The sequence below is a fragment of the Vipera ursinii genome (genome assembly GCF_947247035.1).
Source record: "Vipera ursinii genome assembly, chromosome: 2".
Classification (NCBI taxonomy): Eukaryota; Metazoa; Chordata; class Lepidosauria; order Squamata; family Viperidae; genus Vipera; species Vipera ursinii.
Window position 1 is genome coordinate 25,574,114 of NC_139513.1, and position 71,889 is coordinate 25,646,002.

Below are 71,889 nucleotides of genomic sequence, written 5' to 3' on the forward strand. Positions count from 1 at the left end.
AAGATAACTTGTACCTCACGAGGCAGGGAATTTCACGGCTGTAAAGTCCCTTGTCATTCTGAAGATGCCCTTCCCTTCTGCACATCAGATAGCAGAATTACGAAAAGCAGGTTGTCTGTCCCTTGGTAATTGTTATATGGAGGATTGGCTTACCTACACAGTGACTCCCAATAAAGCAAGTGCTGTCACATGTATTGGATAATTGTGTTGCGTAGACCTTAACTGGTGATATTTCCTTCTGTTTCTCCCATCCCCAAACCTTCATTTGCTAACTGCGCATCTGCCGAGGATAGTTTGAGAGCAGGCCTGAATAGTATTTTTCTTTCTCATCTGTTGACAACTTGGGGGGTTGTTTTCTATTAAGCACGTGTAATCTTTTTGAAATCAATAGCATTAATCAGTTGACCTTAGCTGAGATGTTTCATCTATCCCAAAATGCAAGTATACACCTCTGCACATTCCTGGCTCCCACGCCTAGCCCCACATGTTCGTTAAAACCAATGAAACCTCTGCCTTGCTGTGATGGACTTGCTTGAACAGGTTCTTTTTAATGTATGCTGAATTGCACACCCAGCCACACCATCAAAGCATTGTAAGCTATGTGGGATGTTTGTCTGTCTGTAGTGTTCTGCCCTAGCAAAGAGCATGGCTCAGTCGCTATTCCTGGTCAATGTCTTCCTCCTCTTGTTAGCAGTTGTGCTCCTTTATCATTTTAGCAATGTCTTCAGATACTACTTCAGGATTTGCTTTTTAAAAGGCTGGATACTTGTGTGGTCCTTTTTTCTGCTCCCGGTCCTAGCTGTCTGTGGAAGGAATGTGGCAAATATGAGGTAAGTCACGCAGCGCTATGGCATCACACACACACATGCATGCACACGCACACACACGTGTGTGAGTGTGTGTGTGTGTGTGTGTGTGTGTGTGTGTGTGTACTTTCAGTGACTATCACAGCGGTAGGCAACCTTGGCTCTTTTATGACTCATGGACTTCAACTCCCAGAATTCCTGAGCCAGCATGGCTGGCTCAGGAATTCTGGGAGTTGAAGTCCATGAGTCATAAAAGAGCCACGGTTGCCTACCCCTGGACTATCAGGTGTTAAACCGAGCAACAGGGAGAGTTGCTCTAGTAGAGTTGGGAGAAATGAAAGCAGAAAAGCAGAATTATAGGGAGAAGCATAGAGATCCAGTCTGGGTCTGTCACCGGGACAAGAGGTTATGTCTTCTGTACGTTTGGACTTGTGCTGGAGCCCAAAAGCTTGGAAGAAGAAAAAAAAACCCTCTGGTCCCAGTGACCAGAGTGACCCTGATTGTATCCTGCAACATTATCTTGGGACGTGTACATTCGCCTTCATTTGTGAGAAGAGTAGAGAGTTATTTATTTGCTTACTTGCTTTACTTGTTGGATTTGCAGCCTGCTTTTCCTCCAGAAACTCAAAACAGCGCCCTTGTAGATCCCATTTTATCTTATCTCCATTATCCTGTTAAGTAGGTTAGGCTGCAGCTGAGTGACTTTAAAGTGTATGAGGTCATCCAGTTGAGTTTCCATAAATGAGAGTTTTAATTGAAGAGCTGCACCATCAGGTGACATTAAGAAAACAAGGAGGAAAGCAGGTCTCCTTGAGTACCATGTACAAAGACTAGCAATCTGAACCAGATAGATAAGCAGAAAAACCATTGAAGAGATTGTGTATGTTTCCGGATCACAAGAAGCAACCCTGAAGTTCTAGGGCAGGGTTTCCCCACCTTGATAATCTACATGTATAGGGACATCAGTTCCCAGAATTCCACCAACAGCATAGTGATTGCTGAGAATTCTGGGAGTTGAAGACCACTCGCCTTCAATTTGGCAAGGATAGGAAACACTGTTCTAGGGCAAAGGGTGGCCCACATCTTATAATCTGAAGCCCCCTGATAGTTCAGTCTCACAAAAAGAGCAGCCCATGTACTTCCTGGCAGCTAGCTGCAGAAAGAGAGAGAGAAAAAAGAGAGATGCTGCCCATTGGCTTCTTCAATCCCACCATTTGCTGTTTACACTTGCAGGAATACCTCCTTATAGTTGGAATACCTCCTTATAATCTGTTCTTGCTACAAAAGGTGTCCTCCCCCAGGAAAAACATGAAAAGATTACAGCAGATGAAACACTGGACCTTTCTATAATTTAGCAGAACAGTTGCATGAAAAAATATATATTTTAGCCAATGGTGCCAGAGCTCATCTAAGTACTCGATCCAAAATGAAAAATAGACATTCTGAGACTACCATAATTCTGAATATGTGGACATGCTAGTGATGCTCTATAGTCTATACCTTCATAATATCTTACAGAGCCTGCCAGGTTTACAGCCATGTTTCGTTGCTCTGATTGCTTCTTATAATTCCAGAGTCTTTGGTGACAGTTTTTTTTATTTTTTATTTTATTTTAATTCCATTTATATCCCGCCCTTCTTCGAAGACTCAGGGCGGCTTACAAGCTTAGCAGTAGCCTTCATTCTATGTATATGCCTGCTTGTTAGGGCTTTCACACACACACCCCAAGCGGCATTATTACAAAGTCAGCTTAATTGCCCCCAACAATCTGGCTCCTCATTTTACCTACCTCGGAAGGATGGAAGGCTGAGTCAACCTTGAGCCTGGTGGGATGCGAACCTGCACTAATTGCAGGCAGCTGGGGTTACTTAAGGAGGCATTAGCCCACTGCTCCACCAAGGCTCTAAGAGTACAGTATGAGGTTAATCAAGAAAACTTGTCTGAAATTGTCTGAAATGATAGGGTCTCCTGCTTGAGCAGGGCGTTGGACTAGAAGACCCCCAAGGTCGCTTCCAGCTCTATTATTGTGGAAGAGGAGAGGAGATAGTACTTGTTGTATGTGGGAAACTTCATAACTGTCCATTATGGTATATGGATCATAGGATGCATTGCACTCATGTATATTAGGATGCACCCAGCTCTTCCTGAGTGATTGGGCTCTACTGGAGCCCTAAAACAAAACAAAGAGGCCTAAACTGATGGAGCGTGGTCTTTCCCTGAGACCAAGGACAACTTTAATCTGGTTTCCACTCAAGGGGATTCTGGGTCAGTTCCTAAATTTTCTAGACAAATTCATATTATTATTATTAAAATATTGTTCCTGTACTGAGTGTCTGGAATACAGGTAGTCCTTGACTAATAACCGTTTGTTTAGTGACCCTTCAAAGTTACAACTGAAAAAGTGACTTATGACTGTTTCTCACGCTTATGACCATTGCAGCATCCCCATGGTCACATGATCAAAACTCAGATGCGTGTCAACTGATTCATATTTATCAAGGCGGCAATGTCCCGCGGTCATGTGATCACCTTTTGCAACCTTCTGACAAGCAAAGTCAATGGGGAAGCCAGATTCACTTAACAACCATGTTACTAACTTAAGAACTGCAGTGACTTCCTTAACAAATGTGGCAAGAAAGGTCGTGAAACGGGGCAAAACTCACTTAACAAATGTCTCTCTTAGGAAAAAAAATGATGGGCTCAGTTGTAGTTGGAAACCAAAGGACTACCTGTGTGTGCTCTTTAGCTGATGAACCCATGATTGCCCTTGTTGGCCATACACAAGACACTTCCCCATTATCTCTGAACACGCACAGGTTCTACTGCTGAAGAAAACACAAAACTCCTCAGAGATAAAATTTTAGCTAGGTGTTTGCTCCCTCAACTTACCACATTCTATTGCACTTCATTAATGTTCTACTCTAAGCACACACACAAAAATTGGATGCTGGCTAATGGATCAAATAAGCGCTGAAGGGTGAGAAGTACAATTGAACATTGGAGTAATTAATTCCTTAGACATGAGCACCACAAAAGAACTGCCCACCAGGAAGAAAGAAATATGTTGGAATGACAACCTGGAATTGATCACATTTTCTATAGCTGTGTTTCCCAACCTTGGCCTCTTGAAGATGTGAGGACTTCAACTCCCAGAATTGAAGTCCACACATCTTGAAGTTGCTGTTCTGTAGCATAAAAATGTGAGACGAAAGGACAGCAAAATAGTGTTGGACAATAATGACCTAATTGTAACTGGATGAAGATTGCCCATGTTTTATGGAAGAGTGCAATTGGTCTTATTGGAATCAGCTCTAGCAACTTCCTCGGCTTCTTTTCCAAAACCGCTCTTAATGTTTCTAAAGTAAAGGTAAAGGTAAAGGTTCCCCTGCACATGTGTGCTAGTCGTTTCCAACTCTAGGGGCCGGTGCTCATCTCCGTTTCAAAGCCGAAGAGCCAGCGCTTGTCCAAGGACGTCTCCGTGGTCATGTGGCCAGCATGACTAGACGCCAAAGGCGCACGGAACGCTGTTACCTTCCCACCGGAGTGGTCCCTATTTTTCTACTTGCATTTTGACGTGCTTTCGAACTGCTAGGTTGGCAGAAGCTGGGACAAGTAACAGGCGTTCACTCTGTTACGCAGCACTCGGGATTCGACCTACCAAACTGCCGACCTTCTGATCGACAAGCTCAGCGTCCTAACCCACTGAGCCACTGCGTCCCTTGTTTCTAAAGTACGTCTGTTCTTATTCTTTATTTCAGAGTTCTACGTTTTACCATACTACCTTTGAAACTCCTTTATGGCATTAAGATCAACGTGCAGGGAGCTACAAATTTAAATCTAAAAGGGCCCTATGTCATCATCTCTAATCTGCAGTGCTCCTTGGACTTGCTTGGTGAGTGTGTTGATCCTTTGAAACCTACTGAATCAGAATAGAGCTGGAAGGGACCTTGGAGGTCTTCTAGTCCAGCCCCCTGCTCAAGCAAGGGATCCTATACCATTTCAGACAAGTGACTGTCCAGTCTCTTCCTAAAAACCTCCAGTGATGAAGCACCCACAATGTCTGAAGGCAAGCTGTTCCACTGGCTAATTGTCCTCACTGTTAGGAAGTTTATCCTGTGTTGGAATGGCCCTGAAAATATGTCTTGAAATAGGAATAACTCATTTCCGTCTCTACCAATGTAAGATTAACTTGAGGAAAAGTGCTCCCACAAAGAAAAATATTCCCCCCCTACAAAAAGGTGGACCCACAAAAAATGTGTCCATTTCATCATTTAATTTTATTGATCCTTTTTATTTTGTATTTTTAACTCTTTCTCTTTTGCTTGCCTTGTTTAGGCACACTGTGTGCTAGCCAAAGTAGAAATAGAGCATGTAGCTTAAATAAATTAAAAGCAGGGGAATAAAAAACAAAATAGTAGCAATAGCAGGCATGTAGATAGTAGTGATGGGTCTAGTTGCATTTTCCCTTAGACCAGGGGTGTCAAACTCAGTTTCATTGAGGGCCACATCAGCATTGTGGTTGCCCTCAGGGGGCCGGGTGGGTGTGGCCTGGGTGGGCATGGCTAGAGTGCATATGGCCTACTGGGTGGGCGTGGCCAGCTCTACATCATTTGCATCAAGGGTGCCTATGGGGGCCTGGGCAGGAGTGGGACAGATCTGAGGGTCTCTGGCAGAAGGAGGGTCTCTGGGCCAGGGCCAAGGCAGTGGGGGCCGTTCCCTCACTGTTTCCAGGATGGCTTCGTGGGCCGCATGAAACCACTTCACGGGCCGGATCTGGCCCCCAGGCCTTGTGTTTGACATGTCTGCCTTAGACAATATATGAATACTCTCCATCTATATGAAATATTTGAAACATTGTCATTTATGTACTGTGTTTAAAGTCAGACAATATGAAGCATTTGGAAACAGCATATGATTCAATGTGACTAAAATATCCTTTACTCACCCTTTATAGTCATGCCTGGTAGAAAATAAAATGGTTTCAGAATTCTCAATTCAGAATTCAGAATTCAAAATTTATTTATTTTATTTTATTGAATTTATATACCGCCCTTTCCTGAAGGACTCAGGGCGGTTTACAGGGTGCTTAAAACATTGATACAAAAATTAAAAAGAATTAAAAAGAATTAAATTTAATCCCTGAAAAAGTATTAAAAACCCTAATTAAAAACTTTCAGCCTGGGCCGGAAAGCTCAAAGAGCCAGGTCTTCAGGTCCCGGCGAAATGAACGAAGGTCGAGGGCGGTCCTAAGCTCCGCGGGCAGCTGGTTCCAGAGAGCAGGCGCACCCACAGAGAAGGCCCTCCCCCTGGGTGTTACCCGTCAGCAATCTTTAACCGGCGGCACCCTGAGAAGGCCCTCCCTGTGGGAGTGCACTGGATGAAGGGAACTTGATGCCGGCAGCAGGTGTTCCCTCAGATATCCCGGACGCAAGCCATTTAGGGCTTTATAGGTCATCACTAGCACCTTGAATCTCACCCGGAGGGCAACCGGAAGCCAATGCAGCTCGCGGAGTAGAGGTGTTCCATGGGAGTGTCAGGAAACCCCCATCACAACTCACGTGGCCGCATTCTGCACCAGCTGAAGCCTCCGAGTGGTCCTCAAGGGCAGCCCCATGTAGAGAGCGTTGCAGTAGTCTAAACGAGAGGTCACAAGCGCATGAGTGACTGTGCGTAGAGCATCTCGGTCCAGGTAGGGTCGCAACTGGTGCACCAGGCGAACCTGGGCAAAAGCCCCCCTGGTCACGGCTCCTATGTGATCTTCAAAGTTGAGCCGTGAATCCAGGAGGACGCCCAAGTTGTGAGCCCTATCAACGGGGGGTAACACCTCACCCCCCATCGTTAAAGATGGAATAGTCTGGTTAACCCGAGATGCCGATATGCACAGCCACTGAGTCTTGGCAGGATTGAGATGAAGCCTGTTTCTCCCCATCCAGACCCGGACCGCCTCCAGGCTACGGGACATCATGGCGAGGGCATCACTGGGTTGGTTCAGGGTGGAGAAACGGGCTTCATATAGATGTTGAACAGGAGGGGAGAGAGAACCGACCCCTGAGGAACTCCACAAACGAGAGGCCTCGGGGCGGATCTCTGCCCTCCCGTCAACACTGATGACAAAATGACAATAAAGGTTATCTAATCTAATCTAATCTCCCAAAGGAGAGTTAATATTTCATAATGGGGATGAATATTTTGCCTATCTCCTTCTGCCCTGTTGTTTTGTTTGTTTTTTTGCATTCTCTGGGCTTTTCATGCTTCATTTGAAGACGGGAGAGAACAGCAGATTATCCTGTCCTAACCCTTTTCCAGATCGAGAACCATGAATAGCTGGAGAACAAACTGATGCAGCAGCCAAGAATCTGTTTTCCATACCTGGAAACAACAAAGTGGAAGGACCTATTCTGTGGAGAAAGATAAACGGGTTTTGTCAGAAGAAGGAAGCTAACAGAACTTCTGTTTTGCTGCAGTTCTTAACCACCCGATACTTTCCTAGTGGGAGAATTGATCCTTTAGAAATCAGTGTTTCTCAACCTTGGGAACTTCAAGATGTGTAGACTTTAACTTTCAGAATTCTGGAAGTTGAAATCCACACATCTTAGAACAGGGGTCTGCAACCTTGATGACTTTAAGACTTATGGACTTCAGCTGAAGTCCACAAGTCTTAAAGTCGTCAAGGTTGCAGACCCCTGTCTTAAGAGTTGCTGTGACTGAGAAACATTGCTTTAGATAGTCAAGTCATAATCCATGTATGGTTTCCTAACCACAAAATAACCAACATAATGCTGAGAAGCAAGGCTCTCTTTGTCCCAATAGCTTTCCTTCCACAGCATATACAAGAAATTCCACTTTTCCTGAGAGCAGGGGTCTTCAAACTTGGCCCTTTATGACTTGTGGACTTTAACTCCCAGAATTCCTCAGCCAGGCACGCTGGCTGAGGAATTCTGGGAGTTGAAGTCCACAAGTCATAAAAAGGCCAAGTTTGAAGACCCCTGCCTTAGAGGAACCTGAAGTCAGCCTTGCTCACTCCACTATCTTCCACATCCATTCCTTACAACCCTCAATCCTCACTTATATTGAATAGCAAAAAAAAAAAGTGTTAAGTTTTTCTTCAGGGGGCTCTGCATCTCTTAATACAAACTAAAGCAAATACACTTCATGTTGGCCCACAAATTAAAATTTATTTTTCAAAAACAATATTTTCTTTTTTTCCTTTGGCTAGCAATTTTCATTTTCAACCTTTGTAGCCCAGCACTTCTTGTGGGCATAGCTTGGGAAAAATTGCTCAAGAATGTTCTTGTACCTTTGTAACAATCCTCTGAAATTGTTGAACCCAACTGGGATGTGAATCTAGGTCTGTTCACTCCAGCTGCTGCTAATCCTGGCCTGCCTACCTTACACAATGGGGAACTGGGGGGGGGGGCTGGAAAAAACCTTCAATTAACCCTAGATTTGATCTTCTTTCTGATCCCCTTCTTCTTCTGGAAAACTCCAGGGATTTTTCAAATCTTGCCCGAGCGATGTACCCTTTTCGTCAAGCAAGAGGTCCTGTACATGTTTACTGTTGGTGTTGTCTTGTGGCTCTGTGGTTTCATTTTCATTGACCATAAGAAGGAAACAGAAGCTGTTGAGATAATGTCAGCAACTGGAGACATCATGCTCCGGGACCACGTGAGTAGGGGAGGACAGCAATACAATGGCTATATTGGGCTTTCTGTATTCATAAAACATAAAGCTTGGAGGTCTTCTACTCTAACTCTCTGCCCAAGGCAAGAGGCTGATACCATCTTGCATAAGCGATTGTCCAACCTTTTCTTGAAAACCTCCAGCAATGGAGCACTGACAATTCTGAGAAGCAAGCTGCTCCACAAATTCACTCGACAACTGCAATTATTGGTTTAACAATCATGAAAAAAGTTGCAAAATCTGGGGCAACTCACTTAACCAGTTTGCTTAGCAATGGAAATTCTGGTTCCAATTGTCTTTGTAAGTTGAGGACTATCTGTCTTAATTTCCGGTGCCTATTTTAATATGACCACATGGCGGGAATGTAGAGTTTTGCTTTTGGAAAATTGGTACTAGAACTGGTGGAATTGAGAGGAATAGTGTGTAACAGGAATCAAAGATACCCCCTTGTCAATACTGTATTAATCGGCTGAAGAAGAAAGGCCTAATTTATTCATTATTAAATATGTTCTTTTCTGTCTAATTAGCTGCGGATATGGGCATTTTCTGAAGGCCACAGAACTGATGAATCCACCTTGGAACCCTTGCAAAGAGAAGCTGTCCATCTTGCAGTGAAGGCACAGGTAAGAACGTGACATTTCCACACTTCTTATTTCTTCATTTAACTCAGTCAGGAATGGAGATAAGAGAGCAATTGTATTTCTGTGAGTCATTCATTGGTAGAAACCAGAACCATCAAGCTAAGCAATGTATAATCATAATCGTCATTGGTGTACAGTGATAATTATTATTAGCAACTAAGCTACCACCCAAAGCAGCTAAATAAAAAAACAAAAACCCTTGTATCTCGTATTAAAAGAATATGTCCTTATTAAATACTATGAATTCAAGGTTGGAGGGAGGTGTTTTATCTTCCTTTCCCAAAACGTCACCCCAAAGCTACACTGGATTATTTTCTTTTAATACATAGCTATTAAAAATGTCAGATCAACTTTATCTGGGGCAGTGCTGTGGCTCAGCAGTTAAGACTCTGGGCTTATCAGTTGGAAAGTTGGCAGCCCAGGTTTGACACCTGAATGTCATGCGACAGGGTGAGCTCCCGTTCTCCCCCCCCGCAATCTCCTGCCAACCTAGCAGTTCGAAAGCATGCAAATGCAAATAGATCAATAGGTACCATTTCAGTGGGAAGGTAACAGCGCTCTGTGACGTCATGCTGGCCACATGACCTCAGAATTGTCTTCAGACAGTGCTGGCTCAATGGCCTTGAAACGGAGATGAGCACCGCCCTCTACTGAGAACCAAAATAGCAGCATCAGTCCTTGGGACGGTTTTCCCTCAGCAAGGCCTTCCCCACTCCTCAAACCTGGTTCTACACCGATCAGAGGTTGCAGCAATAGCATATTGCTGCTTGGATGTGGCCACATAGGTCACTTCTCTTCAGTTTTCCTTTAGGAAGATGGTGTTAAAAACACACACACACCCAAAACCTTACACAAAAGTAGCTGCCAGGGTGTCTACAGGGTATGGCAAACAAGTCGAGATGGTGGCTGTGATGGTAGAATTGAAGCCTCTCTTGATTGTATGTCCAACACGGCCACCATCTTTATGTGTTACTCTGCCGACACCGTGGTGGAGAGGTTGACTTTATGATTCCATTTTCACAATGCAACAGTCATGATGCCCCTCTTCTGAACAGTGATCGTTTTTCTTTCCATGCAGGTGCCAATCGTTCCTGTGGTGATGTCCTCCTACAGACCATTTTTCAACATAAAGACTAACAAATTCACATCTGGTATTCTGTTGCACTGGGAATAGCTAAGTCAATGATTGTCTGGGTTCCCCCCCACACCCCGAGAGGTAGCAGCATGTCAGCTCTTAAGGGGAGGCCTGGAATTGCAAGTGACCGGGATAAAAATAGGTCAGCCCTTCCATCACACAGCACTGTAGTCTCCGCAGATAACAGTTTTGGGCTGGGGACTCCACTTGATTTAACCTTACTGGAGAGCCAAAATGTTCAGCCTCGCAGTTAGGGTGGGATTTTCTTTCCCCATGAGAATCAAAATATTTTCAAGGGGGGAAAAAAAGGAAGTCCAGCTGCCTTTTGAAAAGCATCTTTGGGACCTTTATAGGAGGATTTCTTTTAAAAAGCAAAAAAAAAATGGAGCTGCAATTAAATCCATTGCCACATTTTAGCAATATAATCATTGTGTTCTAAAAAGGGCACTCAAATAAACTGGGCAGAAGCAGTATAACTGGTTGCCCACTTTTGCTTGAAAGCCAAGGTCTCTCTGAATCTAACACGAGAACTTCTGAATGGCAGAGAAGGTCTATAATTTATGCAAACTATACTTCCAAGGACAGGTAGTCCTTCAGTTATGACTGGCTGTTTAGCGATGGTTCAGAATTACAACAGACCTCCCCCAAAAGGTATTTATTTATGTCCCAGTTCCGAGTTCTAATGACCAGGCTGAAAATCAGTGTTTACTTCCAATTTTTGATAATAAAAAAAGGCCCATAGCAAACAATGGGTCCGCTTAACGACTGTAGTGTTTCCTTAATGATTGCGGTGTTCGCTTAACAACCATAGCATTTGCTTTATGGCCTCCGCAAAAAAGGTCGTAAAATTGGGTCGAGTCACATGATGACTCATTTCATGACTGTCATGACTTACAACCACAATGGCAGGCTGCACTGCAGGTTGTAAATTTATTTATTTATTTATTTAATTTATATATATAATTTATATATAAATTTATATAATTTATATTTATTTATTTATTTAATTTATATGATTTTATATAAATCAAGGACTACCTGCACTAAGTTTAGACGCATTAGCTACAAAGTCAAGAGATAAGATTACATAGTTCAGGGGTAGGCAACCTTGGCTCTTTTATGACTTGTGGACTTCAACTCCCAGAATTCCTGAGCCAGCATGGCTCAGCTTGGAAACCTCTCCCTTTCCCCTCAGCATGGCTGGCTCAGGAATTATGGGAGTTGAAGTCCACGAGTTGCCTACCCCTGCCATAGTTCCTGTTTTGTGTTGCTCAATACACAAGTCCACTTGTAATTCTCCCCTGTGCAAGTTAGGGTTGGTCAGGGCTTCCACAAACCAGCTGGGACCCTGGAAGCTGAAGTGGTCCTCTGGATGAGGCATGATTGACATCACATGCATTTGGATACTTATGAGCCATGCCACAATAGATGTCTTTGTTTTCTCTCCTCCAAGGGGACATCACTGTCCGGATTCTTCCTCCGGTGAAGACCAAGGGATTCAGCCCGGGTGATATCCCAGACTTAACAGACCATGTGTATGGGACCATCCTGTCCAACTTCCATGAGATCTCAGGAGAGCCTGCGGAACAAGCAAGCATGGACAAGGAAGACACCAGACAAGCCCCCAATTACTAAGGAACTTATTTAATTCCCCCACACACACACACGCACACACTTCATTGCTTCTTTTTGTACTTTTTGGGGATCTACCCATTTGTGGTTGGCTGTCTTGGGTGTCTTAACCTGCGACAAGGATTTCTGATAAGAAGAGTGCAATTTCCTTTGGGATAAAGCGGAGAGATCCTTGGGGAGCCCGTAAAAGCGGTTCTCCTCTTTGTTTTGGATTTGAGTCCTGCTTCCCTTTCCCATGCCCTTTGAAGGACAGAAAACTAAAATGAAAGGGAGCTCCATGCAGCACGAACCTGAGTAGGCTGGCTGGGCTTCTCCAAACAAGTTTCTCGGCTACGTTGCTTCTAGAGCCAGAACTGGGGAAGGCAGCAGCATTGTGAGGCAAGCGCCGGTTGCCACAGCAACCGGTGCCTCCGATGTGAAAGGGACAGCTCAAGGGACAGCTCGGCCTGAGTCAGAGAGAGCCTGTTGGGAGGAAGAATTTGCAATCGGATTGTGAGGCCGAACACGTGCCTCACATACCCTCCCGAAGGCTGGAGCGGAGGCCAGTGCCCTTAATGTGGCCTCAGAGATCTCAGCTTTTTTGCACACAGGTAAATATGGCGTAGGAGGACCATTTGATCGGATGCTTCCCTGACTCACTTTGGCCATGCAATGGCTTGTGGGAACCTCAGTCTTAAGTGTTGCATACACCGGGACATTGCATTAAATCATCATGGGATGTCTTTTGTTAATTCAGGTTTAGTGACTTTTGTTAATGCAGCCAGAGGTGGTGAGGCTACAGGGTAATGCATCTGAGTTTTCCCGTTGTAGCACTGTGTGTGTGTGTTGGTGGGAAAGAAAGTTTGGGGGACTTGGAACTTTGTCAATTAACCCTGTCATATTGTGGCACTTTTCCCTCCCACTGGGGCTTTCCCAATAGAAGACCAGATCTTGCGACACCAATTATTCTTGTTTGCCTAAGTAATCTAAAATAAATGTTATATATTATGGAATATTCTGTATTTACTTTGAATATTGACTTACTGCCACAATTATACTGTATATCTCTAGACAGTTTACAAATCAATTCATGAAAACTATGAAAGCTGTAAAAAAATAAATCAGTAAAATTTAATCAGGTGAGAAACAAGGGGTATCCTTTGTTTGGATAATGGCATCCAGAGGCTTGTCTGAAAAGGCTGTTTTCATCATTGTCTGAAAGGGGACCAAAATGGGATCTACCCAGATCTTTGCTGGGGGAGCATAGTCTAAAGCAGAGGTGTCAAACTCGCAACATCACATGATGTGTCGCGACGTATCATGACTATTTTTCCATTGCTGGCAATGGGGTGGGTGCAGGTTTTCCATTACACATCCGGTCTGCGGGCCAGCAGTTTGATACCCCTGGTCTAAAGGGTCGAAGTAGGGAGCATAAGAGAAGCATTGTTTCCAAGTTCTGTCTTTTTCTGTGGACACTCAAGCCTTCTTCCATATCTTCTGCTTGTCCATATAATAAACTCATGTGACACTTCCATTTCCCTTTCCTTTTATTCTTATTCAAATACTTTCAACAGAATTCTATGCTCTGCTTTGTGAATTTCAGTGCACTTGTATGCTTCCTTTACACACAACACAACTTCCTTTCTGTTTATTCCTAGCAAGAGCTTGACATATCACTGGCTGATATGAATACCTCCTGATCAGGGACGCAGTGGCTCAGTGGGTTAGGACGCTGAGCTTGTCGATCAGAAGGTCGGCAGTTTGGCGGGTCGAATCCCGAGTGCCGCGTAACACAGTGAGCACCTGTTACTCGTCCCAGCTTCTGCCAACCTAGCAGTTCGAAAGCACATAAAAATGCAAGTAGAAAAATGGGGACCACTCTGGTGGGAAGGTAACAGCATTCCGTGCGCCTTTGGCGTCTAGTCATGCTGGCCACATGACCACGGAGACGTCCTCGGACAAGCGCTGGCTCTTCGGCTTTGAAACGGAGATGAGCACTGGCCCCTGATGAGTCGGAAATGACTAGCACGCATGTGCGGGGGAACCTTTACCTTTACCTCCTGATCTCCTTCTCTGGGTCATGTGCTTTACTTGTTTGCCTTTCTGTGTTTCTTGGCATTCACTCTTTTACCCTTCCTAAGGAGTGCCACCTATTGAAAAAATTCTCACCTTCTCTGGCATATTGCAGTATAGACACTCATTCCCCCTAAGCCTTTTGCTTTCTCCAATAAGGACCCAAATTTTCAGTACCAGCTGGTGCAGTTGGGGTTCTTGCTGAGTGAAAGGACAAAGATTACATCCACCTTGCAAATTGCTGAGAAGCTTCTTTTGTTCTCCACACCGCTTGGTGTTTTTTCGAGTTTCCCTCTGGCCAATTCTTAATTTGCTCTCCTTATTTGCTTGCTGGATGACCAAGTAGAAAAATAAATTACACTCAGGTCATCCCGCCAGAGTATGCATGTCTATAACAGGCTTATTGATCAATATATGCATATTTCCATCCATCCAACCTAGTAATGAGGAATTTTGCAAAAGTTGCATCATTGAGGCTTAAGCAAGAAGCAACAGTTGTATCTGCTTCAAAGCAAGGTTACAGTTTAAATAAAAAAGGAGCAGCAGCTGAGGAAGCAATAAATTTTCCAAAATGTAAGAGATGACAGCAGTTATGGACCAACTGACAGGGATTGGGGAAAACAGACAAGTGATGAAATGTTTAAGAACTATCAGAGCGGATAGCAATGAGTAGTCAAGAGGGAACAGCTGTGAGAGATGGAATGTGTAAAATACAGCAAATTATAGGAAGAATTTGAAGAATCTGGGTTACTGGCTGCTCTTCCAGGATTAGAATTTGAATAATTCCCTTTTAACATCTGAAAAGCTGATCATTCTGTTCTCATCTGCTCATTTTCTGAGCCCTCCAAATAACTTTACCTAGGTCAGATTCCAATACCCCCAAAAAGTAACTTCTCTGAAATGTCAATATTCCCACATTGTCAAAGCCACAACCACACAAATCAAGGAAACATCTGCAAATATTGAAACAGAGATGGACTTGAGGATATTCCAATTTTCAGAATTATCAAACTTTCAATTCCAAATATTGATGGGGACTGAACAAGAGTCCTCGGTGCTCTCTGAGTTTGGTTGTCTGTTTGCAGACATTTCATGACCTGACTAGGTAATTTCATCAAAGCACTAAGCACAGGGAGCACCAAGCACTTACAGTTCAATCCTGAGCTACATATATCATCATCTATTGCAGGGGTGTCAAACTCAATTTCATTGAGGACCGCATCAGCACTGCGGTTGCCCTCAGGGGGCTGGGTGGGTGTGGCCTGGGTGGGCGTGGCCTACTGGGTGGGCGTGGCTAGAGTGCATATGTCCTACTGGGTGGGCGTGGCCAGCTCTACATCGTTCACATCAAGGGTGCCTATGGGGTCCTGGGCAGGAGTGGGACAGATCTGAGGGTCTCTGGCAGGAGGAGGGTCTCTGGGCCAGGGCCAAGGCAGTGGGGGCCGTTCCCTCACTGTTTCCAGGATGGCTTCGCGGGCTGCATGAAACCACTTCACGGGCCGCATCTGGCCCCCGGGCCTTGTGTTTGACATGTCTGATCTATTGGGACTGAACAAGAATTTTATGTTGAGGGCACGGCTTCATGACTTATCCCAAGACACGCTATATTTTATCGGGTGAAAAGGTCAGCATGTCAAAATTTTGGTTTCCTTCGTTCCCATTTCAAATCATTATGCCACTGATTGCGATTCCCTTCCATGACCTCACACCTTGAATGCCTCACCTGCCAACTTCATGCATTTGGTGGAATCCTTTCCTGCTACATTGTAACATTTACTCCTCTTCCCTGACAGCCCCAGGAATTCAGCTGCAGTCATGGGACCTCCTCCTCACCTGTTGACAGGTCAGATTGGTGCTGAGAAGTGGCACCAGAACACACGTACAACAGTACAAGAAGCCTCTACATTCACAAAGAGATGCGGCAAGGACGCCCTTGATCTCTGGCGTCCTGCTCAAGTCCCAGGCCAGCCTGAGGAAACACCATATGAGCACAAGCTGAAGATTGACTCCTGGAAATTCAAGATAGATGTCTCGGATTCTGGAGAGGTGAAGAGAAAACCCCCGGAGGGGCCGGGGGTGACCCTATGGAAAAGCAAAATGAAGCCTCCTCCTTGGGTTTGCAAGTTATCCTTGCCTTGCTCCCGGGACTACAGCAACACAAAGAACAACGAATACGTGGCTCAGTACTTCAGGGAGACACGCCTGGTGGTAAGTCGCCTGCGCCAGGCTCTTATTGAAATCAACGAGCAGTTCAAGGGAATAATGCGTATGCGGCAGCAACTGGATGCCATGTTGGATAAAATCCGCCAGGGCCTCATGACCAACAAGCAGAGCCAAGCCATCCGAGAACACCGGGCAGAAACAGAAAAGGTGAGACCTGCATTCCTTTCAGATCCATCTCCCTCCTTGATTTGTTGTTGTTGCCGTTGTTCAGTCACTAAGTCATATCCAACTCTTTTGTGAGCCCGTGGACCTCCACTGTTTGCCCAAATTCAAGGTGCTGGTGATTACCTATAAAGCCCTAAATGGCTTGGGTCCGGGATATTTGAGGGAACACCTGCTGCCAGCATCAAACTCCCTTTGTCCAGTGCGCTCGCAGAGAGAGGGCCTTCTCAGGGTGCCGCCGGTAAAAGACTGCCGGCGGATAACACCCAGGGGGAGGGCCTTCTCTGTGGGTGCACCTGCCCTCTGGAACCAGCTGCCCGTGGAGCTTAGGACTGCCCCTGACCTTCGTTCATTCCACCGGGGCCTGAAGACCTGGCTCTTTGAGCTCTCCGGCCCAGGCTGAGTGTTTTTAACTGGGGTTTTTATTTTTAGGGATAATTTAATCTTTTTTAATTGTTTTTTAACTTTTGTATTTTGTACTGTTTGATTTTAAATACCCTGTAAACCACCCTGAGTCCTTCGGGAAAGGGTGGTATATAAATTTAACAAAATTAAATTAAAAATTAAATTCATGTTCATTGTATTGATGACACTGTCTAACCATCTCCCTCCTCCGCCGTCCCTTTCTCCTTTTTGCCTTTCCCAACATCTTTCCCAATGGGTCCTCTCGTCTCATCTGGCGGCCAAAGTATTTGAGCTTCGGTTTCAGTGTCTCTCCTTCCAAAGGAGTGTCGGGGTTGATTTCCTTTAGGATGGACTGATTTGATCTCCCTGGAGTCCGAGGGACTCTCAAGACTTTTCTCCGGCTCCACAGTTTGAAAGTACGAGTTCTTTAGCGCTCAGCCCGTCCTTATTGTCCTCCTCTCACAGCCATACATTACATGCCAGTGAGTACCAGAGACTGACTCAGGGTTTATTCCTCTTAATACATTACAAATACCAGTTTTTCAAACTCTGGTCTTCCTTTATAAGGTGATCAGTATCAGTAATGGTGTTTACCTATCCGAGTAATTAATATAATGTAATGTAATGTAATGTAATGTAATGTAATGTAATGCAATGCAATGCAATAATATAATATAATATAATATAATATAATATAATATAATATAATATAATATAATATAATATAATATAATATAATATAATATAATATAATATAATATAATATAATATAATATAATATAATATAATAATATAATATAATAATATAATATAATATAATATAATATAATATAATATAATATAATATAATATAATATAATATAATATAATATAATATAATATAATATAATATAATATAATATTATAATATAATATAATATAATATAATATAGCTTGCTTGATTCCACCTTAGCTCAGAATCAATTCAGCCATTTTAAATTGTAAATTGGAGTTGTGGCCTAAATAACAACAACAACAACAACAACAACAACAATAATTAATAATAATAATAATAATAATGTTGATGATGATGTTGGAAGGGACCTTCAAGGTTGTAAGATACTGGGTTCGTTGCTTCAATGATGAGATGAGGCAAGTGAGTTCAGTGAAGATCATTGTTTATTTGGTTGCAGGAACTGAACTGAGGAACAGGGCTGCGAATGCAGCAATTTATACCCTGGCCTCTAGGTGGCGGCCAACAGGTTTAAAGCAACCTATTGCCGCCCTAGAGGCAGCCAATGGCGGTGCTGGAGACAGGTTGTCTGAGGAGCTGGGAGCCGTTAGCCAGCTTCCCTGCTTGAGCAGCCTTCCAGCAATTAACCCATGTGACATTCCCCTAGCAAGACAAAGACCAATACATTACAAAGGTCATCTAGGCCAACCCCCTGCTCAGGCCATTTACCATTTCAGACAAATGGCTGGCCAGTCTCTTCTTAAAAACTTCCAGTGTTGGAGCATTCACAGCTTCTGGAGGCAGGTTATTCCACTGGTTAATTGTTCTAACTGTCAAGAAGTTTCTTCTTAGTTCTAGGTTGCTTCTCTCCTTGGTTAGTTTCCATCTGTTGCTTCTTGTCCTGCTTTCAGGCGCTTTGGAGAATAGCTCGACTCCCTCTTCTTTGTGGCAACCGCTGAGATATTGGAACACTGCTCTCATGTCCCCCCTCGTCCATTGTATGAACCTAGCCCATTCATTGGGCAAACAATGATTAACTACTCATAGCTCAAGCACTTAGTATTAGTACAAGGAAATTATTTTGCTTTTTTTTAAAAGAGCGTACGTGCAAACATATTGTGTTCTTGGCACAGCACATCTAATGATGAAAAACTGTTCTGATGAACAAACTAATGATTTCCTCTCTGTTCGCAATATCTGTTAATGGCAGTTATATTGAAAACAGATGTTCTATTTAATCATTTGAGCTACTACTGTGACAAGAGATACATAGTTTCCATGGATTTCTTTAATTTCTTCTGAATTTGTGAGCATTACCTTGAGATCCTGCGGCAATGTGAACGATTAAATGAAAATGGGCTTCTTTTATCAGTCTTGAAACTACTATTTAACTGAATAAACTTTCTGTTGTATGATGATAATCTTCTGTCTCTAAACTTTTCATAAGACACTTTATATTGAATGCTTTTCTAGCTTTCTCCCTTATCATAGATATCTACTTCCATAAATAAAACATAGTAGAAATATATATATGGATATAGTGAAAAGAAAAATAATGACGACAAACACCCCCAACACTTAAAATTGAAATAGTAATCACACTGAGTTGCCCATTTCGTCTGATTTTATTTTAGGAAGTTTTTTTTTTTTTGGTATTCTTCTATTTGTGTGTCCTGACACACACAATTTATATAAACCATTCCTGCCCTGGAAGATTATGCTCAATTGCTACACATTTTTTTGAATTGGTTGTTTGATGTGCCAGATTCTGATGCATACTCCGACGATCTTATTTATCTTCACGTCTAATTGTTTTAAGTGGTTATTTAAGACTGTCTTAATTGTCGATTTTATTGCATATCGAAATTTGTGAGATGGATGACTACATAAATTTGACAAACAAACGAGCAAATAAATATTTCCTTTCTGGCATGTAGATACGCGACAAAGTAGATGCACTCATGAAATGGGAAAAAGAGGAATTTACAAAACTGAAAAACAAACTGCAGGACATGATGGCCTGGTCAGGAGACCATCTTAAGGTAAGGAATTAAACAGATGAAGAATGGTAGGCAAGATCCCATGATCCATACCAGTGGATATTAAGGGGCTACTGACAGATGATATAATCAAAGCAGAAAATATAAGGACTTTTTATTTTTATTTATTTTATTATATTTATATACCGCCCTTTCCCGAAGGACTCAGGGCGGTTTACAGGGTGATTAAAACAAAAAATACAAAAGTTAAAAACAGTTTAAAAATTATATCCATCCCTGAACAAATAAAACCCCAGTTAAAATTAAAATTAAAATTCTCAGCCTGGGCCTGTATGTTATGGGAAAGAACTAACAAAATTACTTTATCAAAATCTGCAATCCTCTGTATCTCAGGGATTGAAAACCAGATTTTGAGAGATGAAATTCAGATTGATTAATTTGTATTGAACTGAGAATTACAGCTGGCGGGACCACACAGTTAAGTTTGTAGGTTAGCAAACTTAGGGCGATACAGAACCCCCAAGGCAAAGGGGCTGTTGCTTGCTTAGCTTACAGCAGGCATGTGCAATTTGTGGCCTTCCAGGGGTGCTCCTAAAACACAACTCAGCCGGATCAGCTAAATGCAATTTAACTTCTTCAGAGTTTCAGGCTCTCTCATCCTTGGCATATCACGTAGGAACCTGTGAAATACAGGCAGTCCTCATCTTTAGTGACCAAAGTTACAATGGCATTGGGAAAAAGTGACTTATGACTGTTGTTCACACTTACAATCATTGTAGCATCCCTATCTTCACGTAATCAAAATTCAGATGCTAGGCAACCGATTCATATTTATGACGGTTGCAGCGCCCTGGGGTCATGTACCTTTTGCGACCTTCTGACAAGCAAAGTCAAGGGGGAAGCCAGATTCAGAATAACCTGGTTACTAATTTAACAACGGCAGCGATTCACTTAAGAAAAGAAGCTGACACAAGCCATGATTTGGCTTCTCTCACACCCTGGACGGTATCTCTTTACTCTTTGTACTTTGACAATAAAGGTTTATTATTATTAAGTGGCAGAGAACTATGCTTGGCTTATATCTAAGCCTAGATATAAGTCTAGCAGGCTGAATAAAAGTGGTTGTTTCATCTTCAGTTTCTTCATTATCAGCACCCAATTTCTTGCAGCAACTAGGTACATGTAGGGAAACCCTCAACACCCTGTGTGGTGAACGTGGCCGTGTGCTCGACCTGGTGCCCCAGCCTCTGCGCATGGTTCTCTTAGCGGCTGGGCGTGATTCCTGGCTTGGCCTGGACCGGCCCTCATCCCCCTGGGTGGAGCGTAATGCAACCCCAATTCCAAACTCCGTGGGACCATTCACACCAGGTAATTACTACCTAACTTTTGGGGGAGCGTACAGAAGTAAGTTCTTAAGAGACATGGTTTGATATGGCTAACTGGTTATCAAGTAATAACAAAGGTTACGTGCATTTCACATGTTAGCAAATACACACCTTTTCCTATCGTATCAGTGGCATTTCAAGAAACAAGCTGTACAAATGAGAATTTGTTAGCGGTTGAAGAAAAGAGTCTATTTCCGTGATGGCGAACCTATGGCAGGCGTGCCACAGGTGGCACGCAGAGCCCTCTCTGTGGGCACGTGCGCTGTCGCCCCAGTCCTAGGCCTTCAGCTGGGTTTTATAAAACCTTTTCGCTTTAGGCCTCCGCTGCCGTGTGCAGAAAAAAAAAGGTTCAATCAATCCATTTCAACTTCTTAGGGGGGAAAAAAAGAGATCTAGCAAAGCTGGAAGTGACTGATGGAACTTTTTAGTCCCACCCGGTCTGCTGTTACCACTGCAGCCACACCCACCCAATGGGCAACGCCCACCTGGCACCCGACGATACATAAGTGGGTTTTGGGTTGCATTTTGGGCACTCAGTCTCTAAAAGGTTCGCCATCACTATTTGGATACACATTGCAGACAAATTGCTTATCCATTCAAAAAGTGGGAAAATTTATAGGCTCTTGGATTGCTTTTTTTCTAGAATTTCTCGGGCAACTAATGACAGTTCCTCTCAAGACCTCTGTAAGAAGTTATCAGAACCCTCAAATTCTGTAATTGCTAGAGCATCTCATACAAAGCAAAGGGGCTGTGACAGACTTAAAGAGAGACAAAAACTATCAACAGACAGGAATGATTTGTTTAGCTGATTGTACAACAGCCTAAGAAAAAGAAATCTAACAGTTTCAAGGAGTTGAACGAGATTAATGACTAATTAATAAAGAAGGGCTGCAAGGTTTTTATTTCACGGTTCTGTGCTCTAACCCTCAATTCTTGGCATTAAAATTCATTAAGGAAAGTTGAGGTGAATCTTTTTTCCCCCCAATCATGCTTTGCTGTTAAGGAGCTTAGTGTCTATCCAGACACTGAAATGATGAACAGCCCTCAAAGTCAGCCTAGTATACCCTTATTAAGTGCTTTCTTTCACATATCAGGCATCAAGCAAAAGCATGCATTCTCATAAGTGGCTCATCCTATAAGGAGAATTCTCACCACTGCTCTCTCTCCTTCTCCACTTTTAAAACTATATCGGTATTTCCAACTCCTCAAATTCACAAAAAAGAAGTGACACCAAGTCAGAGGCAAAGATAAAATCAAAATGAGATACAGTAAGATGGCACATGCTTGGTTTTTTTTAACTGATATTCTCTTCTCAAAGCGACTTTCCAGACAGAGGTAATCTAATGCTCATATTACATGATGAAGGATGCACTCATTTTTAATTGGATGAATCTAGTTGTTGGCATATTCAAGATTCTAGAATTCTTTGCCCCGAGAAAGGACTGCAGATATATTTAGGAATTTGCAAATGGTAAAGGGGTCAATCCAAAGACTTAGACCAGCACGTATCTTTTGGTCCAATTCTATGATTCAGAGGTAAAAAAAACCCACAAGTGACCTAGAAGAAACTTCAACTAAACAAGAGTAGATTATTTCACACGTGGCTTGTCCTTGCTTGTGAAATGGAACGGAAGCTGGTTTGAATTATTAGCCACGTTCAACCAACAAAGCAGATTTGAGGAGAGCTCTTATTTCCTCTTGTTTCATTACTGCTGTTCTCCAGAGTGTGCAGGAGCTTTAGAAGATGCCCGGCGTCTTACCGTTCTCACCAAGGAAGTCATGCTTCAGTTACAAAAAACTATCAGTGAGGCACGAGACACCCGTAATACTGTGCACGAAGCCATTGAGAACAGATTGCAAGGCAAGATGGAGGAGACTCTCGGTCATAAGGTAATGAATGGGAGGTGTCCTGGTGTAAACATAGGTGAAGTTAGTCAGACAATCCATCCATCCACTGATCTGTTCAAACAGCAAGCCAATTCTGAGACAACGAATACGAATCTTAATGAAACTAAACAATTACAAAATGGAAGCCGTCTAACGTAAAGTCAGACTACATACACACTGCTTTGGTCATATCCTGTTCCTGTTGCTGATGAGCAGTATGTCATTAGGTTTTTTGTCTTTCTCTAGAATAGAATCAAGAACATGTGCTCTTCTCTCCTACCCCCCCCCCACCCCCCCAGGATCCCTGTAATTTTCTGGAACTTGCCACCAAATAACACAGCATCATTTTTAGAATAATCTGCTGATGGCTAGGAAGATTAACCTTTGCCTAACCCACTGTCCAGTTCACACAGTGTGTTAAACAGACTGAAGACTGGATAGTTTGTGATTTACGGCCTCAAATGGCAATGCCCTGGCTGATCCCATACACTAAGAGTTTTCCATAGTCAACATTTAAAAGGGACCTTCTAGCATTTCCAGGACTGAAAACTAGACTGGAAGGTTGAGGAAGCATTTCTGAAGAACACGGAAAAGGTAAATTCGCTTTGGTTTTTTAGTCTGTGGTTTAGTTTGTTTATTTGTTATTTATTTATCTAATTTACACTGCCGTCCATTTCATCAAAAGCAACTCTAGGTGTCATATAACAAAGTTGTTGTGAGGAGCCAGCTATTGTTTTTCCATGCTGTAGGACCCAGATCTTATTAAGACATATTTGCTCAGGCATCTTAAGTGAATGCAAAAGACAGAGTTTTTTTTAATCCAGATTTAGAACTTGGTGTTATATTAATTGAACCCATCAGAATCTCTTTCGTATCAGTTCTTAATGGAACGTAGTGGACTTACATTCCCCAGTCAATATGTTGCCAAGTTTGAAAAACACTGATCTATTCAGGTGGTCCTTGACTTACAACAGTACATTTAATGACCGTTCAAAGTTACAACGGCTCTGGAAAAAGTGACTTATAACCATTTTTCACACCTAAGGCCATTGCAGCCTCCCTATAGTCATGTGATCAAAATTCAGATGCTTCACAACTGACTCATACTTAGGATGGTTGCAGTGTTCCAAGGGTCATGTGATCACCTTTTGCAACCTTCTGGCTAGCAAAGTCAATGGGGAAGCCAAATTCACTTAACAACCATGTCCCTAACTTAACGACTGCAGTGATTCACTGAAACAACTGTGGCCAGGTCATAAAATGGGGCAATACTCACTTAACAAATGTCCCACTTAGTCTTCTGTACCAGCCTGCTACCGGCCCTGCTGCAAATGCAGGGACAACCTCTTTACAAACGGCAAGAGGCTGGAATAAAGCCTGCCAAATTTATTCACATAAAACAGAGCAAGACAAGACACCAACCATGAAACAGGAGCTAAGAAACAGGAACTATCCAAGCGGTTGCCTTCAGCAAACCAGCCCTCCCATACATTCCCCTTAAATACAGTTCAGGGCGTGGCCTCTCTCTGCCTCCTTCCGAGGTGCCCCATTGCCTTCCTCTGTTTACTCCTGATTGACTGCCTCCTGTGTCGGGCGTCCTTGAACAGGGCCAGCTGTGGGTCATCTTCATCCACACTGTCAGGCTCACACAGCTGGGTCTGCGTCGTGACCAGATGAGAGGGGCCTGGCTGGGGGCTCTCATCAAGCTGTCCAATCCCCTCAGCAAGCTCTTTAACACCCCCCTCCTCCTCCTCCTCTGAGTCGTCCGACCCAACTGCCGAACCCACAGGCTGACCCTGAATCACAACACTTAGGAACAGAAATGTTGGGCTCAGTTGTGGTCATAAGATTTCCTGTACTTTTAACAACAGACTTTTTAATCCTGTCCTGTTCTTCTCAAACTCTGTATCTAGACAAGGGATGCATATTAAGAATATTCCTGGTTCTAGAATATGGCGCTTAAAAAGCTAGAATTATATTCGGAAATTTAGCACGTCTGATCAGCCTGGTTCAATTGTTCCTTTATTCCCTCTCACTGGCAGGAAAAATTAGATATAACCCTGGGAGGAACACGCAGCACTCTGCACCGCTGCCAACGTTTCCAGCATGAGATGCGTCTCACTCGTGGATTGACACTGGTGAGATATTATTTATTTTATTTATTTATTTTAGTTATTGGATTTATATACCGCCCTTTCCCGAAGGACTCAGGGCGGTTTACAGGGTATTTAAAACAAAAATCGATACAAAAGTTAAAAAGAATTAAAAAGAATTAAATCAAATCCTGAAAAATGATGCCTTGGTGGAGCAGTGGGCTAATGCCTACTTAAGTAACACCAGCTGCCTGCAATTAGTGCAGGTTCGCATCCCACCAGGCTCAAGGTTGACTCAGCCTTCCATCCTTCCAAGGTAGGTAAAATGAGGACCCAGATTGTTGGGCGCAATTAAGCTGACTTTGTAATAATGCCGCTTGGGGGGGGGGTGAAAGCCCTAATAAGCAGGCATATACATAGAATGAAGGCTACTGCTAAGCTTGTAAGCCGCCCTGAGTCTTCGGAGAAGGGCGGGATATAAATGGAATTAATATATATATATATATAAAAACCCCCAAAGGCTGTAATTCTCTCCTTTAGCCCACTCCAACTCTGACTATTTATTTAAAACATTTATACAGCTGCACATCTTTCAACCAACTCTGGGCAGCTCCCAATCAAAAAAAAAACCCACTGAAAATGATAAAACACAATGTTTTTAAAAAATATTTATATAGCTGGATTAGCTGGAGTTTGATTTGAAAAGAGTTGCTTTTCTATGCTTTGAATTTATCTCCACAGGGCCCTGAGAGTATGAAGTACCTGGAGACACGGGAAAAGCTGACACGGCCAATGGTGAGGACATATCAGAGACACGTGGGAACACAATTGCCTGAAGCTGCAATCCTCAATCAGGTAAGGGGATATTATAGCCTCTGTGTAGGATGTATAATGCAGTCTTCCAGACCATGGATTTTGGCATGGGGAGAAAATAAAAGGAAGTTTTTCAAAATAGCAGTAAAGCTGTTTTTGGCAGGTGTACTTAATTCAGGGGTGTCAAACTCAATTTCATTGAGGGCCGCATCAGCATTGTGGTTGCCCTCAGGGGGGCGGGTGGGTGTGGCCAGGGTGGGTGTGGCCTACTGGGTGGGCGTGGCTAGAGTGCGTATGGCCTACTGGGTGGGCGTGGCCAGCTCTACATCGTTCGCATCAAGGGTGCCTATGGGGGCCTGGGCAGGAGTGGGACAGATCTGAGGGTCTCTGGCAGGAGGAGGGTCTCTGGGCCAGGGCCAAGGCAGTGGGGGCCGTTCCCACACTGTTTCCAGGATGGCTTTGCGGGCCACATGAAACCACTTCGCGGGCCGGATCCGGCCCCCGGGCCTTGTGTTTGACATGTCTGGCTTAATTGTTCTATTTTGGTCAGTGGGACTTGCAGTGTTTGTGTCATAAAATGCTAAACTGAATTATCTGTGGGCTTCCTGGTGCTCTCTTGGTCGTTTTCTTGCAGACATTTCATTACCCAACTAGGTAACATCATCACTACTAGAAGGGAATGTGGTTTGCTCTCTGTTTATATATAAGTGGTTTACTCTGCCACTGTTGGTGGAAGTATTTTTTTTTATAGTTCTCTGATTAAAACACCTCCTCAACAGCAATCAACACCCAGATAAACAGATATTAACACCAGACCAATAGTCAAGCAGCAAACAATATCCCAATTCAGGAACTGCCAACTTAAACAATCAAAAAGTAAGCAAGAGGCTAATCAAAGAATTACCAATAATAAAACAACGCTCCCACCAACACTGGCAGGGCAAACCACTTGGACCTAAACAAAGAGCAAACCCCACTCCTTTCTAGCACTGATGGTGTTACCTAGTCAGGTAATGAAATGTCTGCGAAAAAAACCCAACCAAGCTCAGAGAACACCAAAGACCCCTCCTAGTTCAACCCTGAGCTACAAATACTCTCTTCTAACAAATATTCTCTTTTACTGAATTAACTGTACACCTCATTACGATGCAAGTTAACTCTGTGGATACAAAACCTATTTGCAAATACGTCCTCTCAGGCTTGCAAACCCTTGCTTACTTTTTCTTCTCTATTCTTGCTTTTTTTTTTAATCCAGTCCACTGCACAGATTGATCGCTTCATGGAAGATACGGCCATGAATATCCAACATCTAAAAGCCACTCAGAAGTACTTGCACAAATGCATTCACAACAAGCAGACAGGCTATGATGTTGATGGTGGTATTAAACGGCTGCGGCAGCGCCGTATGCATCCACGCACCAACATGAATGAGATTTCTCAATTGGTCTATACCTAGGAAGCCGGGCAAATTAATTAGGGCTGAAATAAAAGCTGGACACTTATAGTAGTCAATTTCTTTCTAGTTAAGGAGGGGAAAATATTTGACGGGCTGTGTTAATAGAACGGAATACCAAATTCAGACTAGCAAAATACTCTTAAGTCAGATTCTTGAGAGAGAAGGGGAGCATGGCTGCTTAACGTAGAATGTGGTGCAGAAGTTACAGTAGTAGAGATTAAGGTAGAGGGAAGACTCAGGTTCAAATCCAGAATTAGCCACGGAAACTCACTGGTTGACTTTGGGCTACTCAGTCTCTCTCAGTTTAACTTATCTCACAGGAAGAGCTGTGAGAAAATCTGGAGGAGGAAGCACTGCGTAGGCTATCTAGCTCCTGCAACAGAGGCAGGAGATAAACAGTGAAAACAAAGGTCACTGTTACTGTTTTCTCCTATTGTAAACCTAATTTGTTGTTACCTGCAAAGTCATGTCTGACCCATCGCGACCCCATGGACAACATTCCATCAGGCCTTCCTGTCCTCTACAGTACATACATTATAGTTCCTTTATTTTACAATATAATCTGCTAGATAAGTAGGAGGCTTGTGTGCCCTTGTGGAATGCCTCAGGGTTCCAGTCACTTTCTGGTCTACCAGCTTACGCATCGGGCCAGGCAGACCAGTGTCCCTTAATGCACTTGAGTCAAAGGAATTAGAAGCTCTCTGGCTGGCCTCTCCAGGTTGGCCCACCCCAGAGTCAGATTGTTCAGCAGAGTTAGCACAATGGCTGTGAAGATCTGGTTGACTTACTCCGTCAGGGGATCCATGTTGCACTTCTGGATTCTCCTCCTCTACGCAAATTCCTGATTGCTTAAGAAGGAAGGGTCTTGAGAGTCCATGTATGGGCTGTCTTGGCTGCTAGTTTGGGGACTTTGGGAGGGACTTATGATGCAGTCCTCGCTTAGTGGCCGTTCTGGAAACCGCTTCATTAATTGATCAATGTGGCGTCTGACAACTCGCCCTCCCTCCAGCCCCACTTTGTACGAGAGGGGACCAGATGATTTGGTAATTTTACCAGGAACCCACAGATTCCCATGTCCATAGTTTCTGGCCCATACCCAGTCGCGCACTTGCAGCCCCCTTGGGGGTTTTGGTTGAGAGGCTTCTGCTGCCACTCTATCTGGATGCAACCTGTCCAGTTTAGTGATCAGTCACCTCCCCCAATGAAGTTCTGCAGGACTTTTGCCTGTAGTAGTGCGGGCGTAGAATGCTGGCAAAGTAAAAAATCTGCCAGTCTATGATGCCAGTCCCTGTTACTATGCGTTTAAGTAACACCTTTGTGGTCCTCACCATACGTTCAGCTTGACCATTAGAGGATGGGTAAAATGGGGCTTAGAATCCATGTAACCAATCAGAATTAATAATTTACATTTCCGTGTTCTGTGACTTTTGAAGACTATAAATGTACCTGCTTGTTTCCTGGAAAGTTGTTCAGACATTGCCTTTGCTCTCTAATCTGAACCTTTTGCATGCAAAATAAAACAAACTTCTTTTGATTCCGAGGTCTGAGTCTCTTAATTCTGCAACAGTGTGGCAAAGAGTTTTCTCAGCACCTGGATGGTCCTAGTACTAGTCATGTTTGCAACTGGGATTACTTCAAGCCATTTGGAGTGGCTTTCTACCACTATGAGGAAGAGCTGTCCCTGAAAGGGCCCAGCGAAGTCTATGTGAATTCTAGACCAGGGAGTGTGCGTTTCCTCTCACCTGTGAACTGGGGCATGTGACATTTCAGGCCTTGATTGCTGGCATGTATAACATCCATGTACCTGTGCCTCAATAGCCTTGTCTAGGCCTGGCCACCACAGGTAGCTTTTTGCTAAAGCTTTCATTCTGACAATGCCTGGATGGCCTTCATGTAGTGTAAAGTCGCGTGCTTCACATAGAGATGGACACAGAGCTGGGGTAAAGATGAGTTTATTCTGAACAGCACGAACTGGGGAAACAGAGAAGCCTGGCATCTATTTGTACCTGCCCAGGTGGATGGCATCCAATCAGTTCAACCCTGGGCTTCCTGCCAGTGCAGGTGACAATGGGTGTAGATCCTGGCTTCCCACCAGGCTGACCATGCCTGGGGCTGTCAACAGCTTAAGTCATTAGGCTTATCCTGAGTGAGCAGTTATCGCCCGGAGCTGTCCAACCCCTCTGCTGATCTGCACCATCAGCCTCCTGTTGTGCTGTCCTTTGTGTATGCTGGGAGGCATACACTGCAAGTTGCCAAGGTGCTTTGGGGTGCAATTCAAAGTGCAGGTTGCCATCTTTAAAGTTCTTTATGGCTTCTGACTGGGTTACCTGGGGGACTGTCTTTTTCCAGTTGTTTCTACCCAACCAATTTTGTCTGGCAGGATAGATTGCCTGGGTCCTGTCAGCCAGGAAATGGCAGTTGGCAGGGCCCAGTAAATGTGCCTTTTCTGCCATAGCACTTGCCCTATGGAACATCCTCCCTCTGGAGATCAGGATAGCCCTGACCTGCTGGCCTTCCATAAGGCCCTAAAAACTTGGTTATCTGTCCAGGCACAGGGCCCCAGCTTGACAAGTGTCCCATCTCCTGGCTATGACAACAGCCATGGATTGTAACATCATCTTATATAGTTTAATTTTTGCAATGTGATGGTAACGTTATTTGATTGTTAACTGCTCAGAATCACTCGTAATGAGATAGGGGACATACAGTTTGAATGAATGGACGTGGAAAGTAAAGACAGCTTTGTTGTTGTTGTTAGCTGCAAAGTCGTGTCCGACCCATCGCAACCCTATGGACAATGTTCCTCCAGGCCTTCCTGTCCTCTACCATCTTCTGGAGTCCATTTAAGCTCACACCTACTGCTTCAGTGACTCCATCCAGCCACCTCATTCTCTGTCATCCCCTTCTTCTATTGCCCTCAATCTTTCCCAACATTAGGCTCTTCTCCAGTGAGTCCTTCCTTCTCATTAGGCGGCCAAAGTATTTGAGTTTTAGCTTCAGGATCTGGCCTTCTAAAGAGCAGTCAGGGTTGATCTCCTCTAGAACTGACTGGTTTGATCGCCTTGCAGTCCAAGGGACTTGCAGGAGTCTTCTCCAGCACCATAGTTCAAAGGCCTCAATTCTTTGGTGCGCAGCCTTTTTTATGGTCCAGCTTTCACTGCAGCTTACCTTCACTTAAACAGATGATGCTCCACCTAGTCCAGGGGTAGGCAATCTCGGCTCTACCTCTGCGAAGATCTTACCTGGAAAGTTAATACAACCCAGGTGGCCAGAAAGGCCCAACAGAGACTTCACTTTCTCAGTGTCTTGCAGAAGAACAGGGTAGAACAATGGCTTATGTTATGACCCTCTTTTACCGGTCTACTATAGAGAGCATCCTCTCGTATGGTATTGTGGTTTGGTATGCTGGTCTGACAGCCGCAGATAGGAAGGCATTACAGAGGGTGGTGAGCACAGCACAAGACATTGTGGGCTGTCCCCTGACACCACTGGATGACATCGGCAGGGCTCGCTGCCTTGGAAGAGTGAGGAAAATTCTCAGGGATGACTCACACCCTGGGCGGTATCTCTTTACCATCAGGTAGGAGATAGGAGTACAGCCAGCCGTACCAACAGGCTGAAGAACAGCTTTTATCCATGGGCTGTTAGGCATTTGAACGGGAAATAATTTGATAAACTTTATGCATGATTGACTTGCGAGGCCAGTGCGTTGTGCAATTAGCTCACACGGTGTAATAAGATGGAAGGTTTGTGTCACAGTAAGTTGGGGTGGGGGCACGAAGGGTGTCAGGGAAAAATAAATTAATACTTCCCTATCAGAGGCTGATGAACCGTGGTTCATTTGACGCATGGTAAACATCAGGTAAAAATAAAGAAGCCCGAGGCATATTCTACTGTATATAAAACTTTTAATTAGAAAGCAAAAGAAAGAACTTAACTGACTACATCCTCTCATCAGACAGAATACAAAGAGAAGAAAATAAAGTGAGAAAACTTTTGTAGACATGCGCACTTAATAGCAGTTTAGTCATGAAACCATAACATGGCTGGACATGTGACAATCACCTTGGTTACATTGATAGGATTACTATGCAGCTGGCAGAGAAACAGAGTGAGAAGTGCGGAGCTGACAAACAGAAAAAAAAAACGCAGTGACAAAGGGAGGCTCAGCCAATCTCAATGTATACATGGTTGTATACGTGACACATTTCACCGGGACCTGAAAACCTGGCTCTTTGAGCTCTCCGGCCCAGGCTGAGAATTTTTAACTGGGGTTTTTAATTCTAGGGATGATTTAATCTTTTTTTTTTATTTGTTTTTACTTTTGTATTTGGTTGTTTTAAATGCCCTGTAAACCGCCCTGAGTCCTTCGGGAAAGGGCGGTATATAAATTTAATAAAATAAAAATAAAAATAAAAAAAGTTCATTCACTCTTTTATGACTCATGGACTTCAACTCCCAGAATTCCTGAGTCAGCTATGCTGACTCAGGAATTCTGGGAGCTGAAGTCCATGAGTCATAAAAGAGCCGAGGTTGCCTATCCCTGACCTAGTCTTGAGCAAAGAAAGCGATGGCAGCTGATCCAAACGCGCCTGCACAAAAGAGATTTTAATATGCAAGGTCTCTCTTGCCAATAGTTATAAAGAAAAAGAGTCATGGGGACATTAGGGCTCCCGGAGCCGAGTTCAAAAATCCGGGCGAGACGCAGCCCGTTTTCTTTTGATTCCCCCTAGTGGGCATCCAGAGTTTTGCGACCCAGATCGGGTAGCCGACCTACCCATCAGTTCAACTACAAAGACATAAAACTGATGCCGGGGAAAGACTGATGGCGAAAAGCAAACTGCTTCAACAATAACAACAATAATAATAATGTTATCAAGCCCATTTCGGCCCGCAAACTCTTCTCCATCTTATCACTATTCGGAACTGGAAAAGCCAACTCCGCATGCGCCGAAGAACGTAGAAAACATGCGACAACTTTTTGGGACCCGAATGGCGCCCTCGGAGTGAGGATAGCGCATGCGTAAATGCGCCGGAAGCCGTTAGCCCGTGGATAAGTCTCCGGGTAACCCCGCGTGCGGCCTTTTTCTGCCTGAGCCAGCGAGCGGGACGCGGGCAGGTGAGGGGAGCGTCTCCATCTGAGCTTTTTACCTTCGCGAGGCTGAGAGGGCGGCGACGGGATCCTGTTTGGTCCGAGGGTGGGAACGAGGAGAGACTCTGAGGGAAAGGCCTGGAGGGGTCGGTGGGCAGAATCCGTTGAAAAATGAGGCCGGGGAGCCCTGGAGAGCACGTGATCCGTGCGGAGAAATCTTTAGACGCGGTGGCATAACCTAACCTAACATTCAGTTAAGAAAATAAAATAAAATGTAACATGAGCCTTGGTGGAGCAGTGGGCTAATGCCTCCTTAAGTAACACCAGCTGCCTGCAATTAGTGCAGGTTCGAGTCCCACCAGGCTCAAGGTTGACTCAGCCTTCCGAGGTAGGTAAAATGAGGACCCAGATTTATTTTATTTATTCGGTTTATATACCGCCCTATTCCCAAAGGACTCAGGGCGGTTTACAAGGCAAAATTTAAAAACAATCCAATATAAAATTAAAATTAAATTAAGTCTAGCCGCAAAAATTAAATCACAATTTAAAAACATTAAACCCCTCAGTCCAGTCCAGATAGCTCAAAGCTGACTTTGTAATAATGCCGCTGGGGTGTGTGTGAAAGCCCTAATAAAGCAGGCATATACATAGAATGAAGGCTACGTTTAATTTTTTCTTAACTTTTGTATTTTTGTATTTTTATATGTTTGCCCTGTTTACCGCCCTGAGTCCTTCGGGAGAAGGGCGGTATACAAATAAAATTATTATTATTATTATTATTACTGCTAAGCACATTTGATTTGTGCTTAGATTGTAAGCCGCCCTGAGTCTTCGGAGAAGGGTGGGATATAAATGGGATTAAAAATAAATAAATAAAAAAACATAAAGCAATTCTGAGGCGTATTTTGTAGGCCGGGGAGCCCTCTATAACCCGGCACCCTTCCAATATATGCTGGGACTTGAATTACTTCATGGCTCCAGCGTGGTCATGCTGACTGAAATGGGAGTTGTAAGTCCCAATCCCAGTATAGAGGAATGGGGAGATTGGGCTTTAAATCTTGGACCAGTGAACTTTTTTTTTTTTGGTGATCTTTTGTCACCACCTAATTTCCGAAACGAACTTTCCCGAAGGAGAAATGTTTTTAAGTTACAGTGCTTCCAAGTATAGGCGTCTCGGTGTAGCCGTTCTGAGAGAGAGAAGGACTTTTTGAGTGTGAAGAAGGTTGTACCTCGTGAGATTTTTTTTCACTTTGAATCACTTGTATGATTCTGCACTGCTCTTCATTTTACTTATGGCTGTATCGGTATTTTATTACCTTCTGTCCCTTTATACCGTAGTACATATTCCATTCTCCCCTCCCCTCCAGCTTTTTCTTCACATTTCTTCTGCTCACCTGTCCCTCCAGCTAATTTGTGTAAACAGCGTCAACAACAGCCTCCAAAATGTATGGAATGTATATGCTCTTTTGGTAATAACACACCACATTATTAGCAATATTTAGATGATCTGACAAGTGTGCATTTGAAAAGAGGGAATGTAACAGTAATACATTAGTAAGTAAAGCTTACAACAATATAATTGGTCTTGTTATCTGGCACCTAACTGTTAAATGAATGAGCATGTACCGGACCATGTTTTTCCAGGAACATGGGAATTACAGCCCATTTGGATTCTTTCTGATAGCTTCTCTACATCATTAGTATTGGTTATGAATTAGAGCTGCGCAATTCACAAGTGAAATGCTTCTTCCGTGTTATGAAAAGATAATTGAGACTAATTTGCATAGCGCAGCTAGAGCTTTGCCTGACATTGCCTATCCAGAAACTCAATATTAGGAGGGAGGAACAAGCTATTGAGGGAGGGAGGGAGGCCAATTCAGGACCTAACTGCTTTTTATTCTGTCTTTAGAATGACTGACTGGGAGACAGCCCCTGCTGTGGCAGAGACCCCTGATATCAAGCTGTTTGGAAAGTGGAGCACAGACGATGTTCAGATCAGTGATATCTCCCTGCAGGTATGAAAAGAGAAGTTACAGGTGGGAATTTTGGAAGTTGAGAACTGCAGACTGGTTTGTCTTCTGGCTGGAAGAAGAGTTTGATCCTGAGAGTTAATTTTAATTTAATTTTAATCCCATTTATATCCCGCCCTTCTCCGAAGACTCAGGGCGGCTTACAATCTAAGAAGCACAACTCAATGTGCTTAGCATTAGAGTTACCCTAACGCATGGCTCTTTATTCGTGTTTTTGTAGGATTACATTGCTGTGAAGGAGAAATATGCAAAGTATTTGCCCCACAGTGCTGGGCGCTATGCTGCTAAGCGCTTCCGTAAGGCCCAGTGCCCAATTGTGGAGCGCCTCACCAACTCCATGATGATGCACGGGCGCAACAACGGCAAGAAGCTCATGACTGTGCGCATCATTAAGCATGCTTTTGAGATCATCCATCTGCTCACAGGAGAGGTAAGCACGGGGAGAAAAGACTAATTTAATTTTTAATTTAATAATATTTCTATACCGCCCTTCTCCCGAAGGACTCAGGGCGGTGAACAGGGCAAGAATAAAAATACAGGATTACAAAAGTTAAAAAAATGATTAAATACATGCCCATATACTAAAAATACATCTTAAAACCCCAATAAAATGACAATAACAACCTCCTCCAGTCCCCTCATCCGGCCAGGCCAGCTTGTTCAAAAAAGTATGTTTTTAGCTCGCGGCGAAAGGAGCGGAGATCGGGTGCCGTCCGGAGCTCAACCGGTAGCTGATTCCATAGCTCCGGGGCGCCCACAGAGAAGGATCTCCCCCTGGGGGCCACCAATCGGCATTCTCTGACCGGTGGCACCCTGAGGAGGCCCTCTCTGTGGGAACGCACAGGGCGGAGGGAAGTTGATGCTGGCAGCAGGTGTTCCCTAAGGTACTCCGGACCCCTGCCATGTAGGGCTTTGAACACCATTACTAGTACCTTGAATCTCACCCGGAAGACAACTGGTAACCAATGCAGCTCACGGAGCAGAGGTGTAACGTGGGAGTATCGGGAGACTCCCAACACAACTCTCGCGGCTGCATTCTGTACCAGTTGGAGCTTCCGGGTGGTCCTCAAGGGCAGCCCCATGTAGAGAGCGTTGCAGTAGTCTAGTCGAGAGGTCACGAGCGCGTGAGTGACCGTGCATAGATCATCCCGGCTTAGATAGGGCCGCAACTGGCGCACCAGGCGAACCTGGGCAAAAGCCCCCCTAGTCACAGCCCCTATGTGGTCTTCCAAGGTGAGCCGTGAATCTAGGAGGACTCCCAAGTTGCGAGCCCTATCTACGGGGGGGTAATAGTTCACCCCCCATAGAAAGAGGTGGAATATCCGAATAAACCCGGGATGAAGGTATGCAAAGCCACTCAGTCTTGTCGGGGTTGAGTTGAAGTCTGTTCCTCCCCATCCAGACCCGAACCGCCTCCAGGCAACGGGACATCACGTTGAGGGCATCACTGCCTGCTAAGCTATGGAGCAGGAAAATACTGTGAAATGAGGTATTACTTGAAGGGGGCCAAGAGAAGGAGAGATGAAGTCACACTAGAAATAAATAGCTATACTATGAATGAGGCATAAGCCATGTACCTGGAATTACAGGCCTGATAAAGCTACATTTGATGGACAGCTATTATGTTTGCTCATTTTTCTCAAGAAGCACTTGACTAATTTTTAGTTTAAGGAATAGAGATACTGCAAACAGTTTTATCAGTTTTGGAACATGGCCCCAGTGCTTTTCAACATCATCAATGATTTGCATGAGGGGATAGATGGGAACTAATCAGCTTTGCAGACGACACCAAACTGGCAGTAGTAGCTAACACTCCAGAAGATAGACTTGAACAAAATGAAATTCAGTGGTGAAAAAAGTAAGGTTCTACATTTAGGCAAGCAAAACCAAATGCACAGGTACAGTATAGGTCAGACATGTCAAACACAAGGCCCGGGGGCCCGGATCCAACCCGCGAAGTGGTTTCATGCGGCCCGTGAAGCCATCCTGGAAACAGTGAGGGAACGGCCCCCACTGCCTTGGCCCTGGCCCAGAGACCCTCCTCCTGCCAGAGACCCTCAGATCTGTCCCACTCCTGCCCAAGCCCCCATAGGCACCCTTGATGCCAACTATGTAGAGCTGGCCATGCCCACCCAGTAGGCCATAAGCACTCTAGCCACGCCCACCCAGTAGGCCACGCCCACCCTGGCCATACCCCCCTGGCCCCCTGAGGGCAACTGCAATGCTGATGCAGCCCTCAATGAAATTGAGTTTGACACCCCTGGTATAGGTGGTACCTTGCTCAATAGTAACAGAGAGGGATTTTGGAATCCTAGTGGACAATCACTTAAATATGAGCCAGCCGTGTGCTGCAGCTGCCAAAAAAGCCAACAGTGCTAGGCTGAATTAACAGGGATAGAATCAAGATCACATGGAGTGTTAATACCACTTTACAATGCCTTGGTAAGGCCACACTTGGAATATTGCATCCAGTTTTGGTCACCACAATGTAAAAAAGATGCTGAGACTGTAGAAAGAGTACAGAAAAGAGCAACAAAGATGATCAGGAAACTGGCGGCTAAAACATATAAGGAACGGTTGCTAGAATTCGGTATGTCTAGAAGGACAAGGGGTGACATGATAGCAGTTTTCCAATATCTCGGGTTGCCACAAAGAAGGGGGTCAAGCTATTCTCCAAAGCACCTGAAGGCAAGACAAAAAGCAACGGATGGAAATTAACCAAAGAGAGAGGCAACCTAGAACTAAGGAGAAACTTCCTGACAGTTAGAACAATTAATCAGTGGAACAACCTGCCTCCAGAAGCTGTGAATGCTTCTCTTTTAAGAAGAGATTGGACAGTCATTTGTCTGAAATGGTATAGGGTTTCCTGCCTGAGCAGGGAGTTGGACTAGAAGATCTCCAAGGTCCCTCTCTATTATTATTATTCATCTTTCTCACAATAAGATGGTGGCTGTCTTAATACAATGCAGTCCATTGCTGTAGAAAGCACAGAGAGAGAGAGAGAGAGAGAGACTGGAGAGAGAGAGACTGGAGAGAACCATTCCAAACAAATGAGAACAAGAAAATAGATTAAGTTTAGGGCATCTGGAAAAAGTGTGCAAACATCTAATTCAAACAGGTATAAAAGAAAAGGGGAAGCAATCATACTTGGTAATTCCGTTACCAGTCTACATGTAGGCCAGACATGTCAAACTTGTGACGTCGCGCAATGAATCCGGAGAGTTTTGCCATTGAAGGCAATGGGGTGGGCGTGGCTTCCGGATGATGCGTCCGGCCCACGGGGCAGCAGTTTGACACCCTTGATGTACGTGGTCCTTGTTTAGTAAATGCAACTGTTGGGATTGGCAACTCTTTCTAAGAAAAATGGTTGCTAAGTGAAACTGACTGCTTATGATCTTATTTCAGCTTTGCTTTACAAACCTGCAAACATTGTAAACGTGTGGGTCCCAAAGTTACTTATTCGTCACTGTCATATCTGACAGATCACTGTACCAGGCAATCTAAAGAAGAACTGCCTGTAAAAAGTAGACTTTTGTCTTCTGTGCAGTTTATTCCTTGGTCTGGTCTGCCTCATAGGGCTGACAGTTGCTTTGTTGTTAAGGCCTGCAAAAAGTAGATGCTGGGGAACTGCTGCCTAAGAAATGGAAGATAAGAGTTTGCTGGTGAATATTTGGTGACAAGCAGCCTCAGATTTCTACTTGTGCCATAAAGTAACTAAAAACATTTCAAAAAAGTTAGACACAAATCAGTATCAACGGATGTCACTTGCTTAGTGCTCCCCTGACTTGGTAGCTACTTTATAGAGATAATTGCAGGTTTCTGGAGTTCCCCCAGTGTCATCTTGATTCGGCTAGCATTTAGAAAGGCAATTATGAATAATTAAAATTTGAACATTTTATTTATTCATTGCATTTCAATACCACCTGTTTTATCTGACTCAGGGCAGCTAATAATAAAAACATCACAAAATATAAAAGCATAAATAAGAACTTAGTTGAAAACAGAATTAAAAGATAAGGTTGCAGTATTAAAATTTTTATAAAATGGAAAAGACACCTTCAAGATAGCAACCATCCCTAAGGTTGCCTATCACTCTTCAATCCCCATGCTAATTGGCAGAACCAAGTCTTAAAAACTTTCTGAAGGCCAGAAGCTATAATTTGGGGAGAGATCTCTCCTGTTAAAACTCTTGGGAGGGATGAACTAAAAACTCATAAAACAAAATTGGTATTTATTAAACTTTGGTTTTCTTTAACACCTGTTCTCTTTTTTTTACTTTTATGTTTTAATACGTACAGAAAATTTAAAAGTGATGGGGAACCTCCAAAACAGGGGAAAGGAAACAATAAAAATAGAGCAGTTATTTCAGGCACATCATTAAATCTTGACCCTATGTAAGAATATTGATCAGTCTTTCAATTATATTGGTCGAGAGCTAATTCACCATTGCTGTATTTGCTGCAGACAAATTGAAACCATGTACTTTGCAACTGTTTTATCAAACTATCTTGTGCACAGTACTTAATCAAAGGCAATATCTATAATATGCTAGATTACTATCAGTATTTTGACTTCAGTGTTTAAACCAGGATTTTTATATGCTTTTACAATTAATTACATAGTCTTCCTGAGGAGATTGGAAAAAAAGCGTATTACAAAAAACATTATTATTCATCTCCAGTCATTGACCAATGTCAGAAATAAAGGCCTTTTTGCACTTGTTCAGGTCTAAAAAAATGGGCTACCAGGTGTTTATAGATTTATTTTGGCCACAACAGTTCCATCTCCATGATGATGTTCACAGATTGCAATCAGACTAAGGCATCTCTTGATATAGTGCTCCTTAGAGCATGTGTTGTAGGAAAGTCAATTTGATTCCCTTTGCTTTCTTCAGAGCAGTTGCTGCAAAGTGATTGTTACAGAAGTATTTTATAACCAGTGCACATTTTTTTTCTGGGTTGAGGGCTGTATTTATTTGTGTGGCAGGGTCTGGATGAGTGGACAGAGACAGTGGGACAGTGTAGTTATTTCTGCTTGGTTAGTTTCAGGATAAATATTTATTCATACCTGAGGGAGATTCTAGAAATTACACAGACACAGAATCATTCTAGTATTACTGCTATTTCCTTTATTGGTGAAATAATAACATTTGTAACTAACAGGCTGTACTTTTAAAAAGTGTCTCTGCTTTCTGGCAACTGAAGGTTCCATTTATGTGCCTCTTAATACAAGGAGGAAACAATAATATTGGAGAACAGCTGAAGTATCTATGGTAGAAAATGGGGGAAAGTGACATAGGCAAGATAGATTTTCTCTTTGTTTGGAACAATGCATTAAAGATAAAAAAAGGAATTTGAGGAATCCCAATTCATTGGCAACTCTTTGGTTGGGTGAAGTGGGAAGAAATTTTCATAAGTGGCATGGATGACAGAAGAGGAGATTACAATAATTTAGAAGAAAACTAGGAATGTGCTAACTATGTTTCATTTTGTTCCAAAATAAGTTAATCCAGCTGTTCCAAAGGTGATCTGGTACTTTCCCAGAAGTAGATCTCCCAGAACAAGCTGGGTTCATGATGTTTCATACATAGTCTGTCACCAAATGCCTCTGCCCAAAATAGTGACACTACAGTTGTATATAACTGTAGAACAATTATAGTTAGTCCTCGACTCATTTAGTGATCATTAAAAGTTATATCGGCAGTGAAAAAAGCAATTTGTGACTGTTTCATACTTATGACAGTTGTATCCCCAGGGTCACATGATCAAAATTCAGACACTTGGCAATATTTATGACGGTTGCAGTGTCCCAGGGTCATGTGATCATCTTTTGTGACCTGACAAGCAAAGTCAATGAGGTAGCCAGATTTACTTAGCCAGATTACTAACTTAAAAACTCCAGTAATTCATTTAACAACTGTGGCGAGAAGGATTGTAAAATGGGGCAAAACTCAATTATCAAATGTCTCATTTAGCAACAGAAATTTTGAGCTTAATTACGGTCGTGAGTCAAGAACTACCTGTACAACTAAAGATGCAATTGGAGAATTCCACATACATAAACATTCTGTTAGCTTAATTTTTTTTGCCCTTGCAGTTTTAGAGAAGGATTTCAATAAGGTAAAGATTAAAATTTAGAAATGCAGATTATTTAAGCGCTAATCATTATTTGCAATGTGCTCTTCTTGAAACTGGCTGTAAAATATTTAACATTTTAGACTATATTTTTGAGTAACATTGTCTCTAATCGTTTCCCAGACTTGACTTGGATGTAGTTTAAACCTTGCTTCTTCTTCTTCTTCTTTTTTTTTTTTTTTTTTGTTCCAGAATCCCCTCCAAGTCCTGGTGAATGCCATCATCAACAGTGGCCCTCGTGAAGACTCCACCCGTATTGGTCGTGCTGGCACAGTGAGGAGGCAGGCTGTTGATGTGTCACCACTGCGTCGTGTCAATCAGGTAGGGGTATTTATCAAGAGGGCTAGATTGATATAGACTCAGCTGACTCTCTTGTGAACATATCTCCTGTGTCTTCCCATAGGCTATTTGGTTACTTTGCACCGGGGCACGTGAAGCTGCCTTCCGAAACATAAAGACCATAGCTGAGTGTCTAGCAGATGAGCTGATAAATGCAGCCAAGGTAAGAATAAATGAATGGAGAGCTGTGGAGAAGATGGCTCTTTGGTTTAAGAGGCCGTAGACCTAGGAATCAAATATATGAATCTTAAAAGAGTATTTACCTTGGCCCATCTGAGACATTTCAACCAGCAGGAGCCCAAGAGCTGTGGTGCTAAATTGCATCTCACAGGAGCAGCGTATATTTGTTTATTTGGGGTTGGGCCTATGAAAGCTTTTTCAATACAGTAGGTGGCAAAATGACCTCTAAGATGAAATAATTTTCATAGTATGGTATTTTGTAGTAAATCTTTTGATAGTATCCGAAAGTGTTGTGAGATTTAAATAATAACAATCTCGTGGTATTTCAAACCAAAACATCAAATTTATTAGTGACCTTTAAGCTATTCAAGAATTTTGTGGCTGCCTTTGTTGTTGTATAGGATGATGCCCCTAAAGTTAGCTTGGCTGGATTAAACATTAGTTTTAAGGTGCAGCACAATTCTTTCCTGCCTTTACTCTAGTCCCTACTGTTTAATGCTTGGTAAAAAATAGTTAGCATTGCAAGTAGCCTGCAAGCATTAGCAATAAACAGAAAATGCAGGTCCATACAACTCTAGCACTGTGAAATTTAATTTTTTTGCTCAATTTCATTGGTATGCATAGCCACCCATCTTATACAATGACTTGGGCAGAATTAAGAATTAAATAGAAATAAACTCATATTAGTAGCAAAACAAACACAAATTAGTAACCAAAAATTATGACACTGAGTCCAATAGCCAGTGGTATGGTGGCTTCCATCTCACAGATCCTCTTAATTTTCTGATACCACCCCCCCCCCCAAAAAAAAAAAAACAACCCTGGGAACATAGCCACATTGCTAAGGCAAGTGTCTCTTAAATGGCTAGTATGAACAGTGTTAACAGCTGGTGATATTCTGGCATGTACCATAAAGGTTTCTGCTGTAGTGATAGCTGACTGGCTTTTTCAGCCATTTACGTGGAAACTGCTCCGTTGCTATCCCTCCCATTTATCTGAGATGTTTGGAGGGTGGGAGAGAAGGCGAGACTTACATGGATGTTTTCAGTGACAACGTCGGGTGGGGTGCGTGGTTGCTTCAACTGTTAACTGTATTTGTTCCTAGGGTTCCTCCAACTCCTACGCCATCAAGAAAAAGGATGAGCTGGAGCGTGTGGCCAAGTCCAACCGTTAAAAAGAGTTGTTCCTGGAAACCAAAGCAAATAAATCCTCATTTTCATACTGTTACACTTTTTTTGTGTTGCAGTTCCCTTGTTGAAGCAGATGGGTCTTTTTCTTTGATTTGAGGGAATTGCCTGGTTGGGTTATAATAGACATTTCATTTCATTTCATTTCATTTATTATATTTGTATACCGCCCTTCTCCCGAAGGACTCAGGGCAGTGAACAGGGCACATAAAAAATACAGAATACAAAAATTAAAAAAAAATTAAATAAGAGCCTGAGCTAAAAATAGTAGAATAATAAAAATCCCCAATAAAAACCCCAGCACATCCCCCATCAGGCCAGGCCGGCTTGCTCAAATAGATGGGTCTTCAGACCGCGTCTGAAGGAGCGAAGGTCAGGCGCCGTCCGGAGCTCAACCGGCAACAGATTCCATAAGTCCGGGGCGCCCACAGAGAAGGCCCTCCCCCTGGGGGCCACCAGCTAACATTCTCTGACCGGTGGCACCCTGAGAAGGCCCTCTCTGTGGGAGCGCACAGGGCGGAGGGAAGTTGACGCCGGCAGCAGGTGGTCCCTGAGGTACTCCGGACCCATGCCATGTAAGGACTTAAAGACCATTACCAAAACCTTGAACCTTGACATGATATCTGGAGCTCCTTTTCTTTTTCAAATAATTTTACTAAGAGCCATAAATGGATAAAAGTCAATATATAAACTACAAAAATACGAACAGAAAAATACAAGAGAAAGAAGTAAAGTCATTTCTCCTTTCATCCCATCAGGTAAAAACCAATTTTAGTATCTTGTCACCGTCTCTGAGCAGCTCATCTCTTAGATTTAAAATAAATCCATATCTTTGTCCGCAGAAGTTCAGTAAGGACAACCTGATGTAACGATTACCTTCTTTTAACCCTGGTCAAACAAGCCACTATTAAAGACTTCCCCTGAGTTTTTAAAACTATTCTTTAACCCCTTCAAAAAAAATACCGGAGATAGTTTGCTGATTATTTGTGTATCTTCAGAACTTTTAACAGATTTCATTTGTATCAATAAGTAAAATGTATCTCTTTGTTTATCATTTCTAAAAAACATTTCCAAATCTTAGCAAAGCTCTTTTGTTTATCCAGAAGAATAAAAATGATCTAGTTTCCTTTTTAAATATCTGTTCACTTCCGTTGGGAAACAAGACACATCAGATCCATTTACATTACATTTAAATACCCCTTTAATTTAATTTCATAAACATCCATTGCAGCTCCTTTTATTTAACAACTTCATTTAAACACACTCTTGTCAATTTTATCAATCATTTTAGCCATTCTCTCCAAAAACGTGGCTGGGAGGTATTCAAAAGTTCGCAATTCTATACTGTGGCTGTACTGTCCACCCTTGAAGGTCTCATTATTATTAAAAATACCAAAGCAATCTCCATTTTCCCGTGATAAAATATCTTCCATAATTCAAAACTATAATTCCAAATTGCTTTGGCCACTTAATCTGTTGGTAATTTTCCAAAATAGTACCCTCTTGCTGCATATTCCAAAAAGTTGTTAACCGTCCTATTGGCATATAATGATGATGATAACTTTATTGTCACTTTGAATGTACACCAATCGGCATACATCAAAATGAAATTTCGTTGCATACAGCTCTCAAAGGGTCACCACCTCCGATATATACTCCTTGTTCGTGGCCCACTCAAATTTCACATTGTCCATTTTAGTCTCTAGGGAGTGAACGATGGCAAACAGGACAGATGGAAATGGGGCTCCATGTGGATTAGCCCTCAAATTCGCTTGTATTCTGACAACCTCGCCTTCTTTCCTTTTTCTGATCCTGACTCTTCCTTTTCCTTTAAGAGGCCTTGCTTCTTTTCACCCCTGGAGCACGCTGACGCTGCCACCAACTCCTCCAAAAGCCTCTCTCTCTCTTCCTCTGGGCCTGCCGACAGCCTCATCCAGTTCCTTCGCTCCATAAGCTCCAGGTCCTCACCTCCTCTGCCTCCTCTGGAAACAGCCCTGATTTGCAGTAGAATCCATCACTGGGCCAGCAGTCAGATCTTGCTGCTGGCAGAACAAATTCAAACAGCGCCAACGACTTTTAACGGTCTCACCAACAGTTCCAAAACAACTAGAAACTCTCCAAGCCAGCAAAGATTGTCGGTCGTATGTCGTACGTTACCTTAATTCCACCATGTTGCTCAAACACATTAAAATCTTCCTGATCATGTGGCCTATAGCCCTTACTATCCCTCCCAAAACTATTCGCCTTCAAGAGCCAATGCAGCTGCAGCCATTCCAGGCGCCGCCATCTTATGCAGCAAAAGAAACTCGTGGGACATTATTTTACCAAGAGTATAACTGATAGATCCATACAGGCACAGAAGAAGCGAAGCTAGCATAATTAATTCCCCCTTTTCCCATTTGGGCCACCCATTGTCCACCAATTCAACACATCCTTTTTATTTTGGGAAAACAGTCTGCACCTTTGCGCACGGCCTTGGAAGTGTCAGGATTTTCTCAGGCTGCAAACAGCTCGCATAAATTCCTCATCTCCCTCCCAGTTCCCAATACATTCCAAACATTTCCCTTCCTGCTCCCTTCATTTCTGTTGTCAAGCTGTGAGCAGAGATGCATTACAAGTCAGCCTTGACATGGTGTATTTTTTAAACTTTAAAATCAAATTTACATAATCTTTTAAAGAGGTAGAAACTCACCTGAATGCATTAAAACCTTATTGATCCAAGTGGTCTTAATCTCTCCAATATACAAAAAATAATCCAAGCCAAATGATTCAAGATATGAAAGTTGTTCAAACTTAATATCCGTAAAAGCTGCTTTGTAACCACTCGTAAGCTGATTGTAAAAAAACGGAAGTTTCTATTCATGAGGAATGACTGCCTGAAATCACATTGGATGATCTCATTGATCTTCACTCAAGAAAAATTAGACCAGCTTGGATCCAGCATCCAGCCACGATTCCCTTCACAAGAGCTGTCTTGCTAGCCAGCAAAAGCCACAGTGTGTCAGCTCACCGTGGTGCTCGCAGGAACTCATATCTGGGGCTTCTTTCTAAAGGGGCCTTTTGGAAGATGAGCTGTGATTTGGGCCAATAATCCAGAATGTGGACTGCGCAGTTCAACATGACAATAAGGGAGAAATGAAGTTCTAAAAGCACCATACCATTGATGTAGGGACTGCTATTCCTATAGTCTATTGATCATTCAAGGTCCTTTTTTAAAAAAATTTTTGTAAAGGATTAGATTTATATCCTATGTTTTGTTTAGGAAGTCAAGGTGGTGTAGACGGTATCCCTCCACCTATTTTTCCTCTCAAGAACAACCCTCTTAGGCTTGAGAGACAGTAGCACAAAGTCACCCAGGAGCGTCTGCAGTTCAGGTGGACTAGATGCAGGATCTACACTACTCAACAGTCCAACACCTCCTCCAATATGCTAGCCTTCTTATCTTTCCCAATTGTATTTATGCACATGTATTTTCTTTAGTCATGTTTCATGGCAAAGCCCCACACGTCAGCTTTATATTTGAACAGTCATAGAAGTGCAACAAATTTATCGCACTGAAGAGGTCAGCAGACTCCACTATAAAGAGGTCTTTTGAAGCTTGAAGACTGACTTTAAAATGTTAGCACATTGCCTACCTGAATAGTGTTAGCCTACTAATATCATTGCTTGCTACTGAGAGTAAGAAAAGGTGTTTCAGTATTGACCTTTCTACAGACCCCTTGTTAGTTGTTTGGAAAATAGAATGGGCTTTTAATCCCATCAAAATCATTCTGTTCATTGTCATGGTTTCGTACACTCAAGCACAGGAAATCGAAGAGCCAAGGCAATTCAAATAAATACAGGTTTAATGCATGCTAACTCTTCAAGAATCTGAACTACTAATGGTTAAAGCAAATTAGCATTAGATCAGAGTCAGTAGAATTCAAGGTGGGCTGGACTTTGATCTCCCGTGAGCATGAAGAAATTCAAGACTAATGACCTGCTTGACCCCTCCCTTGGGCTCAGCCTGGTCCTCTACTACATGCACGTTGCGGTGGTAAATTTCTATAGAATTCCCCCTGCCCAATCTACTTTTGAATCGATTTTTTTTTTAAAAAAATTGTATGAAATCTGCTTAAGGTGGGATGCAACATATCAACAAGCTGATGGCTTTATTTGTTATTAGATTTATATCCTGGTTTATATTTTGTATGAATCAAGGTAGAGCTTCCTATTTTCACCGCAACGAGGAACCCTCTGGCTGAAAGGAGGACTGGGCCAAACTCATCCATGCAGCTTTCTTTTTTTTTATTCCCATTTATATCCCGCCCTTCTCCGAAGACTCAGGGCGGCTTACAATCTAAGAAGCACAAATCAATGTGCTTAGCGATAGCCTTCATTCTATGTATATGCCTGCTTATTAGGGCTTTCGCCCGCCCCCAAGCGGCATTATTACAAAGTCAGCTTATTGCCCCCAACAATCTGGGTCCTCATTTTACCTACCTTGGAAGGATGGAAGGCTGAGTCAACCTTGAGCCTGGTGGGACTCGAAACTGCACTAATTGCAGGCAGCTGGTGTTACTTAAGGAGGCATTAGCCCACTGCTCCACCAAGGCTTTCATGCTCAATTCTCTGCTGGTTTCTAGTGTAGCACCTAAGCCACTATACCACAAATGGGCTCTCCAGTGTCAAGAGCCAAGTAGCTTTCCTACTGGTGTGCTGATATTACGATGGCTGCAACTTCAGGATTTGTTGTTTCTGTAGGTGAATAAGGCTCACTGAGAAGCAAGATGATGGAAGACTTCTTCCTTGCAATGGTCTCTAGCCCTTCAATGGCATGTATCTGGTAGCGTTTTGATGTTGGGTTAGGTTGGTTTCTTGTATTTCATAGGGAAAAACATTTTTTTATTTTATTTTATTTATTAGATTTATATACCGCCCTTCTCCTGAGGGACTCAGGGCAGTGTACAGGGCAATTAAAATATAATATACAAAAGTTAAAAATAGATTAAATTAAATTTAGCCTCAAACAAAATAAATTAAGAAATTTAAAACCCCAATCCCTCAGTCCAGGCCGGCAAGCTCGAATAACCAGGTTTTCAGGTCACAGTGAAAAGAGCGAAGGTTGGGAGCCATCCAGAGCTCCACGGGCAGCTGATTCCAGAGGGCAGGCGCACCCACAGAGAATGCTCTCCCCCTGGGGGCTGCCAGCCGGCACTCCCTGACCAACGGCACCCTGAGGAGACCCTCTGTGGGAGCGCACGGGGCGATGGGAAGTTGACGCCGGCAGCAGGTGCTCCTGTAGGTAGTCCGGACCCATGCCATTTAGGGCTTTGTAGGTCATCACCAGCACCTTGAATCTCACCCGGAGGACAACTGGGAGCCAATGCAGCTCGCGGAGAAGAGGTGTTACATGGGAGTATCGGGAGACCCCCATCACAACTCGCGCGGCCGCATTCTGCACCAGCTCCGAATGGTCCTCAAGGGCAGCCTCATGTAGAGAGCATTGCAGTAGTCTATTTGAGAGGTCACGAGCGCATGAGTGACTGTACGTAGGGCATCTCGGTCCAGATAGGGCCGCAACTGGTGCACCAGCTCCTATGTGATCTTCCAAACTCCTCTGTGAGTCAAGGAGGACGCCCAGGTTGCGGGCCCTATCTACGGGGGGTAACACCTCACCCCCCATAGTTAAAGATGGAATAGGCTGGATTGCCCGAGATGCCGGTATGTACAACCACTTGGTCTTGTTGGGATTAAGTCGAAGCCTGTTCCTCCCCATCCAGACCCGAACTGCCTCCAGGCAGTGGGACATCACGTTGAGGGCATCACTGGGCTGTTTTAAATATAAAGGCTATGATTGTTCTCCCTGGCATTGTGTAACAGGTGACAAAACCTGAAGGCTGTGTTCCAAATTATGTTTTATATGACAGTTGAATTGCAGGAAGGAGTTGCTTATTTTTCTGACCCCAGCTAAATCCTAATCCCTCCTCAATTGTAGAAGTGGCAACATTTTTAAGTAATTAGTTTTAGAATTTAGCCACTGAAAAAATTGTTAGTTTCAATATCTAAACTTTACAGGTGTTAAATTAAATTAGATGCACTGTTCTTAATAACAGCTTAGCAAATGCTGTTAAAGAAAAGTCATGAGATCATTACGGAAAAATCATCTTTATCCTCTGAAATGCAGCAGACGTAATACATTTTAAAAAATATTAGTGCCTCTATGTCTCCAAAAAGTGGGGAGAGAGAAATCCCTAAACAATTTAAGACATATGTCTTAAATTGTCTTAGATTGTTTAGGGAGAAACAAAGTTATGCCTCTCTACGGGTAGTTCTTGACTTACAACTGGTCACTTAGTGACTGTTCAAAGTTGTTTTTTTTATTATTACATTTATATCCCGCCCTTCTCCGAAGACTCAGGGCGGCTTACAAGCTTAGCAGTAGCCTTCATTCTATGTATATGCCTGCTTGTTAGGGCTTTCACACACACCCCAAGCGGCATTATTACAAAGTCAGCTTAATTGCCCCCAACAATCTGGGTCCTCATTTTACCTACCTGGGAAGGATGGAAGGCTGAGTCAACCTTGAGCCTGGTGGGATGCGAACCTGCACTAATTGCAGGCAGCTGGTGTTACTTAAGGAGGCATTAGCCCACTGCTCCACCAAGGCTCTATAGTTACAATAGACTTCCCCAAAAGTTTCTTAAAACCCTCATTCCAACATTCCAATGGTCGCCCATCCACCCCTGTTCACTAGAAACCCGTGTTCACTTTTTCTGGCAAAAACTGGTCCACAGTGAACAATGGCTTTGCTTAATGACCACAACAAGGAAGGTAATAAAATTGGGACAGTCTCATGGTGAGCCACTTTATGGACATAGCGATTTATGACCCTAATTGCCAGACTCAATTATGGTCATAAATCATGAGCTACCTGTATTTTGGGCCTGCATCAACAGAACCAAGACTTCAGTGGAACTTGAAACAACCCATCAAAGCATCACAGATTGCACCAATGAAAATGTGCTAACAGTCAGTTTCTGGTTTTGTATCTGTGTAGCTTGAACTTTTGCGTAGTGCTTTTTTCATCTTGAGAGGTGAAAAGTTTTGAGAGAACGCATGGAGATGAAATTAAATTTTTTTGGAAGAAAATGTTAATAGGAGATGTAGAAAACCACCAACATTCAAGCCAAAGAATATTGTTTAGACTAGACTAGAACGCGGTGGCTCAGTGGGTTAGGACGCTGAGCTTGTCGACCAGATGGTCGGCAGTTTGGCGGGTCAAATCCCGAGTGCTGCGTAACAGAGTGAGCGCCTGTTACTCGTCCCAGCTTCTGCCAACCTAGCAGTTCGAAAGCATGTAAAAATGCAAGTAGAAAAATAGGGACCACTCCGGTGGGAAGGTAACAGCGTTCCATGCGCCTTTGGCGTCTAGTCATGCCGGCCACATGACCACGGAGATGTCCTCGGACAAGCGCTGGCTCTTCGGCTTTGAAACGGAGATGAGCACCGGCCCCTAGAGTTGGAAACGACTAGCACGCATGTGTGGGGGAACCTTTACCTTTACCTTTAGAATAGAATAGACTAGACTAGAATAGACTAGAATAGAATAGAACAGAACAGAACAGAACAGAACAGAACAGAACAGAATAGAATAGAATAGAGCTGGAAGGGACCTTGGAGGTCTTCTAGTCTAGCCCCCTGCTCAAGCAGGAGAACCTATACCGTCTCAGACAGGTGAATGCCTAGTCTTTTCTTAAAAATCTCCAGTGATGGAGTGCCCACGATTTCTGGGGTAAGCTGTTCCACTGGTTAATTATCCTCACTGTTAGGAAGTTTCTCCTTAATTCCAGGTTGCTTCTCTCTTTGATCAGCTTCCAACCATTGTTTCTCGTCCTGCCCTCTGGTGCTTTGGAGGATAATTTGACCCCCTCTTCTTTGTGGCAGCCTCTCAAATACAGGAATACTGCTATCATGTCACCCCTGTTTCTTCTTTTCTTTAGACTAGCCAAATCCAAGTCCTGCAGCCATTCTTGGTATGTTTTAGTCTCCAGTCTTTGATCATCTTAGTTGCTCTTCTCTGAATTTTTTCCAAACTCTCAACATCTTTTTTGTGATACGGCGACCAAAATTGGCTGCAGTATTCCAGGGGTGGTCTCACTAGGCTTTTATAAAGGTAAAGGTAAAGGTTTCCCCGCACATGCGTGCTAGTCGTTTCCAACTCTAGGGGCCGGTGCTCATCTCTGTTTCAAAGCCGAAGAGCCAGCGCTTGTCTGAGGACATCTCCATGGTCATGTGGCCAGCATGACTAGACGCCAAAGATGCACGGAACGCTGTTACCTTCCCACCATAGTGGTCCCTATTTTTCTACTTGCGTTTTTAATGTGCTTTCAAACTGCTAGGTTGGCAGAAGCTGGGACAAGTAACAGGCGCTCACTGTGTTACGCGGCACTCGGGATTCGACCCGCCAAACTGCCGACCTTCTGATCAACAAGCTCAGCGTCCTAACCCACTGAGCCACCGCGTCCCTAGGCTTTTATAAAGTGGCCAAATTTGTCACCATGATATATAGCAGGAAACCGAATTTGCATTCATCGGATAAGGGGTAGTTCTATAAAATGATTTTCAGGCCAGAAAACCTTTGAGCCACTGAATTCCTGCACAGTTCATTACAGGTAATCCTTGACTTATGGCTATTCGTTTAGTGACCATTTGAATTTACAACAGCACTTGAAAAAGTGACTTATGACCATTTTCCACACCTACGACCACTGCAGCATCCCCTTGGTCATGTGGTCAAAATTCAGATGCTTGGCAATTGGCTCATATTTATGACGGTTGTAGCGTCCCAGGGTCACGTGATCCCCTTTTGCAACCTTCTGACAAGCGAAGTCAATGGGGAAGCCAGATTCACTTTACAATTGTGTTACTAACTTAACAATAGCAGCGGTTCATAATCATAATAGTAAAGTTGGAAGGGACCTTGGAGGTCATCTAGTCCAGCCCCCTGTTCAGGAAGGAAAGCCTATACCATTTCAGACAAATGGCTGTCCAGTTTCTTCTTAAAAACTTCCAGTGTTGGAGCATTCACAGCTTCTGGAGGCAGGTTGTTCCGCTGATTAATTGTTCTCACTGTCAGGAAGTTTCTCCTTAGTTCTAAGTTGCTTCTCTCCTTGATTAGCTTCCATCCTTTGCTTCTTGTCCCGCCTTTGGGCGCTTTGGAGAATAGCTTGACTCCCTCCTCTTTGTGGCAACCCCTGAGATATTGGAACACTGCTATCATGTCCCCCTCGTCCTTCTCTTCATTAAACTAGACATACCAAATTCCAGCAGCCGTTCCTTATATGTTTTAGCCTCCAGTCCCCTAATCATCTTTGTTGCTCTTTTCTGTACTCTTTCTAGAGTCCCAACATCTTTTTACATCGTGGTGACCAAAACTGGATGCAGTATTCCAAGTGTGGCCTTACCAAGGCATTGTAAAGTAGTATTAATACTTCACGTGATCTTGATTCTATCCCTCTGTTAATGCAGCCTATCACTGTGTTGGCTTTTTTGGCAGCTGCAGCACACTGCTGGCTCATATTTAAGTGATTTTCCACTAGGACTCCGAGATCCTTCTCACAGTTACTGCTATTGAGCGGGGTACCACCTACACTATACCTGCACATTTGGTTTTTCTTGCCTAAATGTAGAACTTTACTTGTTTCACCACTGAATTTCATTTTGTTAGATAGCGCCCAGCGTTCATGTAACAACGGTGGCAGGAAAGGTCGTAAAGTGCAGCAAAACTCCCTTAACTGTCTCACTTAGCAACGGAAATGTTGGGCTCACTTGTGGTCGTATCGTTGGGCACTCCTGCACTCCTGAAAGTATCTGATTTCCTTACTTTATCACTATTCCTAGATAAATATTTTATCCGGTAAAACACGGGCAAGTGATCAGCAGTAACCCAAACTGCCCTGGTTATATCTGAGATGGGGTGGTGGGATGTCTTTTTTTTTTCCCTGACAGGGTCAAAAATCAAATCTTTAATGACCAGTTTGGAATCAAGAGTCTCTGTGGATAAATTGGGTATGAGGGAGAGTCGCCCTTCCATATTTGAGGGAGCACCTGCTGCCAGCATCAAGTTCCCTTCGTCCAGTGCACTCCCACAGGGAGGGTCTCCTCAGGGTGCCGCCGGTTAAAGACTGCCGGCGGGTAACACCCAGGGGTAGGGCCTTCTCAGTGGGTGCGTGCGTCTGCCCTGTGGAACCAGCTGCCTGCGGAGCTTAGGACTGCCCCCAACCTCCGTTCATTCCGCCAGGACCTGAAGACCTGGCTCTTCGAGCTCTCTGGCCCAGGCTGAGAATATTTTTAATTTTAATTTTAACTGGGTTTTAATTTTCTCAGGGTTCTATTTAATCTCTTTTAATTTGTTTTAACGTTTGTATTGACTGTTTTTTAAATGCCCTGTAAACCGCCCTGAGTCCTTTGGGAAAGGGCGGTATATAAATCTAAATAAAATAAAATAAATAAAAAATTCTAGCTCCAGTCACAGCTGTGTCGTACTAGCCCTAAAATGGATGCTTCTACAGAAAGGCTGTATTGCAGACATGTCAAACACAAGGCCCGGGGCCCGGATCCGGCCCGCAAAGTGGTTTCATGTGGCCTGCGAAGCCATCCTGGAAACAGTGAGGGAACGGCCCCCACTGCCTTGGTCCTGGCCCAGAGACCCTCCTTCTGCCAGAGACCCTCAGATCTGTCCCACTCCTGCCCGGGCCCCCATAGGCACCCTTGATGTGAACGATGTAGAGCTGGCCACGCCCACCCGGTAGGCCATACACACTCTAGCCACGCCCACCCAGTAGGCCACACCCACCCGGCTCCCTGAGGGCAACTGCAATGCTGATGCGGCCCTCAATGAAATTGAGTTTGACACCCCTGCTGTATTGGGAAGTTTCCATCTCACTGAACAAATAGTAGAACAGTGAATTAACTCTGTCTTAATGCAGTATCTGGTGAAGAGTGTAAGTGGAGAACATTCTCCTGCAAAATGTATGCAATGTTGCAGAGTTTATATGTTTGCATTCTTTGAGCCTCAAGATAGTGTTCAAGGAACTGCCAGAGCTTACCAACCAGATCCGGATGTGCTTTGTTCCAGCAGGGCAGCTCCATCACGTCATGACCTGGAGAACAACTTAAACAGGACAGCCAGGAAGTTCATTTTCAAAGTAGGATTTTAATCTCTGTACATGCAGACCAGGAAACTAACTCTAGTCTAAAGGCTTCAACCATTATCCATTTGATCTATGGAAGCGCGGAAAGAGTTTATTTAACTTCAGCTGGGGAGAAGTTGTAAAACTTTGGCACTTGAAAAGATTAGCTTGGATTGCCATCCTTGCTGCAAGTCATCGGATCAGTAGACATTTTTTCCCCCCATTCCAGTGTTACTAGAGATTGCATAGCCAGATACTCTATATTCATTGTGTGTACAAGTCAAAGACATTTCAATCTTTAGTCATGCATATACACAGAAATTATGGACTTCAAATTGCTTCCATGCAAAAGCTTTTATCTGTAAAATCTGTTCCTGCCCTCTCCCAGGTGAAGGGAGGGGAGGCAAGAAAAGAGCAGCACTTTGTTTAGAATACCTGCTTAATGAAAGTTAGCCACTAATTAGCTTTAAAGAGATACTCAAGAGTGTTAAGTTGCAAGGGCTTGCAAAATCTTCGATCTAGCAAGCACTTTTTCTTGCTAAAATGCACCAGGACAATGCTTTTCTGCAGGGTACGTCTACAGATGGATGCTTTTGAGCTCTGCACATCTGCTGTTTAGTGGAGAGTTCTAAAGTTGTGCTTCCATGCCAGCCCGTGTTCTTTTAAAGTGATGGGATGTATCCCAGTCTGTAAGATGACCCTCCTTGTAACCTTGTCTGAAAAATGTTTGTCCTTATGATGGCAAACAGTGTTTTTGCCACAGGTCATCCTGCCAGTATCTTGCTGTGCAGGTAATGCTGGTTTTGCTATTTCCAGCACTGTCTGAAACAAGTTATGACTGCATATCGGATGGAAGGTGATTTACCTCTAGGCCCCTGTAGTTTCCTGTTGATCAAAATGTCCTTCAGAATTGGTGTGTGTGTGTGTGTGTGTGTGTGTGTAATTTTCTGCCTTGCTCTTATTGTGCCAACCCTCTGTGTCCATTCTTAGAGTGACTCAGCTGGAGGGGTCCCCAACTTTGGAGGCTTAGTGTGGGCATATCTGAAATATTAAGAACGTGCCGTTGCTCTTCAAAAGCTACCACTAGCAAAGCCATGATTTCCCAGAATGCTCTCTGCCATCCTCACCTGTCTTGTATACTCCCATAAAACAAACGTGGGACTTTTATTGAGCAGCTTTGAACACTTGAAAGGAAGGTGGGGTAAAACATGTAAACCATAGGAATATTATCTGTTCGCTTTTGTTTCTGTCTGGGCAGATGGGCATATTTCCAAAAAGCACTAGGGCTTCACCCAACCCTGTTTTTTTATTTGTTTTCTAAGCAAGTGTATAAGGCCCATTGTGTACTAAAATAATTTAGAAATAAAGACAATGCAGAATGACTCCCACATTGACCTCTAGACAAAGTAGACCACAACCTACTTCTTGGTAAGATAGAAAAATGTGGGATAGAAAGCATCACCAACAGATGGATTCATAACTGGCTGACCGACTGCATTCAATGTGTAGTCCTTAATGGCGCTACATCAACATGGAAGGAAGCATGCAGTGGGGTATCCCAGAGTTCTGTCTTAAGCCCAGTACTCTTCAATATCTTCATAAATGATTTTGATGAGGGGATAGAAGGGGAACTCATCAGATTTGCAGACAACACCAAGCTGGGAGGAATAGTTAACAATTTAGAAGATAGCCACAAGGATCTTGACAGACTCAAACACTGGGCCTTATCCAACAAAATGCAGTTCGGTTGTGGGAAAGGTAAGGTTTTACATAAAAGTAAGATATAGAAAAGGTGGTACATGACTCAACAGTAGTAACTGTGAGAGAGATCTTTTTTTTTTTTTTTAAATTTTTTATTAAATTTATTATTTAAAAACATTGGACACAGTACCAGCGAGCTGACAAACCTTTTTGTCTACAATGTTTAAATATATATATATACATGTATATATGTACATCAAAAATACACTTAAATACACTTAGATTACAAATCGGTGAAATACCACAATATTTAAAACAGTGAGCTAGTCTGTAAAACCTAATAGAGACCTTTCTTTTTATCCATCCAAAGATACAATTTGTTCCAAATTCTATAATAGTCTGATTGATCTTTATTCTTTAATTCCAAAGTTAATTTGTCCATTTCAGCGCAATCCCAAATTTTCCTAATAACCTCTTTTTGTCCTGGGATCTCATTCTTTTTCCATTTTTGCGCAAATGATATTCTAGCTGCTGTGATAATATGGATCGTTAAGTATAGCACATCTTTAGGATATTTCTCTTTCGTGATTCCCAACAAGAAAAGTTCTGGACTAAACTCCAGATCTTGTTTCAAAATTTCTTTCAGCCAAATCCAATCATTCTCCAAAATTTTTGTGTTTTACTGCAAGACCACCACGTGTGGAAGTATGTGCCTATCTCTTCAGAACACTTCCAACATTTGGGAGATGCTGTTGTGTACATTTTTGCTAAGCGGGCTGGGGGAAGATGCCATCGGTAAAACATTTTAAATAAATTTTCTTTATACGATGAGGCCAGTGTTATCCTTTTATTCCTATCCCAAATTGTTTGCCAAGTATCTAGGTCGATGTTATGTCCTAAATTGTTAGCCCAGGTCAACATAGGGTCTTTCACTTGCTCTTCAAACAGCTTATATCCCAAAAGTAATTTATAAAAATTCCTTATTTGTTTAGAGTCCGGTCCCAATAATATTTTGTCCAATGCTGTTTCAGAGGTATATATCCCCCATTCATTTTTATCCTTCCTAAATCTCGATTGGATTTGTAAGTAGGCCCACCAATCGAGTTTTATACCTTGTAATTCTAGTTCATTCCTAAGTTTCAATTCCCCCTCCTCATTCAGAATATCCTTGTATGAGATTATGTTACCCAAATCAAACAGATTTGGGTAAACTATCGCTTCAAGGGTGGATAGCCAGACCGGTATTTTGGTGTAATTGTGAGATCTAATTTTTTTCCAAGTATTGAATAGCGCTTGCCTGATCCGGTGTCTTTGAAAATGCGAGAAAAGACCTTGTTTCTCCGTCCATAGGAAAGCATGCCAGCCATATTGCAAATCGTGACCCTCTAAAGTTAATAGTCTTCTATTTCTCAAGATTACCCATTCTCTAATCCAGCTCAGGGCCGCGGCGTGGTAATATAATTCCCAGTCTGGCAATCCAAAACCCCCATTTTCCTTCGTGTCTTATAAATATTTCAATTTAATTCTTGGTTTTTTCCCCTGCCAAATAAAATTTAGTGATAATTTATCCAAATTTCGAAAAAATTTAGAGTCGAGTTGGATTGGGATATTCTGAAACAGAAACAGGATTTTAGGCAGAATATTCATCTTAATGACAGCGATTCTTCCCAATAATGAGAGTTTTAGGTTTCCCCATCTTTCCAGGTCACCTTTTATTTGGTTCACTACACTATCATAATTATCCTTTTTGAGTGAAGTGCATCTAGCCGTAATGTTAATCCCTAGATATTTTATTTTCTTGACTATTTCTATATCCGTGATTTCGGCCAGATTACCTTTTTGTTTATTGGTCATATTTTTAACAATCATCTTGGTCTTATTTCTATTTATTCGCAGTCCGGCAACCTCACCATATTTAGATAATTCTTCCAATAGCTTTGGTCCCGTCTGACATGGATCCTCCATAATAAAAACTAGATCGTCCGCGAAAGCTTGCAATTTAAAGGTTTCCTTTTTAATGGTTAATCCTTTTATCTTTGGGTCGTTTCTTATAGTTCTCGTTAATACTTCAAGAGTCAATATAAACAGCAACGGTGATAAGGGGCAGCCTTGCCGTGTTCCTTTTTGAATTTGAAACTTGCTAGATGCTTCCCCATTAAAAATTATTTTTGCTTCCTGATTGTCATAAATTGCCCTAATTATATTTATAAATTTTTCTCCCATATTCATAAAGCTAAGCTGTTGGCACAAAAAAGACCATTTAACATTGTCAAATGCCTTTTGGGCGTCTAAGAAAAGTAATGCCATCTGTTGTTCGCTATGTAATTCATAGTACTCCAATGTATCTAATATTATTCTAATGTTGTGCTTAGTGTGTCTCTTAGCGAGAAAACCATTTTGATCTGCGTGTATGAAATCATTCAGAAATCGTTTCAATCGTTCCGCTATAATTGATGTAAATATCTTGTAGTCCGAGTTAAGAAGTGATATGGGTCTGTAATTTTGGATTAATGTATGGTCTGTGTTATCTTTCGGAATAAGGGTTATGTTTGCCTCTAGCCAAGATTTAGGCGTCCTTGCGCCTTCTAATACTGCGTTAAATACCTCCACTAGGGGTTGAGCTAGGATATTTTGTAATTCTTTATAAATCTCTGATGGAAGACCGTCGGGTCCCGATGCTTTATTATTCTTTTGTGCATTAATAGCTTTTATCACCTCAGATAGTCGAATTTCCTCGTTTAACATATTTCTGGTATCTTCTGTGACCTTAGGTAGTTTGGCTCTTTGAAAATATTCCTCCATTTTCTCCACACTTGCCTGGCTATCTTCTTTATATAAACGTTCATAAAATTCCTGGGCTATAATTTTTTTTTTTCCTCCTGGTGGAATATTCTCCCTTCCTCATCTCGTAGTTCGTGAATCCAGTTTTTCCCCTTTTGTTTTCCCAATTTGTATGCGAGCCACCGGCCCGGTTTATTTGCATTTTCAAAAAAATTTTGTTTCGTGTTTCTCAATTGTTGTGCCAATTTCTCTTTGTCTAGGATGTTAAGTTTGTGTTTAATCAGATCCATAGATTGCTTGATATTCTCTTTTTGTGGATCTTGTTGGAGTGTAACTTCTAAGCTCTTATATTCCTCTTCTAATCTTTCCCGTTGTTGTCTTTTCCCCTTATTTTTATATACCATATATGCCCTCGCTACCCCTCTCATCATTGCCTTAGCTGTATCCCAATTGTTTTGTACTGAGGTGTCTATAGCTTTATTTTCCTTAAAGAAAAAACTTAGTTCTCTCTCCATCTTAGATTTGAATTCGTCTTCTTTTAAAATTGCTCTTTGAAGCGTCCATCTGGGTATTTTTTTGGAACCTTTCCAGATAAGTTTAATAGGATTGTGATCTGCCCAAGTACCTGTCGCTATATGTACCTCGTCTATTTCTGAACTAATTTCTTTCGTCATCCATACCATGTCTATTCTAGACCATGAGTTATGTCGGTTGGAGTAATATGTATATTGTCTAGCCTTACGATTTCTTTCCCTCCAGACATCTTGGATATTTAGTTCCTCAGCCAAGTTAAGAAAAGATCTCGGTAGAGTTCTTCTCTTCTTTTTCCTAAGCGTCTTTCCCATATAATCCAAATTTATATCTAGGATAGCATTAAAATCTCCTATTAAACAAATCTCCTCATAATCAATTCTACATATCTTATTGTGAAGTGTTTTGAAAAATTGTTCTTGGTTATGGTTTGGGGCATATATCTCTACCATCATGACCTTCCTGTGATTTATTATAACCTCGACTATCAGTATTCTACCCTCTTTATCGTTATAAATTTGTTTTGCAGTCAATTTTGGGTTTACATATAGTGCCACTCCTCTCTTTTTCTTGTGTCGGTCTAAGGAAACGAATAGGTTCCCTATTCTTGGTTGTACTAACAAATATTTTTGTTGTTCCTTTATATGGACTTCTTGTATTGCCACGATATCCAATTGTTGGTGAATAAGCCTATTAAAAAATTTCCGCCTTTTCACTGGCGAATTCAATCCATTAATATTCACAGACATAATACTACACTCACCTCCCTTCATCTTACTTATTTCTGGTTTTTGTGGATCTCGTGATTCGGGGCTCTCTCTCTTCCTTGTCTCTAGTTCCATGTTTCTCTGTTAACTCACCGGATTTGTTCCTTCTATCCTCTGTAGCTAAGATCTTCCCATCCATTGCCACACGTATTGTATCTCTTTCTTTTACCTCCCTTCCATCTTGATCTTCTAAATCTACTTCCTCTTGGCTATGGAAGTGGCGTTTGTAAAAATCTTCTGCCTTCTCTATCGTGTCCAGTCTATGCCTTCTATCCTGCCACGTAACTAGAATACCCTCTGGAGTTAGCCATCTAAAGTTTACATTTTCTCTTATTAGTTTGGATGTTAAGAATTGATAGCCGCGTCTCAGATCCCTCATCCTTTTAGGTATCTGTTTAAGGATGGTGATTGGTTGGCCCCGAAATTCTAATGGTTCCTCTCTAGATCTATGCAGAAGCTCATCCCGAATTGATTTTTTAACTAACCTTACATGTACTTCTTTTGGGAGGTTGTGCCTTCTCGCATAATTAGTTTGGACCCTGTATGTTTCATCAATTTCCGCCAGCATTTCCTCCTTCCCTACACCGAGTGCCTTTGCCATCAGTTCTGCCATCATGACCAACAGATCTTCCCCTCTTTTTTCTTGAACGTTCTGGAAGCGTAGATAATGAGCAGCCTTTTCTGCTTCCAAAAAAATGACTGTTGTTTCTAATTCCTTATTAGCCTGAAGGAGTGTTTCATTTAAATCATCTACTCTCTTTTCCTCTTTTTCCATTCTAGCTTCCATATCTTGAAGTCTTTGTTCATTTTTGACTAATTGCTGTTGAATCCCTTCAAATTTATCATCTATCGCTTGGATTTTCCCCTTTAATTCACCAGTGTCGTTTCTTATTTGGCCTATTTCTCTCTTCATCTCCTCGTGGTTTTTGGCCATTGCCTCGTGTAGGTTTTGCAAAAGGGCATGTAAATCTTTAAAGGAATTCGAGTTAGATCTTTCCCTTTGCAGCATATCCTCTATAGATTTCTGATTGGAGGGACTTGAGGCCATCCCCTGTCCCTGTGCTGCTGCCTTTTTGCCAGCGCTAGGCTTAGTTGCTCCCGAGATACTTGTCATGTTTCCCCAATTATAACAGCGTTTTATCAATGTATAATACCCTGAGTCTTATATAAACCTTTTAACTCTATGACAAAAGATATATAAAACAGTTACCACCAGATACTTATTACCAACTAAGCAATTTATATAATAGAATTCTATAGTATGAATATATTCAAAGTCACGTTCTTCTTCTTTTTTTTTTTTTCCCCCGTTTCCGGCGCAGAAATTGGCACCTTTTCCGTCTTCCTCTGCTGTCAAAGACCAGTAGGTGTCCCACTAAACAAACCACTGTGAGAGAGATCTAAGAGTCCTAGTAGACAACCATTCAAATATGAGCCAGCATTGTACTATAACTGACAAAAAGCCAATGGAGTCCTAGGCTGGATCAACAGAGCAGGGCTTTTCAACCAGTGGTACATTGGCACCTAGCAGGTGGTACGTGACCATCCTAGAAAAGTGGTAGCAGGGGAGGGGAATGAGCTGAACCCATGCTAGCACCGCACAAGCCTGAGCGAGAGCTTCAGGGCTGCCAGGGCTCAGCGGAAGCGCCAGGATCAGCGCCAGGCTCCAGCTGGAGCTCGGCGCTGATCCTGGTGCTTCTGAGCCCAGAAGAAGTGCTGATAAGCTGGAATGTTGCAGCATCTCCAGGGTCTTGTGATTTACATTCAGATGCTTGGCAACTGATTCATATTTATGACGGTCACAGTGTCCCAGGGTCATGTGAAGTGACCAAAATCTGCTGCAACCACCCAGCAGAGGGGGGGAAAAATAAAAACCAAACATTCCCCCCACCCCACCCCCGCTGCCAATCCTCAAGAGAAATGCTCACAACAATGAAAACCTCAGACAGGAGGAAGAGCACTGCCGGGCGGGCAGGCAGGTGTCTTGCTCGGCTGCGTCCTGGGGGGCATTTTTTTCAGTGCCATTGTAACTTCAAACAGTCATTAAGTGAACTGTTGTAAGTCGAGGACTACCTGTACTTCATCACTTTTTTTCCTTTTTGGGGGGGTGTCATCAGGTTTTTGACACCTTGCAAGGCGACTAGTGGTACTCAGGTGTTGCCATATCCTAAAAGTGGTACAATGGGTGAAAAGGTTGAAAAGCCCTGCCCTAGAAGACCTAGGTCCTTTCCAACTCTGATTTGCTGTTACTGCTTGTCACCTGCGAATTCATTGGCTTCAGTGCTTTTGATAAAAGGCAGATGGGTTGGGAAGCTTGGTAGGCATCAAGGAAGACGTCAGTAAACATGCTGGTGTTCTCAGAAACCATGTTAGTTTAGCCATTGTGAGGCTTTTCAGACTGCAAACCCTAGGAGGCCATCTGATCAGCTTTGTGAAGGACATATCTGATGATCAGCAATCAACAGAAGAGATTATGGAAAAGGGGAAAGGAATGTGGCAAGGTTTTCAACTATCACCTTACTTATTTCATTGATGTGCAGAAAATATCGTGAATACTCCTGGACTGGAAGAAGGCGACAAGCCGATTGGTCAGTTTTTTGTTGCAATCTATGGATCTATAGCCATCTCCGTCAAGATGCAGACACGATGGGGATACTGTGTTTGACTGTGGAATTTGGTGTCTGTCAATCTGAGACCCTGCTCCTTTGGGAAAAATGCTAGGAAGATGATGATGACGGCTCCTGGACTGGAAGAAATAGAAAATGAATTAAAACTGTCATCAACTGCAGAAAGGCTGATGATCCCATTACATAATGGCTAGATGTGAAGACGACTTGTAGACTTTCTCATTGAATGTGAAAGAAGAGATGCAAAGCCAGCTTGCTGCTCAATAGTTTAAAAAACTATTAAAACCTGGAAGTTTTTAAGAAGAGACTGGAGAGCCATTTGTCTGAAATGGTATAGGGTTTCCTGGCTGAGCAGGGGGTTGGACTAGATGACCTCCAAGGTCCCTTCCAACATCATCATCATTAGCTGAAGGAGGCAAAAAAACCACTTTTATCTTCCTAGACTCAAAAATTTGCAGAGATAGTAACTGTTGTCATGCAAAAAAGAAGATATCTGCTTCCTATGAGAAAAAAAATTGACAAATCTAGACCAAAGATTGAAGTGCAGAAAAATTATTTATTAAACAAATTTACGAAGGGACCCAATTTATAGACCGTGACTCAAAGATATGTATGGTCCGAGCTATGTAACATACACTCACGAAAACTGGACCCTCAAAAATGCCAAACAAACAGAAAAATAAATACCTTTGACCTGTGATGCTTGAGAAGCTGTTGAAAATATCTCAGCCTACATTATGAACAAGTAATTCATAATAGGGAACACGCAGTGCTTTTTTTGTAAAAGAAAAAGGTGCCGGAACTCACACATGTCATACAACCCGCCTTGCCTACCCTACAAGGTTCCATCCAAAAAAGGTGCCGGAACTCCGTTCTGAGCGTTCTATGACGAAAAAAGCCCTGGGAACACAAATAGGGAAGCTAGAGCGTAATGTTTTGGACAGTTAGTGTGAAGGGTAGAGTCACTGGAGAAAGCCACGAGGCTTGGAAGAAGCAGCATGAATTTAAGCAAAGCAAGGAGGCTAGTTACTATCACTGATGACGTCATAGGTAGAGAAGTTGATCCTGGAGAAATGACATCCTTCAGGTCGCAAAGACCTGGAAGCGTCTGGATGACTGAACAGAACTAACATGAATATGTTCTGCTGGGTGCAAAGGTGATGCAGTTCTCCTGTGAATGTCCCACTGCAATGAATGGGAGCAATGCAAACCTATGAAATCCTTGTGTTGCCACACACCTGGTCTAGTTACCTTTGGCCTTCTTCTAGAGAGTTGGGCATATTTCCAAACTCAACAATGGGCTGCAGCCACCTGTCTTGTTATTTTTCTGAGAAAGCTTGTTCGGCCTGTTTTGCTCTGGAGGCATTCATGCAAAGGCTGACAATGGAAGCTGGAAACTGGTGCTTTGCTCTGCTTTATATTAGTGCCCCACTTTTAAACAAACAAACAAACAAATTAAAAAAAAATAAATAGGAGTGACTGGCTGGGAGGGTGGATGCCAAGGGTTTTGTCCATAAGGTGACTGGTGCTCTCAGGCTTCATATTAGGGACCAATATTAAACCATGGTTTATTGAATTGGTTACAAAACAGGGTTTGAAACTCAACCAACCCACAGTGTGACTCAGAATAATGTAGAAACCTCAATATTTTCAGAGAATGCTTCTGAATTGGCCTTTTTAAAAGAAAAAAAACAGGAGTCTTCCATGGTAATAGTTCAACAAGGGATATCTGTAGATGGCACAAAAGTCAGTGGGGCAGCCAAACTGCAGAAGGGATGCCCCACATTTTACATGGATTAAATGTGTAATGCATGAAAAGAAAAGATGAGGATTCAATTGCACAGTCACAACTCCCCATCTTGATTTTTTTAAAAAAATCAATTTCCATCTCCCTGGATACTCCTGCTGTATGCAGTCCTTTAAAGCTTTTATAAATTTCAAATGATCTATAAACATCATTACTTTGCTAGAACAGCTCACCAAAGATTTGCTGAAATTGTGCTTCTATGTTAATTAAGTGGAAGTGAACTTTCCCTGGGACCAGAACAACTTCATAGGCCCACATTGTCTCAATGCATTCTATAAGAAGTCCTCAACTTACAATCATGACAGGGACCAGAATTCCATTGCTAAACAAGGTGGGTGTTAGTGAGTCATGCCTGATTTTACGACCTTTTTTGCCACCGTTGTTAAGCAGATCATGCAATGGCTTCCCCCATTGACTTTGCTTGTTGGAATCAAGCTGGGAATGTCACAAATGATGATGACAAGGTCCCAAGATGCTGCAACTATTGTAAATACATGCCTGTTGCCAAGCACCCAAAGTTGGATTGTGTGACTGTAGGGAATGCTGCAACAGTTCTGAGTCATTTTTTTCAATGCCATTGTAACTTCAAACGGTCACTAAATGAATGGTTGTAAGTCAAGGACTACTCTACAGTATTAACTGCTATTAGTGCCTAGGTTTGTTTGATTTTTTTTTTTACAAAATATTGGAAATCTAAAATCTTTCGACATATTTTATTTTTTATTTATTTTATTTTAATTCCATTTATATCCCGCCCTTCTCCGAAGACTCAGGGTGGCTTACAAGCTTAGCAGTAGCCTTCATTCTATGTATATGCCTGCTTATTAGGGCTTTCACACACAGACCCCAAGCGGCATTATTACAAAGTCAGCTTAATTGCCCCCAACAATCTGGGTCCTCATTTTACCTACCTCGGAAGGATGGAAGGCTGAGTCAACCTTGAGCCTGGTGGGATGCGAACCTGCACTAATATCAGTGGTACTTAAAAGTCTAGGGGGAAAAAAAAGTTTAGGAATTTGCTTTAGCTGACCACTCAACAGAACAAAGCACTCTGAAAACTCAACCATTTCTCTCGCAATGTTTTCCCTAAGAGAAAGGCTCCCCCATGCCTAGCCACTCCTGCAGATGTGAGATCTGGCATGTCCTTGAATAGGGGATAATTACCACACCTGTGAGGCTATCAGGGGTAGGCAACCTTGGCCCTTTTATGACTTCTGGACTTCAACTCCCAGAATTCCTGAGCCAACATGGCTAAGTTTGGAAACCTCTCATTTTCCCCTCAGCATGGCTGGCTCAGGAATTCTGGGAGTTGAAGTCCACGACTCATAAAAGAGCCAAGGTTGCCTACCCCTGGGCTAGATGCTGAAAAACATGTCCGAAGGCACCCTTAAAATGTAACACTACCTTGTAGTAGTGGGGTCACTGTACAAAGGACTGGATATTGGATGTCTCTTGTTTAAAAAAAGGACACTTCTAATCTGGGGTCCTGCTGATGTGTTACACTTCGCTTAGCATTATCATAGCCATTCTCGGTGTCCATGTTCCTAAGGTAGCTTCTATGTGGTGGGGAGTCTCAGGCCTGGGAGCTGCTGTTCAGCAATTCTCAGATCCATAGGTTTGCTTATCCCAAAGGTGCTTTTTCACGAGGCAAGAATCCCAAAGGTGCCTTTTCAAGAGACTGAGAATTTCCGTAGACATGTAGGCTTGCTTGATTTTCTCATGAAAAGATGAACCAGTAGATGGCGCCCTTCATTAATCATTGCGGCTGGCTGTAGTGAAGACCTAGTACTGAATGCAACAGGAAAATGATTTATTTCTGGCCTGTAAAACACGACTGTTACTCTTAGAAGATTTGTCCAGAAAGGTTGGTGGGAGGGGGAACAGGTGTGCAAAAAAAAAAAAAAAGCACCCTATATTTCTTCTGCTTTACACAAGTTTAGGTTGCTCTCCCAATCTCTCATTTGTCATTTTTCCCTCGTTGGTATTCTTTTAGGTGGAGGATCAGTTGAGTTTTCTTGCAAAGAAAGAAACCTGGTTAATTTTTGAGATCTTTCCTGCTGCCAAACATTTCCTCTGAATTCAGCTCTGGCAAAGGACATTCTGGTTTGGCTTCCTGGTGTAAGCCGGTTGGAGAAGTCAAACCTGAACAGAGACCACCCTGGAATTTAACCTCTCATCTTGAACTGCCTTTGTTGTTGCTGCTGCTGCTGGAAATGTTGGTTTAATTCACCTTTCTCACATATAATGGCTGTAACCCAGAGGCACCTCAGGGCCATTCCTGTGAATACACAATTCTCATAAAAAACAAACAGGAACTGAAGTACTGACAGGGTTTGGCAATGAGAGCACGTGATACAAAATAAAGGAATGTTTTCTACAGAGTGAGGCATTTTCTTGTGTAAGAAACACTGCAGAAGTTTGTGTATTAAAAGAAAAATAATGTTAAGAACCCCCCCCCAAAGACAGCTGTGAAAGACATTTTGAGCACCCTGAGCAGTTGCATTACTGCCTGGTTTGGAAACGGTACCGTTTCGGATCGCAAAACCCTACAGCGAATAGTGAGGATGGCAGAGAAGATTGCTCTTCCCTCTGTCCTGGATATTTACATCACATGTTGCATCCATAAAGCCAGAAACATTGTGGCTGATTACACCCCCCCCCCCTCATACACACTCTTTACTCTTTTGCCATCTGGAAAGAGGTACAGGAGCATTTGGGCTCGGACATCCAGATTGTGTAACAGTTTCTTCCTACAAGCCATTAGAATTCTCAATACGAAGAAACTGGATCTATAAATACTTGTATTTGTAGTTGTTTTTAAAGTTTTTAGTTTAGAGTTATGTGTAGTTGTGTTCTGTTCTTTTTTGATTCGTGTCATCTGATGTAGCACCTTGGTCCTGGGGAAACGTCGCTTCGTTTCACTGTGTACTGTACTGTATATTGTTGAAATGACAATAAAGTCTACTACTACTACTACTACATGTTTGCTTCCAGACACACAAATGATTTGGTGGTAAGCAGGGCTTTTTTCCTCATAGAACGCTCAGAACGGAGTTCCGGCACCTTTTTTGGATGGAACCTTGTAGGGTAAGCAAGGCAGGTTGTATGACGTGTGTGAGTTCCGGCACCTTTTTCTTTTACAAAAAAAGCACTGGTGGTAAGTGAACCTGTATAGACGATCTGAAGAGGCCCTCTCCAGATTGAGAGTCTCAGATAGATAGGATTAAAATTCCCCTTAGCCCCAGCCTCTCTGGGCTGCAATGCTGGGAGCTGCAGCTCATTCATTTTGAGCAGGGGTCAAACTCGCAACATCCCGTGACGTGTCGTGACGTATTGCGACTTTTCCCCCATTGTTGGCAATGAGGTGGGTGTGGTTTTGGCATGATGCATCTGGCCTGCGGGGCCAGCAGTTTGACACCCCTGATTTAGAGCATAGGCTGGATGGAGTCACTGAAGCAGTAGGTGTGAGCTTAAATGGACTCCAGAAGATGGTAGAGGACAGGAAGGCCTGGAGGAATGTTGTCCATAGGGTCGCGATGGGTCGGACACGACTTTGCAGCTAACAACAACAACATCAAAGTCGTCACGTGATGTGTCATGACGTATCGTGATTTTTTTGCATTGCCGGAGCTGGGGTGGGCATGGGCTCTGTATGATGCAACCGGCCTGTGGGCCGGCAGTTTGACACCCCTGGTCTAGAGGTTGTGCCAGACAAGGAGCCAAAAGATTATATCTCTTTACCCCTGTGATCAGGCAGTACAGGTAGTCCTCGTCTTACAACCACAATTGAGCCCAACATTTCTGTTGCTAAGTGAGACAGTTGTCAAGTGACTTTTGCCCCATTTCACATCCTTTCTTGCCACAGCTGATTAAGCGAATCACTGCAGTTGTTAAGTTAGTAACATGGTTGTAAAGTGAGTCCAACTTCCCCCTCGGCTTTACTTATCAGGAGGTCACAAAAGGTGATCACATGACCCGGGCACACTGCAACCGTCATAAATATGAGCCAGTCGCCAAGCATCCAAATTTTGATCCTGTGGCCCTGGGGATGCTGCAATGGTTGTGTGAAGAATGGTTGTAAGTCACTTTTTTCAGTGCCGTTGTAACTTCAAATGGTCATTAAATGAACGGTTGTAAGTCAAGGACTACCTGTAAGTATAAGGAACATCTGTGAAATCCCCTGGGTCTTGTTTCAGGTTCTTATCCCTAGAGTGGATAATGGCTGAAAAGTCTTTCGAAGAGAAGATACGGACAAATGGCTACCTGATAACCCAAGTGTATGATTGGTTGAAAACAGCTGAGATATTCTGGCCCGCTTAATACAACATGCCATGTCATAATGTGGCTTCTTGAGTTCTGACCTAGCGTATCACATGAAACCAGCCGAGTGTGGTTTATCAACAATGGTTTATAATTTACTGCCTCTTCCCCAATCCAGATGCTTTCCAGATCTGTGGACTTCAACTCCCATAATTCCTTAGGTACCGTTGCTGAGAATTCTGGGAGGTGGTGTCCACATATCTACGAGTGTTTTAGTTGGGGAAATCTCCCATTATATGGAATGGAAACCCATCCAATTGTGGCTTATTCAATAAAGTAAGAACTGTAACCAGTGATTTACTACAATGTGTGAACTTAGAAGATTAGTGGAGGAAGAAGACAGGATAAAAGGAGGCAGAAGAAGAGAGGAACTGGATGGGAGATTATGACTAGAGGGCATCTATGCTAGGAGATTAAAATGGCTTCATTGTGTGATATTTTGAAAGATGAGCACAGGGAGAAGACAACCTTTATGCATTCTTTCCCCACCAATTATCTTAGAGACTGGAGTAATTTGGCAAAAACATAGTACCAACAAAAATGGTATTTAGCCCTTTTACTTCCAGAAACAAAATCCCATTTTACCTAGTTGTTTCATAAAGAAAAATGTTTACCTCTGGATGATACCAATTAGAAAGATTTTGGGTACTGACAAATTCTTGGACTTTTAAAACTCTTTCGGTGAATGTAGCAAAATGTATTGTCAGCATATTAAACTATGTAAAAGGTGGAGAATTATTTGACGATTACTGGTTTTGTCATTGTGCAAGGGCTGACTCCATACATGCTATTTGCATCTCTCTCTCTCTCTCTCTCTGTGTATGTGTATATGTGTGTGTGTGTGTAGGTCTTGGCGTATTCGGGTCTTTTCCCGTGTAAGATTGAGAGTGTCTTGGCGATGTTTCGATGAGGTCCCACTCGTCATCTTCAGGCTGGTGTCTTCGGCTTCGCATGAAGCCAATCTTACACGGGAAAAGACCTGAATATGCCAAGACCTACATACCTATACCCGTGAAAATCTACGAATACACACACACACACACACACACACACACACACACACACACACAAACACTGTTTCAAGCTGGTGATTTCTGCAAGCAAACCTGCCTTCTAAGTCTGTCCTCACTACATTCACATGTAATTTGTAGTTCAGTTTGTTATGAAAACCTTGAAAATTGGGCTGATTAAGTAAATGTGGTTAAACATGGAAAGCATGTAGCGCAAGCACAGCTACTGTATGAGTTACCTATGAGGTTTTCAGCTGCACCACTACCCTGTAACCAAACATTTGATTGCCAATTTGTCAGTTTCACTGCCTTGTTACTCTCTGGCTTAATTCACAACACATGCTAAGCTGGGTTAGCTTTCTGGCTTAGGATGTGGTCTGAATGCAACCCATTGGATTGGATTATGGTTCAGAGCCTCAGACCAATTAAGAAATGGGTTACAGTAATTCAAGACCTGAAGGAAATGTGGTATACGAACAAGTGGTTTGGTGTGGAAAAAGTAACTTCTGGTTGAGTCAGTGTGTTAAACGCCTCACTCCCTAAGTAGATTTGATCAAGTAAATCGTGATTAGGTGAATCACAGGTGTGTTGTTTGCACCGGTCAGAGGCAGGTGGATCCGTTAAGTAGGTACTAGGTGCCTCTGTCTGCAGCCAGCCGGACTGGAAAAATTCCAGCAGCAGACTCAAGAAATTTAAGCCGGTTCTCCTGGAGGGTCTGTTAGGAATGGGAAGATTTCTAACACATGGGACTTCTCTGGTCTCTGACCGCAGCCAGGCGGCGCCCCCCCCCCCAAGGCTTCTACAATTATGAACGGAATTTGCAAGCCCTTCGGAAGGGCAGAGGGCAAACCATCTTCCGGAACAGGGCTACTATTATCCGTGGGTCAAGTCCCCTCCCGCCTGAAGGCGTGAAAGAAACCAAACTTACGTCTGTCTGGTGAAAAGGTTGACTCAGCCCAGATTGTTGGGGGCAATTAAACTGACTTTGTAATAATGCCGCTTGTGTGTGTGTGTGTGTGTGTGTGTGTGTGTGTGTGTGAAAGCCCTAATAAGCAGGCATATATACATAGAATGAAGGCTACTGCTAAGCTTGTAAGCCCTGAGTGTGGTGGGATGGAGGGTTTGTTGTCACTGTGTGTTGGGGGGAAGAGAGCACAGGGGGAGGCTCAGCTAATCTCAATGTACACGTTGTACTTTGACAATAAAGGTTTATTATTATTATTATTATTATTATTATTATTATTATTATTATTATTTTATTTATTTTTTATTTTAATTCCATTTATATCCCGCCCTTCTCCGAAGACTTAGGGCGGCTTTACAAACTTAGCAGTAGCCTTCATTCTATGTATATGCCTGCTTATTAGGGCTTTCACACACACACACACACACCCAAGCGGCATTATTACAAAGTCAGCTTAATTGCCCCCAACAATCTGGGTCCTCATTTTACCTACCTGGGAAGGATGGAAGGCTGAGTCAACCTTGAGCCTGGTGGGACTCCAACCTGCACTAATTGCAGGCAGCTGGTGTTACTTTAGGAGGCATTAGCCCACTGCTCCACCAAGGCTTATTATTATTATTATTATTAATTATTATTATTATTATTATTATTATTATTAATTATTATTATTATTATTATTATTATTATTATTATTATTATTATTATTATTATTATTATTATTATTATTATTATTATTATTATCTTACTGCTAAGCTTGTAAGCCGCCCTGAGTCTTCGGAGAAGGGCGGGATATAAATGGAATTAAAATATAAAATAAATAAATAAATAAATATATAAATGGAATTAAAATAAATAAAAAATAAAAGACACTGCTCGATTTGCGGCGGGTTCCCCCCCCCGGCAAGGAGGGCGACTTCCTACCTAGGCAGAGGGCTGCGGAGAGCCTCAGGTGAGAAGAGCAAGGGGCCATCAATCCGCAACTTGGCCGGAGAACGAGGGGTCAGCCAGAACGCGCGGGGCCCCTTCGACGGGAGGATTTACGCGCCAACTTAATCCCTCCTCCGGGAGAGAATGCGGCGGTACCGGCTCGGTGACCCCCGCCGCTCCCCACAGAGCAGGTGGAGCCTGGAGACGGGGTGTGCCCGAGGAAGACGCTCTCTCCAGGGGGCAGATTCCAGGGGCAGGGAGTGGCAAACGGCGGCCGGGACCGGCAGACGGTCTGCGGAGGCGCGGCAGAAAAAGCCGGCAGCGCCGAGAGGGCGAGAACGGAGCGACTGGCGCGCAGCAGCTCGAGGAAGGCCCGCCCGCATCTCCAGACTGGTAAGACTTGGCCGGCGCGCTGGGCCGGGGAGGGAAAGAGGGAGCTTCGGCCCCGCAGCGGCCTTTGGAGCCCCGGCAGAAGGTCAAGGTTGGGCCGCGGTGGGGCTCGCGGCCTTTCTCGCTTGGAGGGGAGAGGAAAGGAGCTCCATATGGAAGCGAGGACCAAATATCGCTGGGGGAAACATTCCTAACGTGGGAAGTTTATTCCCACCACACACACACACACACACACACACACACACACACACACGAGGGGACCGGGTGCGAAGGATGCCGGGGTGTGTGTGTCCCCCCACGGCTCCTTCTGTGCTTTTGCATTATTTGCTCTGCTCTGCTCTGCACCGTGGGAAAAGGGAGTAGGTGCCATGCCTGATTTGGATACGCCAGATTTGGAATGCCCAGCAAAAGCGTTTCAAAGGGACACGTTTCTAGTCCTCATGTACGCAGGAAAACCCCTGGAAGATCATTTCTGTTACCTAACTGAAAAGTTGGAATCGGCGCTTCTCTCCGGGCCATGGAGGGTGAGGAAGTGGTTTGTTTTTTTTGTCCGGTACCGATACCGTAAAGTCAAGCTCGACGCCTTCCGAGGGGCTTGGAGACTCGGCTATGCAACTTTCTCAGCAAGAGAATGGAAGGGATTTACCTGTGTTTGCTTTGCGGGTGGTTTTCAACTTTCCAGTCTAACCTACATTTTAGGGATTCCGTGGAAATTTTTCCTCCAGGGATCCAGCCAAAACTACCCTGCCAAGCCTAAGCAGATACTGCCGTTGGCTAAGGCTACTTCTCCTAACATTCTTCCAGTTAGATGCATTGAAGCCCAGGCTATTTGGAAACCCCATCTTC

General features: G+C 43.1%; 4 protein-coding genes across 4 annotated transcripts in view; all 4 read left to right on the forward strand.

Annotated features, from left to right (window-relative positions):
• Positions 1–645: 645 nt before the first annotated feature.
• LOC310634795 (1-acyl-sn-glycerol-3-phosphate acyltransferase alpha-like) lies at positions 646–12,004 on the forward strand (the record flags this gene model as incomplete). Its single annotated transcript, XM_083353331.1, is given in 7 exon segments — positions 646–830; positions 4,565–4,698; positions 8,296–8,471; positions 9,014–9,109; positions 10,206–10,278; positions 11,716–11,868; positions 11,871–12,004. Coding segments are annotated over 7 exon segments (951 nt in total).
• A 3,757-nt stretch (positions 12,005–15,761) lies between these two features.
• On the forward strand, positions 15,762–27,082 carry TEKTL1 (tektin like 1; the record flags this gene model as incomplete). The annotated part of the gene is made up of 7 exons (XM_083356055.1): positions 15,762–16,316; positions 19,386–19,490; positions 20,618–20,816; positions 22,557–22,723; positions 24,763–24,858; positions 25,555–25,668; positions 26,882–27,082. 7 exons carry the CDS (start codon positions 15,762–15,764, stop codon positions 27,080–27,082), a joined length of 1,437 nt encoding a protein of 478 aa, XP_083212181.1.
• A 5,014-nt stretch (positions 27,083–32,096) lies between these two features.
• Positions 32,097–42,116, forward strand: RPS5 (ribosomal protein S5). Its single transcript, XM_083355929.1, has 6 exons — positions 32,097–32,201; positions 34,084–34,189; positions 34,425–34,634; positions 40,531–40,659; positions 40,742–40,840; positions 41,963–42,116. The coding sequence occupies exons 2-6, from the start codon at positions 34,085–34,087 to the stop codon at positions 42,029–42,031; spliced, it is 612 nt and encodes a 203-aa protein (XP_083212055.1). The 5' UTR covers positions 32,097–32,201; position 34,084; the 3' UTR covers positions 42,032–42,116.
• A 28,729-nt stretch (positions 42,117–70,845) lies between these two features.
• RNF225 (ring finger protein 225) overlaps positions 70,846–71,889 on the forward strand; it is a 10,065-nt gene continuing 9,021 nt past the window's right edge. The window contains exon 1 of the mRNA XM_083356086.1: positions 70,846–71,046. The gene's annotated coding sequence lies outside the window, so the exon portion shown is untranslated. The remainder of the gene's footprint in view (positions 71,047–71,889) is intronic.

What these genes read in the sequence shown, in the direction of transcription:
- RPS5 (XM_083355929.1), top strand. Translation starts at nt 34,085, where the DNA reads ATGACTGACTGGGAGACAGCCCCTGCTGTGGCAGAGACCCCTGATATC. An exon ending in TCAGTGATATCTCCCTGCAG is followed by an intron (nt 34,190 to 34,424) that starts GTATGAAAAGAG and finishes GTGTTTTTGTAG; the next exon opens with GATTACATTGCTGTGAAGGA. An exon ending in TCCATCTGCTCACAGGAGAG is followed by an intron (nt 34,635 to 40,530) that starts GTAAGCACGGGG and finishes TTTTTGTTCCAG; the next exon opens with AATCCCCTCCAAGTCCTGGT.